The sequence below is a fragment of the Aulonocara sp. 'chitande type north' Nkhata Bay genome, linkage group LG20, assembly GCF_057382095.1.
Source record: "Aulonocara sp. 'chitande type north' Nkhata Bay isolate Kocher_YH1m ecotype deep benthic linkage group LG20, A_spYH_male_GT1.1, whole genome shotgun sequence".
Taxonomy (NCBI): Eukaryota; Metazoa; Chordata; class Actinopteri; order Cichliformes; family Cichlidae; genus Aulonocara; species Aulonocara sp. 'chitande type north' Nkhata Bay.
The window spans coordinates 17147782-17219870 of NC_141363.1; the positions used below are offsets into that span (position 1 = coordinate 17147782).

The following is a 72089-nucleotide window of genomic DNA, read 5'->3' on the forward strand; positions in this document are numbered from 1 at the left end:
CATCACTGCATACATTTTGTACACTGCCAGTCACTGTTCTAGGTTCTGAGAGCTTTCAGTAAGCTAAAGTGGGTTAAAAACTATTTGAAGTGCACTAGGTCTCAGGATTGAGAGATTTTTTTTAATTATTATTATTAAAATGATTATTAAAGCTATATTTTCCATTTTAAAGATAAGAATTTAAATTTACTTCCATCTAAACTGTTAATGTATATTTTGTTTGTATTTATATTTGGTGTAAGGTGTCAATCAGCATAAAAATAATTTAAAACAATACAATAATTTTATTATAAAAATAGTATTAAGATGCAAAAAATGCCCTGCACATTTGCCATCATTTGCACAAAATTGTAAATCTATCGTAACCAGAATACCAATACATGTCTGCACAGTGTTATGTTTTTGGGGTTGGCATTGCCTGTGGTGCTGAAATGGTTGAGTTCAAAGTGATATTTTTTTTTCAATATCCTCAAGTCCCTAGTGACGCTAGGTGACAGTGGGAAGGAAGAACTCACTTTTAGCAGGAAAAAACATGAAGCAGATGAAGGTTCAGTGAAGGGTAGCCATCTGCTATTACTTGCTGGGAAAGGCTGGACTGGTAACCTGGCCCACCAGTCGTTTGCACAAGATGCGCTCATGCACCTTGTACAACAGAGTTTAGTGTGGGAAAAACAGGGAAAAGGTTTAACTAAAAATCTAAGAGAGAAAAAGAAAAAAACAACTTTAAAAAAATGTGTCAAATTAAAGAACATGTTTGCTGTTGGGGCTGCTGCGGGAGCGTCAACAGTAGTACCGGCAAAAATTAATAACAAGCCTTCAAAGTCACAGTGTGCTGCTGCTGCTGCTAGCATAAGCAGGGAATAAGTGCAGGAGGAGGGATAGCAGTCCCAACAAGAGATTGAGGAAGAAAGAGGAAGGTGAAAGACAATAGACAGAAAGGCATAATTAGGAAGGGAAAGATTCAAGAATTCAGGTAAAATGATGCTGATTGAAAGTGTGGCTTTTAATTGTCACATGCTATAATACACTATTTAACACATAAAATTTATTGGCACCACTTTAACTCATGGTGCCTGGATTCGAGTCCAACCTGCTTCCCTTTTCTGCTTGTTAAAATGCCATTAAGCTATTTGTTTTCAAATGAAAAATAACTTTATTTTGCTTATTCTTGATATTTCATATGGGCATATTTCATATTTGATAATATCTTCATAATATTACTGGTAATATTAGTAGAAGATAATAAGTATATTCAAGGTTAAGATTATTTTGGGGTCAGTTGAGGTCAATGTTCCCTCTAAGCTGTGCGCACTGTTGTCAGGCCTGTAGGTATCAGGCTTGTGATGTTCTCCTTTATCTCATAGTGGACAGAAATTATTTTTTGGAGTGGCACAAATAATTTGTGTGGCATCAAATTTGATGCAGAACAGCTGATTTTTTAAATGTTTATTTAAAAAATCGTCTTGGCTGCATTTTTAGGTAAACAGCTGCAAAAACTTTGTTGTTTGCATAACTCAGCTACTTTTTTGAAGAACTAACTATATAATTAATTGCCCAACATTGGTCATTATATACTGTATTTTGCAGACAGAGAGTTATGGGACTCTCTCCCAGACCACAGACTCATACTCATAATGTAAGTCAGAGCAAAATAAATAAAAAAAGAAAGTTTTGTGAAAAATTAGAGGGAACATTGGTTGGGGTGGAGTTATAGTATTAGAAATGCACAGAAACACATTATGCTGCAACTGAGAACCATTTCTTTTCAGCTTTGGCTGGCACACACACACACTTGGGAATAACAAGGATAAAGAAGGAAAAAAAATCTGTCAGGGTAAAAAACTCAGGAGACAATAACTGAAAACAGAAAGTCAACAAGAGGGAGAGGAAGAGGATAAAAGTTGAGAAAAGGAACCCTCCCTCCCTTTGAGAGTCATGTCAGCCACTACTGATGAATGTGGTCAAACATCAATACGGTGAGAATGATGACATCTGGCACACACACACACAAGGTTACAACACGCAGTTAAATGTGCTTTGGTAAAGTACCTCCTTTCTTCTTCATCCCTTTAACCTCCATTTCAATTTCCATATTAAAATGTCTCCCATTGTTTTATGTGACTTGGCACATTGCTCCTTGATCTTCAATGACATCAGGCTGATAAATAAATCGATGTACAGTAAAGGGCAAAGTTATCATATGCCACGATGGGCCCATGTGTTCGGCAGCAGCTCAATCTCTTATTCTAAATTTCAGTTTTCCTTTCTGCGAGTGTAAGGCTGGCCTAGTCCACGCCCTGCTTTGTGACATGTTGTCTGATATGAACTTTTTCAGTCTCCTCATTTTGCATTTCTCTGAACACACTTTAGGTGTCAAAATTGAAGGAAAAATTCCTTAACCCTGGAGATAAAAATGTATAATATTCAAAAACATATTAAATCAAATGCAGTTTTGCAGATAACTGAAAAGAAAATGTCCTTAGAAGCCATCATTTTGCTGTAACTTGCATCCTATATGTCTGCTACAGTTGAACTAAACTAATCATTTTTGTATTAGCCCATTTAAATGCTACATATGTGTAGAAAGAGACATTTTGAAATCCTAACAAAAAGTCATCATTTTAATTGTTATGCCATGTTTGTTTATCTTACCTTTCAGTCTCAATCATTAATGAGGAAGCATTTCTGGCTATATACCAGTGAAATTTCAGATATTTGTCTCTATGCCAATTAAAGAAAATGATTGCCATTGTGGAAGCGGACAAAGACTGTAAACCTTTCCCTTAAGGGTCTTGACTATTCCAAAATGCTGACTTTAATGCTTTTTAGCCATTCTTTACTAGAACAATGATATTGATTCCCCAACCATCCAATGTTTTTAACTGTTCATCCAGGTCAGGATCTTACAATGTACACTGGAACAACTGTTTGCTGACAATTTATGCCAGAAAACCGAAAGAACCAAAATGAATTTCATTTATTTAGCCTGATGTTCTCTACTAGTTTTGAACTGTAATTTCCCTAAATATGTACTTAAACATACTGAGAGCTATAATTTGGGTTGGTGCTTAACTAGGACCAGATCTCATCATCAGATTTCATTCATTAATAAATCACAGAAAGTCTGTTGAAATAAAGATATATTTTCAGCAAATGAAAATTAATTTTTGTTGCAGTTTGAGAAAGACTACCTACATTATACATGCGGTGTACACTGAAAAAAGGCCATGTTGGATTTACTTGATTCAATAGTGGACATTGGTTGCACACAAATGTTTTGCTTTGGCAGAAACTTAAACAACAGAGTTAAATCAACACAACTTATTCATAGTCAATAAACCTGGGAATTTATTGTTCATAAAACGGGACTGAAACATGTTTAGATGAAGTAAGTTGAGCTCTTGGAATATTTTAATCCTTCACAATTTTGTCGTTTTATTTCAACACTATTCAATAACCTTTACCACAATACTACTTGATCACTTAAATACTACATGTTGTCTTCACATGACATAAGGTTCAACAAAGGGGGCTGGGTACACACTGGACAGCTCACCAGTCAATCACATAGAGACAAACAACCATTTGCACTCACATTCATGTGGAATTCAGAATCACCAATCGACCTAAGCTAACTCTAATAACTGCATGACTTTTAACTGTGGGAGGACGCCAGAATACTCAGAGACAAACCAGCGCAAACTAGCCAGATTGTGGATTTGAAACCAGGACCTTCTTACTGTGAGACAACAGCGCTAACCACCATGTCACCAATCCAGGCTTAACAAAAGTAGGAAAGCTATGATTTCAAGGCTTGATGCAGAATTTTCTGTACATTTCTGTCCTTGACAGGTTAAACCACAAATAAAAAGCAATAGCATACATGTTGTGTGTGTGTAGTTGTCTGCCTCTTATAACTCCAGTGATTTTCCTGCAGTTTGAAATCTCATGTGATCTCGTTAATTTCATGAGTCCAGCAACTAACCACTCTTACTAGATTGTATCATGTCATCTCAACAAGAACAAATTAAGTTGTTGAATTTCGTACAGATCCTACATGATTTAATTACGTTCAAGATAGAAACATGAAAATTTTGTGTTAAAATTACAATGTAAACTTTTTTAATGTAACAACCACCCAATTTACTTCTTTCGGTATACCAAAAAAAATAGAGGCGGCTGCTCGACTTGACTGAGATGGATGCCTTCCTGAAACCACAATCCAAAGCGTGCGAGACTGAAATTCCGTGCAGTGTCGCGAGATTTAACATTGCATTTAACATCATATCATTGACTTACTTCACTCGAACATGATATGAACAATTTAATCTACCCGCCCTGCATATTATGTCGTTTCTACACTATATACCGTGCTGCCATGTGGCACGGTGGTTAGCACTGTTGCCGCACAGCAAGAAGGTCCTGAGTTCAATTCCACCATCAGGCTGGGGTCTTTCTGTGTGGAGTTTGCATGTTCTCACCGTGTTTGCGTGGGTTCTCTCCGGGTACTCTGGCTTCCTCCCACCGTCCAAAGACATGCAGCTTGTGGGGATAGGTTAATTAGATAATCCAAATTGTCACTAGGTATGAATGTGAGTGCGAATGGTTGTCTGTCCCTGTGTGTTGGCCCTGCGACAGACTGGCGACCTGTCCAGGGTGTACCCCCACCTCTCGCCCTATGACAGCTGGGATAGGCTCCAGCGCCCCCCGCGACCCTGAAAAGGATAAGCGGAAGCGAATGGATGGATGGATACACTATATAGTTACACTTAACTTTAAACCATGAGGCAGTTGTGTTAAATACACGCAAGATGCTTACATAAATCCAAGAGCTGGCCAATCCCTTTTTTTCAGTGTAAAAGGACTTAGCCATCTGCAGTATTTTAAAGAAGGGGTGTATTTTGCTCAAGAAGCATTTTAGAGAAATTACATTGTGTTTCTGTAACGCATCCCTGGTTCGCAGGTTGAGGTATGCCACCTTGATGGATCACTCCTGCCCTTTTCTTGTTTTTCTTTTCTCTTCACTTCCTCGAAACATCGAGAAGATGTAATACCACTGACTTTCAATAATCCCACAGATTTAACGGGTTGTAAACACACTGAGGTTTAATCAAAATCGCTGTCGGTTTGTTTGTTTATTTGCGAGTTTATTTGTAACGTGTACGTTCCACTTGATTTCTCCATTTCTTCAGCAGCGCTTCCAGTCGTGACAAGCACTGTTTCATTTTAGTGTAATTGCATACACAACACTCCCTTCCCATAATTACTCACTAGCTCATCACACCCAGGACATGAAAAACTGAAAATGACCACATCTACCATTTGCAGCAGTGTGTGTCATCTTCATCGCATCCCCCTCCTCCTTCCACCTCCTCAGCCCCTGAAATGCCTCCTTTACCATTCGTTAGCATAGCATCTCCGCTCAGCCTCGGCCTACCATCTATCACAGCAGACCAAGGCAAATGGAGCTTTCAGCTGAGTGGTGATAAGGAATCGCAGCCACATTAAAACATCTGTCACACCTCCAAAGCCATACTCGGCGTGTGTTACAACGGCCAGGGAGGAGGGAGGAGAGTGAAGGGTTCAGGGAAGGAAGAAAGTAGGATGAAAGTAGGGACAAATAAGAGACGGGATAAAATGTGGATAGACAGATCATTTTAACAATACTTACATTTCTGACATCTTTGTTTGTTTTTTACTTCCATCATCATTCATGTTCTACACTATAAACCTTAGTTATCTTAATCAAGTGCCCATACTGTAGGTGGAAGCCATTCAATATAAGTCTGTATTTGTTGTTGTGTTTTGACCTTGTTTTGTACTACTAATGCCACATACTGTAGTTTTTAATTGTCTTTTTTAACACCAGCAAAACCTCAGTGAAAAGACATTGGCTTCTTTTCCAGCTCTATAAAAAATGTTTGTTTGGGTAAAACATAAAGTTAAAATGCTGTCTTTTTTAAAGCTACTGAAGTGTAGAAAAGAGCATTCCATTAAGCTGAAAAAAGAGGGTATCACATCCTTCTCAGCAGCTTTACCTTTGAACCCAGAACTGTCTTGCTGTGAGATGACATTGCTTGCCACTGCACCATTATGGTGTGTGAGGACAATAATTTGACTGTTTAGAGGCTTGTACAAATAGGCATTAGATTGTAGACATATCCAATGTCAATTATATGCACTGGGGGAAAAAAGCATGCTTTTGCTTTTTCTTTTTCTTATTATGCCCTTCCAACGCCTCCACTAAAAATCTGCCTTTTGTGTTTATGGCAGTTTATGTTCAATCTTGTTGGAAAACAGAAAAAAACAGTAGTGACCACCAGGTGTAAATAATGGAAACCAAGCATGCGGTTTGTCTGAATCCAAAATACACTGACTCTCATTCAGTCACAAGGGTTTATTTCACTTCAGCTAAATTTTGATCTGTCCTATACCCAAATTGGCAAAAAATACCTACAATTTGGTATAATTCTTCTTTTAATTTCTATACATATATTTTATATATAATTTTATTATATAATTTTTATACTTTAGCTTTGATTATCCAAACCAGTATCATAGCAAAGAAGCTATAGACACATGCATTTCACACTTTGGCGATGCTTGCAGAAGTTGCAGTACATTGCACTACCAGCAGAGGGAGGTATTTTATTTTTCAACCAATCATTGGAAGGTGTTTAAACAGATATTGCTAACACATTTAAATGAAAATACACATCAGCCACCTAGGTTAATCCTTTCTGGCATAGTACCCTGGAATTTAATTCATAGCTTCTTTGGTCACTAGCAATTTCTTAGACTTATTGGAAATATATCTTCTCCCCAATGCTGGTACTGCAACTTCTGCATGAGTGTTCATTTCACGCTTTGGAGAGACAGAGTGAAATGGACATAATGGACTGACGTGTCTTTTGTGATTAAATCGTGATTAAAGGTTGTTACAAGATCAAGGACTCAACGTAATTAATATTAACTTAATATTAACTTGACGTATAAGCACGTCCAGGTGCATCACTTCCTATATTGTTATTTATTATTATTCTTGCTATACAGAAAATGTAATCTTTGGTGTGTGAAAAATTTTTTTTGAGGTGCTTTTTTTTCTAAATGTCATCTTAAATGTTATCTTTCTCCAAAGCATGGCGTCAAGGTTTTTGTATAGGTCTAACTTTAACCTTATTCTGTTTGGGATCTATTTTGGATCAGGTCTAATCACTGGAGTTCTTCAAAAAACATAGTTTTCCTTTGAGTGCTGCTCAGATGGGACATCCAACCCAATCAGACCAGGTAAGATGACATTCAGCATATAAAGCCCACACTAACATTTGATAACTGGTACTAAGCAGTTATACCAATACTGTGTCAGTGTTATTCTGACCCAAATTTTTTAGCCCAGTGTATTTGTGTGTATATATATATATTTTATATAGTTTAGTTCCAGCCTTAGCACAACACATTTTACTTCTCTCCCTGGTAAGTCCACACGTTGAAAGAAGAGACCAATTTGGCATTTCACATAAACACTAGGATTAGGCTTTATTGATTAGACATTTGCTTTGGTGTCATTGACACATCTGTACATGCATGTATTTCCACCAGTACTTTTCGTACACAGCATCTTTTCTCAAAGTTTTCAGCAATGCCACCCTTTAGAAGAAGCACACGTTTTGACAAATCTGGAAAGAACAATAAAGTAAGTCTCCAAAGGACAACGCAATTACAGCAGCGCACATCAAAAAGCACAAATTTGACAAGATGTAGTATCTATAATTACTTACCTGCCTTGTTTTACTCAGATTAAGCAAATTACTTGAGTGTCTTTTGGGCAAACTGAATGATTGAGATAAATCCAAGCAGTAACTGGTGCATCATGTGTATTATCCATGAATGGCTTTGTATCTTAGTCCAATAAAGAAGCCAATCTAACCTCAGTTTTAGATTTAAAGCTGTTTTCTGATTAATTAACTCCAGTCTTTCAGGGGTGTTTTTTTCTTGTCACTCTGAATGTGGATTGGGGTGATCAATGCACAGCTACAGCTGGTTGAAGGGGACCAAATCCATTGAACAGTTGATTTGGTTCCATTTTACCAGCTTTAGCAAAGCATTTTAGGGTAGAATCTGGTCCAGAAGAGGTGACAGGAAGAAGTGAAGATGCCTGAAAGAGACAAAGCCAGAGAAAGGAAATGATAAGAAATGACGCTGTTCACACCCACGTGTCGTCAATAAGCAGTAATAAAACATTTGTACAAGCTGCAACAAACCAAACAGCACAATGCATCAGCAAACAGGCATTGATTGCTAGAAAAAAATGTTGCCCTTAAAAGAGTGCATGTTACTGCTTAGAAGAAGCCAGATGATACAAAAAAGGTATGGGTTGCAAAAGACCAAGGGAAAACGATGAAGAACAGAAGAGAGTGAGTGAGCCAGAAGGTAAGACAGAGAAAGGGGAATAGCAGGTAGGACGGGTGATGAAAAAGAGATGAGAAAAACAGAAAGTGGGGCCCTGAGAGATAAGAGAGGAGCACATATAAACAATGGTTGCAGACAAACTTGAAAAAACAATGAATTCATCACCTAACTGCCAATACTGCTAATGAAGCCAGTGGATAGGACAGCAGGAAAATTAACTCACATTGACCTCTAGCCTTACACGTGGAACATCTCCTCCTCTCTCCATTTCACCCAGTCTCTCCTCACCAGCCGTTACTGTTCTCACGTCTATGCACTAAGTTCTGGCCCATAGTTGGGCCTGTTCAGTGTGGTGGCACAAAGATGATGTACTCAGCAGTCTTGCTGCATGGCTCTGCTCGTCTTTGGAACAACTCACTCATTTCCTGGTTCAATTAGCCTAGCTAATCATTTAATCATTAGAAAATAAACTTTTTAAGCAGACTCATGGCCCTAGAAACGTATTGATATATGTTGTGTTTGGACTGTACTTTTTCATAATTGACTGATCTTATATGATAATCAATGGCTTAACTGAAATGACAAACCTGCTAAAGACTGTTTTTATATTAACAAAGGATCCGATACATAAGTGGACATGGGAAAGGATGGCTCGTACTGAAAATTATTAAACTAAAGTTTTGTTTTGGACTCTAATGTGAAAAGATGCGTACCATATGTGCATTGGTAGCATCAGATACAAACTAGCTGGAACAGACCACACTAATCTGCAATTGGAGCTTTCTAACAGAACGGCCACAAGTAACTCATCGGGTATCCTTCCACACTAAGCTTATATAGGCTGAGATTTTTAAGTGCCTTAAGCCTGCCCACGGTTTCTCTGTACTGAACACGGTCCCACCCCTTTCTCATTCAAATCCCAGAACACAGACATGTGGTCCTATATAAACTAATTCAGATAAATTCAGATATTTTTATATTTTCAAAAGCATTTTCTTCAAGCTTTCGCCCTGAGCCATCATTTGTGAGGTGTTCACCGGAGTCTTTTGTGGCAGGACTGGGTTTGTTGGTGAAGGTCATTTTGAACTGTGGGGGAAACTCAACGGGTGAGTACGCTAACGCTGACTAAACTTTTAACAGTTTTCCTAGTTGTCAACAAATCTCAATTGTCATCTTTCCTATTCCACTGGTGACAATGAAAACACACACAGTTTATTCTAACTCAGTCCCACCAACGCCATACTGGAACAATAAATATGGGTAAATCCACAGCTGAAGAAATTCACTGTTTGTGCCAAATTGAATAAAAAAAAATGTTGTCCAGCAGTCACAGCCTGCTCTGTGTAGCTCTACTAGGATTTAGCACTTAAAAATGACACGTGTAATTGTGAACTTTCAGTTCTGTATTAAATCTGTCAAGATAAGAAATACAACAACCTAACACAAATTGCATAAAAAAAGTGTAAATACTAGCTGCGGATGTAAAGACAGGGTCCGTCCAGTATTTCTTTCTCTCTCTTTCCATCTATTTAATAAACTTGCAACCTATGAGACCGGCAAATTGATGAGGAGGACACATCCTTGAGTGAGGAGGAAAAAAGAGGGGGAAGAGAGAAGGGAGAATGACAGGAGGAAGAAAGCTGGAAGTAGCACACAGAGGAGAGGACAAGCCTGCATGGCCTGAATTCTCTACCTGTCCTCGAGCTGCAGTTGCTCTACCTCTGCAACATGCAGCACTGCAGTGTGCACGTGTGTGCGTACTCTGTGCTTCCAACAGAGTATCCTGTGTTGATTCTCATGTCTATATTTGATCCTGGTGTTGCAAGTGTGAACTGTGCCTGTGTAGAATGTTCACACAGGATGGATGGTGAGGCCAAGTACTACCCGGCAAGCTTCTCTGTGTGGTCAAGCACAACTATCAACTTCAGAGGAGAAAGCGCTGCACGCTGAATCCTTTTCATAGCAGGATTTTCAGTAGATTGAGGAGAGAATTCCTGCCTGTGCTTTATTCTTGCAATCTGTGGCCCACACACTCATCAAACAGGCAACCCTCCTTCACCCCACACACCTCCACTCAGATCTGACATCAAACAGAATCATTATAAACAGAGCGTTTTATCATTAACCTCGCTCAGATGCCTGCTGAAGGCTTCACCGGTGAGTGCTCTTTCAACATTAAACTGTAAGACAGCTCTGTCAAGTTCACAACTACAATAAGTAAAGGTGTTAAGCATTCATAAGTTTAGCAGTTCAGGAGCTCAGCGAAGTGGACTTTATATATGTGGGTCGGTCGGAGTGCTTAGTGTGTGTGTGTGTGTGTGTGTGTGGGCCCTCTTGCTTGCTGCTACTGTAGGTGCCCTCTATGAGGCTGACTGCATGGTTGGAGATAGGCTGGCTATTTTTCTATTCTGGGACCGTGCTGTCCGCTGCATTCCTGCCCTTATATTGGAGACAGAGGGGAGGAGGAGTTGAGGGTTAGGGACAGCTGGACGCCTGCAGAGGAGCGAGGGAGAGACGGAGCGGTAAAGACAGTTAGGGAGTCATAGTGGGAAGGTCAGTGGGGGTGCACGGCGTCCCTGGGGAGGCTCACACAGTACAGGTAGTGTTACGTAGCAGCTGCCTGCCCACAGCTAAGTAAGGCCCCAGCAGGAGGAGTGACACTTTGAAACCAGTCCCGCTGTGGACTCTGTCACTCTTGCTCACCATGATATTTTCATTTCAGATGTATGGCCTGACACTGGGGGCTGCACTAATACAACCTGCCATACGCAGCCACTCCCCTCACTCTATCAGTCTCTTCTCTCGCTGACCATGTCATGCGTTCTGCCTATCAGTGTCCTACTGCTTTTTCGGTGTCTAGCTGACTGACTGCCAGACCTTGGTTCTCCATCAAGCGCCAATACTGTGGGAGGGCGAGGCCAGGAAACCTGTCAGACCATCACTTCCTGTCACATCAGTGTGAAACCCCTGATGGTTCTGAGGGCCACTGTTGCAAAATAGCCATTAAAATCCACTTAAAACCACAATAATCTTCTGTAATGCGGCATTTAAATGAAGCAGATTTATACAAAGCATCCTAATGAAGGTCTGTGTGCATGTCTGATGAAGATGTTTGCCAGCTGGTAATTAGCTTAATGCAAGGCGCACCATAGTAATGAAACAAGTTGACCTGTGGTCAGGCTGTAAACTTTATCTTCTGTGGCTGGCTGTATTAATTCCCTCTAATTACCTAGTGACTAGAGGCAGAGGGAAAAGTGGGACGTATATCATCAAACTAAGCTTAGACATTTCAATTAAACCTAATTTCTATGGGAGATGTGATGTAAAATAAAAGTCCATAAGCAGAGACCAGCCCTTAAAGACTTGGGGGCTGGTGGGTCAGCACCTCTCAAAATGAAAGGACCTGTGCCACGAGGTTAGCAGTGCTAATGCTGCTGCAGTCCACTGCAGACACCGCCTGGCTGCCTGGCTGGCTCTTCTTCTACCACCGACCCCTCCTCCGCAGCATTCGGACGTGAGCAGCGCCCAGCGGTTGACTCAGCATTTTTCTCACGCCTGATTGGTTGATCAGAAGGGGAGGCAGGAGTATAACAGGGCCCGTTATCCTCTGCTCAGCTGGTTCCTCGCTCTCTCCCTGAAGATAAAACACGTCTATTGGATTAAAAAAAAGAAAGTTTCCTGACCTTGTGGCGACTGCTTGCCTCAGGTGCCGCACCGCGACTCTTTCTTTATCAACCGTCTCAGGGTTGCTACGGCCTTTGATGATTCTATCTCAATACTGTAGTTCAAATTGTGGAGCAACGTTGACATAAACAGTGAGGGCAATTGGTAGACCTTTGTGTCTTCCAAACTCACCTCTCTTTGCAGTGGATAAAATACCATGATCGGGATTGCTTGTGGCCAATAAATGCATCTTAGCTTGGTATCTTTAATGTCTCTTTCATTAAGCGTGTATGCAGCACTCATACTTTGTAATTATTGCAGCGTTTATCTTCTGCTGCTTTTGATTTTACCTCACAATGATTTAATCCTCAAAGTCGCTTTATTCCTTAACCTTTTAATCTAACGGCAACACCCTTAAGACGATCAATACCTATTTAGATGATATATTTAATTATATCCTCACGCTTTGGCCCTCCCACCACCACAACATTTAAACAGGATTTGACTGTTTTCAGCACTTTAATTTCCTTTTTTACAAATAGGACTAAAGCCTGTTTCCTTAATAAACCCTCTCTTCGAGGACTTTGTGAGTTTTCAGACTTGGCAGGAGTGAAATACTTTTCATTTAAGGAGCTCTACACAAACTTTTGCCATCATGCACTTTGGATGCAGACTGCATGGGCTAGCCATGAGCTAGCCAAGGTTAAAACAGTGATGAGACAAGCATTAGACTGTCCTGCACTTTTATACTGCTATGTTATATGTCAAAGATATATTATGTATATATAATGAACATTAGCATAATGACAACAAACACACTTAGACATGACACTAGCTATTCTGCCCTCTGCTCTCATACTGGATATTACTGTAGAAAACAAATGTTAGTTATGCATTTGTTTGGCTTTGTGCCATTGCATGTTTAAGACAAAATTCATACAGTTTGACCCTGCATATAAGTTAGCATTGTGACTAATATTTTCTGGTGTAGTAGCATTTCTTCTCAAGTATGACTTTGCTAGTGACAATGTTAGCAGGTGAGATATGGTTAGTCAGTTGGCTGTAAATAATCGGGCCATGGTTTAAAAAAAATGGTAATATTAACTCCTCGCTCTTAAAGGCAAGAACGTATATTTTTAAAGTTACATTATAGTCGATTTACAAGGACAAGACTTTGATAAATGAAAAAAGTTATATAATGCAAATTTAAGAGCAAAGGGTGAGACAGTAAGTGTCCTTAATGAGCCATTTTATTTGGTAATTTCACCAAATATATATTCTGAAAGTTGGAGCCCTATTTGGATCTCCTCACATAGCACACATGTGAGTCTACTACAGTTTTACTGCCCTTTGGACCTATCCACACTATAGCAGCACACCATCAATAACTGTAATGAGATTAAAACACACCCACATTAAAAAAAAGCACAGGAAAGCTCTTATTCCTGCCAATGTAGCTGTGTGTGATTTTATGCGATAGAAAATGCTGAGCTGTAGCTTCAAAACTTAAATGGAATTGGTGTCTAAATATGCTGGAGACAGCCAATATCTGTAATTACACGCTCATAAACTAACGTAAAGATATAAAGAATTCCTGCATACTGGGCTGTCAGTAAACTTCTTGGGAAAGCAGAGGAGATAAATGGCTCCGATAGACAGTAATGAAGAGAAAAGCCCCTGTTTCTCAAGGAAAAGGAGATCAGATAAGGAGAATGAGGAGTGCTCCAGAAGTTAAATTAAAACAATTTAATGAGCAGGTTTTTGATTTTTAAAAGAACTCTTTGAACGATATTAAGGGGGAGAAGACGTCATCCGGTTCGGAGAATGATGTCATGATCCATATGCAGTGGCTGCCAAACCGCAGCAGACCTGCCTTCTGTCTTCACCTTTCTTTCTCCCCCTCTCTTCTCTCTCTCTCTCTCTCTACCTATGCAGGCTGATTGTCACTCTGAGCACGCTCCCCCTGCCCCTCCCCACCCCCACTCCCCCTCACCCCACCCCACCCCCTTTCTTAACGAACCACCGCTGCCACTTAGGTGTTTTAGTCATGCATTACAGGCTGCGGCAGGGCCACAAAGGCGTGCTTGATATACACTCTGTTGTGAAACAAAAAATCCAATGCAGTTAAAGTCAGAATGGGCGCTCGGGTGTAAAGATAGCCCCGGCTGACGTGTTCTTTTCTATCGCCAGACAGTGGGACACCCACTCTTTTAAAGCTTGAAAAGCTCACAGAGACGGAGAGGCTTCATAACAGTGTCCTTGTTTTAACGTGGGACAAAAAGGAACTAAAAGAGGGCCTGAGCTAGTTAGAGCCATCTAGATTACAATCAGCAGCAGATGAGTGTCTTGGTTGTTTCTGTGAAGACGTGTGTCGGGATGGATAGGTGTAACTAAAGTGATAAGGTTTTCACTTACAGGCAACATAGTGGGAATAAAGAAAGTTACAGTGTATCATTCTATTGATACATTTTATTGGTCTTCTAATCATTGGTTGGTCATAGATGAATAATTTGGCTATCATGTTAAATTATGAACATAAGTAAACTACAAGTTTGAGCCTTCTGCATCATTTAAAGCAGGGCTAATCAGTGTCAGTATATGAATAAGGACTACTCAGGTATGTGAAAAGGGGCTGCTCATATTGAGCGACTCAACAAGGTTGACTCTTCAACTGTACAGTTCCTTTTAGCTAAAAGATCTTCTTTGACATTTGATTTTGCAGTTTCCAGTTTTACTGCTTAGGTTTATTCTTACTATCATCATTCATTCTTTCCACTTAACAGTAAAAACGATAAAGAAAAAATGAAAAGCAACCTGTTCAGCAACGATACAGTGCACAAACTACAGATAGGTTCTCATTATAGGGCGTCAAACTACGGTGTTAATCACAAGTCTCTGGTGTCACAGAAAAACATAAATGCATAAATGATGTCCTTCACATACTTTATTGCAATGGCCAATACGTCACGGCACTGACGCCACAGAGCAACAAAGTGCACTGAAGGAGTCAATGGTATGGATCACAATCATGTGGAAGAAAACAGGACTCTAAATAAATGTCAATGTCGATCTGACTCTAATAGAGACTGTAAGAAAGTTTAAGGGAACAAATCTGTGCTGCTTTAATCTCCACTACGTTTATATAAAACAACTGTGTTCTTTACTCCACCTTCAAGTCATTTTTGACCAGGATATGTCCTTCAACGCACATATTAAACAAAGATGTAAGACTGCTTTCTTCCATTTGCGCAACATCTCTAAAATTACAAATATCCTGTCTCAGAGTGACGCTGAAAAACTAGTTCATGCATTCATTACTTCCAGGCTGGACTACTGTAATTCATTATTATCAGGAAGTCCTAAAAACCCACTGAAAAGTCTTCAGCTAATCCAAAATGCTGCAGCAAGAGTACTGACAGGGACTAGAAAGAGAGAGCATCTGTTTAAATCCAGAATTGAAGTCAAAATCCTGCTCCTCACATACAAGGTCTTAAATAATCAGCTGATAAAGACTTGCTGATTAGAGGGCTAGTCTGGTCTTGTTTTTCCTTTACTGGCCAAGCAGGCATGATAGATAGCTGCTCCTTCCTGATCTTGGTTCTGCAGGAGGTCTCTGCCTGTTAAAAGGCCCACGTAAGGCCTCGAGCAAAAACAGTTGGACTCGACGACTATCTGTTCTGATTTTAGAAACAGAATATCACTTCAATCACCAGGATCATTTTAGAGAGTCACTCAACTTGTTCTTTTCAAATTCACAATGAGATCTCATCCCATTGAGGTGCCGTGCTGATGCCCCCAGATCCGACAGGAAAAAAAAAGTTTTCACTCTACGAAGTGGAATTCGTTGAAAAGAAACCATAACTGCTACAATAGCCCCAGGCTAATACACAACCCACTCATGATGTTCACTAAACCTATAGTTTCTACTGTAGCCCTGCTGCTGATACAGCACTACTTCTGGTGTGTAAAGCCCACTGTTACAGATGGTAATCCAGCTATCATATACTGTAATAGTCTCTGTGCAACAAAATGGAAGCAATTATCTCAAAGCACACAACGATCGTTGGAACAGATCACAACGCATAACTCTTTATTGGTTTGGGAGATTTACTTTCTGCGACTGGCTCTCTCTCTTTGTAATTCATGTTCTTTACAATTCTTCTCTTCTTTTGTTTCTTCTCTTCCTTTGTTTATTGATCATTTGTTCCTCGGCTTTCTCGTTAGGCTTGAACCCCTTCCTGGGGCTCTAACGTAGCCTTCGTGCCACCACAACTGCCTTCTTCCTTTCTCTTTTCTGTCCCCTACCTTGCTCTTTTTTCCTTCCTCTTCAATAACAGAAGTTCTGAGCAGTGAGGTGATGACAGGGGAATGCTAAGTAGCCTTGTCCCGACGCCGCACTCTCCTCCTTTTAGATGTATGTGTACTTACAGGAGGGAAGAGAGGCCAGACTCTGCGCTCTGCTTGCTTGACTGACGGACTCCCTGACTGACATGGTCATTTTACCAGCGGACAGTCCACAGCTGACTCACTGCTTTTGCTGCCTTGCAGGCTGCTCCACTAATCTTCCTCTTCTATCGTCCTGTATCACCGGCTGTGGCAGGCTGGCTTGCTGACTCCCTGACACTCTGCACTCCAGCACACTGCTCCCAATTACACTCCTCCTCTGGTAGACTGAAGGGAGAAGGATGCATGAGACCCCACTGAGACAGAAGACGTGCTGTATGCACATAGAAATCGCATGGGTAACTACTGCACTTAATGTAGATCATTGACGCTAAGACACCAGACACGCAGGCGCCAATTTATTCAATAAGTAATGTATTTTCTCCTAAATTTGGTCAAAATTACGATTTCAATTACTGCCTGTTTCAAACATCTACAAACCACCAATATCAAAACTCATAGTTGCACTAGAGGATATGTGCAGACTAGACAAGATTCAGTCTCTGGAGACAATGAAGGTCTATGCAAAATGTTTGTGCTCTTGACTAGATAAGAGCCACAGGGTTAAATCTATTGTATTCTTTCATGTCTTCTCTTTTCACTCACCCTGAGATCAGTTGTATTTGAGGGCTGCCCCTGCATGAACCTGGTTCAAGAAAGGTCTTCCTGTTAGAAGGCCGTTTTTCTGCCCCACCGTTACCAAGTGATTGTTTGTAGGAGATATACAAAGAAGAAGGCGGGATCTCTAATACTGATTTAAGCTTACTCATAATGTGCCCTGACATTGACAATATTGCTAACTATCAATATAACTGAAAAGAATTCATGTTCTTGACAATATGATTAAAACATTAAAATGTTAACTAGACTTCATGATGGAAGTCTACACCACATTACCAGCACAAACTACAGCAGTCTCTGTTTTTTTTTTTTTTTTTTTTTACTTTAGCTTAATTAGCTTTAAATTCAATTCAGTTTTACTTTAAATTGTACAGCACATAGCACCAAAATCACAACAACTGTTGCCCCAAGGAGCTTTAATAGATTGATACATATTCATAAATATTTTATACAGGTTTTAAGAACTATAACAGTTCCTCCTGTCCTTCTTCATGAGAATTCCTCTAAAAATGAATCTAGAGTACATGAAACCATTCTTTCCCACAGTCTTCCTTCACTATTCTCATAACCAGTAATCAAAATAACAATGTGCCCAGGAATGCATTATATTCTGAGATATACCTTATGAGATACATCAGTGAAACTCTACTTTATATTCCCTGAGATGCCTCTCCAGGCAATATATTTTTTGAAATACTGCGGAACATGGATGGTAGTGCTCTCAGGCAGGAGTTGCATTACAAAAGACACTGGAGCTGTTCGTTCAATAACCCAAATGTATTTTGAAATAATTAAAGGAAAAAAAAAGTGCTTATTCTGGGACAAGTGATAGCCACAAAAGAAACAATTAAAGTGAGAAATGCCTTTTTCTAATTTTTTGGTCAACGGACAACTATTGTGTCGTAAAATTGTAAATGTTATGACCTTATAAACGCAGACAGAGTGTAATTAGAATATCAGGATAACTGTAAACCCTAGCGGTAATCATGGGGAGGAGGGGTGTCAATATAAGGGGACCTCGCATGTGAAAATATGTGTGTAATCTCCAGCGAGCAGAGAGAAACAGTAGCAGAGGGGACGCAGAGGAGGGGGATGTGGTCCACCACCAGCACCACCACAGTGCCCTTGTTCCTTTAATTACTTCCTCTGCTTCACAGCTTCACTGCATAACAATTATCCTGCGTGTTCATTTGAAGGGAGCAGACCCCCTCTCCTCATATCGTGCAGTAACGGACATCAGACAGGCTGTGATGTCAGCAGCATCGCTTGATGTAAAGAGAATACTAGTGGGAGCCATTAAATTAGACTCGGGTTAATGCAATTGTCTTTTACAAACACCCCTACCCACCCATCTCTACCTCCTGCACAATAAACATGAGCAAAAGTTGCCCGTAGCATTGCTCAGTCCACATGTAAAGTTTTGCCTTTTCCTCTCTGCATTGCATCTTAAGAGCATTCAGCAGATACTAGAAGAAAGGCACTACAGATTATAAACCCCGCTTATGTCCCATAACTGCTACCATCAATTATGCACTGCTGGAATGTTAGATTCTTCAGCTTTTAGTGCTTTAATGTGAACTTACTATTTTTGCAGTGCAGCACACTCACAAGGATAGGAAGGGGTTGGGTCTTTTGCAGTCTATTGGAGTCTAATTCAAGCAGATGTCTGTTTAATTGATCGAAACAAATTACCTCAACATTGATCTCTGTCCCGGCCTAAGCGACTGATCTGCTTTTTGGAGCCACACTCTGTGTGTGTGTGTGTGTGTGTGTGTGTGTGTGTGTGTGTGTGTGTGTGTGTGTGTGTGTGTGCGTGCACGCTCGGGGCAGGGTGAATCTTTTTTGGCTCTGACACACTCAAAGAGAACGTATGGCTTAATCGCTAAATGATAAATAGTAATTTGCTTTCTGATTGTGCTGTGTTTTCTTCATTGATTGTGAGGTTTCCTTTGAACTAATGCACCATCATTCTAACATTAAACTGCTGGGCCAATTAACTAATTGACTTTTAAGGCCCATAATTATGAGAAATTCATTAGATGTTTGAAGCCGTTTATTATCAAGGCCTTATCTTCTTTCTTTCATTGGTTGTAAATTGTCTCTTATAATTCCAGAGGCATATGTACTGTACGACACATGTTCCATCACCAAAAAGCTCTTTCTGCGTCTGTACAAGACTCCGTTAATGTCTAAGACCAAAAGAACTTTTATAGGCCAAAAAGGGACATCACTACTCATATAGGTACACGTATTTGAGTTTTTATATTTTTTTTAAAGCTCTGCATACTTAAACCAAAGATTATACATATAAACTTTTTTTAAAAAACTTTTGGTTTTGGATTCAATATTTTTTAAGCCTCAGCATCAGTATTTTGTTTACAACATGCTAGGTTTAGGACCTAGAAGCATGAGCACTAAGTTATGCACTAATGCTAACTTGTTTGGTTAGCAAACTATAACTATAAATTGCATGGAGTCAAAGCAAAGAAATCCATATCTACTAATTAGTGCTAAGTAAAAAAGTGATAAAATACCACAATTTCATTCATCAAAACTGAAGTACAAACTTTCAGATTACCTGAACCACAAAGTAAGCTATACTAGTTGTCAAATAATACTTAGCCTAGCCTAGCAAAATATAGATTGGTTACAGCTGCTTGTAGTGGCACAAATCTCAAACAATCTACCATCCAGACAAGTGGAATATTAAGTTAAAAATAAATAAATAAATAAGCGTAAAGAAAAAAAACCACACCCTCCAATTAGCATATTTATCCTTCAGTCATTTTTCATTCATTCAATGAATATAAGTCACACACACGTATGTGTTTATATATACTGGAAAACTGCAAACTTTGGCTGAAGCCTATTGCTGATGCTACAGATAAAAAAGCTTCTACAGCTAAAGAAACAAATCACTGAGCTACCGCCCTCAGAAAAGGTGCATTACAACCATGTAATGTGAACATTAAAAAAAACAGAACATAAACAGCCAGATGAATCAATACTGTGGCTGGGTCTGTTGGTGTTACATATACATTCTAGAGCTACTTTCAGAGTGTTTATGTGGCCATACCCACATTTCATTTAGACCGGTATGTGTGACGGTATCTATGTGTGTGTTTTATATATGTGCCCATTGTGTGAGCAATGACTTTGCAGGGGGTTTCAGATGTACATTTCCCCTGAGATTAGCTTTTGAGACATAAACATAGAATGGGATATAATAGGCTATGTGTGTGTCCTTGTATCAGGGCGAAACGACACATACATTACCACTCCACCGCATCTGTTTCAACTTCCATTACTCTTTACCGCTATTATATTCCGTAGATTGCTGCCGAAGCACACTTACTATAAACATGATTAAAAGAGAAAAAAGTCCCGGCAATAAACTCTGACACTTAATATCAAACGGCTGACTTTACAATCTTCTCTCCTACAGTCTTGTCTTCTACTTCCTTCTGTCTTCTGAGATACACAGAAATGCAGTGCAAGGAGGCATATTAACAATTTAAGAAACTAAACTCACCTATCTAGGGCACCATTAAAAATATAAAGGCCTCATTTGGAGCCATTTGTTCTTCTATCACTACACACCTCATGATGCCACATAAAGTCACCCCTGATTAAAATTCGAGTTATATTCAGGGTTGCGGGTATCTTGTGTACTGCAGAACCCTGCAACCATGTTTTCACCTTTTTTATCTTCTTTTTAAATGACATCAGAAACAGCAGTATGCGACATTACGTGATGGCAGAGCTTCAGTTCATCCTTTGTCATTTTTTTTTTTTTTTTTTTTTTAATAAATAGGACAGGGGGAATGAATGAGAGAGAGAGGGGGAGAGAAAGAAAGAAAACCCAAGGGGAGAAGAGACGGTGAGAAGGGGGGGGAAGAGAGACAAAAAAAAAAAAAAACTCCTGGGTCACCTGTATGGAGAAAAAACAAACAAACAAACAAACAAACAAACAGAGGAGACAGCAAACAACAAAGAGCAACATAATAATAGAGAAAACAAAGCACCATCACAATAAACTAGCTAGTCATAGATATCAGTATTTACTAAGTAATAAACGATATTGTGCAGCACGCAAGATAGACAGCGCACAGTGTGCTTTGAGGCAGCAGCCAAGAAAGCTTTAGTCCACGTCTGTGAATACCCATGTGTGCATACCTGTGTGGATCAGCATGCTTGCATTCCAAAGGTTTCTCCATGTAATGATCTGCTAGGGAGTGTGGGGGGGCCACAGCCCCATCCTCCAGGGTGTGAAGCGGGTATGGAGGAGATCAAAACTCCAGACATCCAGAGGCCCCCAGAACACAAGAGACCATGGAAGACCAACAGAGGGGCAGCCGCGCCACTGTTCCAGTAAGAGCTGAGGAGAGTCCCAGATGAGGGCTCACTCAGCAGCCGCGGAGCAGAAGCCAGGGGGGGTTGCAGTGACGCGCCCGTGAGCTCCGCCGGCCCCCAGCTGCGCCTGAGTGACCGAGCCCTAGGTCGAGAGGCCGGGGGCACCCCACCTCCAAAGGGGCCCGAGCGAGCCCCAGGCCCCAGGCCCCGACAAGCGGCCGCCAAGGAGTGAGCCGGTGTGTACCCGGACGCCCACCCCCAGACACAAAGAACCACCAACACACCGACACCTGAGGGAGTCCGCCACCGGCAGGGGAAGTGGTGGTGGGTGGAGATAGGCCTCCAAACCTTGGAGGGCCTGAGGTGTCCCCAGAGAGGTGGCGTCTGATACCCAACCTGACATATAGACACAGACATACAGGCACACACAGACACAAACATCCATTCCCACCCTCATGCTCTCATATGCACTCACTCCACACTCAACCAACGTGGAGACAGACATAAAGAGACGCTGTACACACAATCACACTCCCCAAGCGTACTCTACAAACCGGGTCTAGGTACCCTTGCCCCTGGAGGGGGGAATTGCACCCAGACCCAGGTGGTGTTACCCTTTTCCCTGCGGTGGGGAGAGGCAGACCACCCCGACTCCGCAGCAGCAGGGAGGCTCCACACCCCAGACCGCAGTCGGACGGCCAACTCCTCCTACTAGCCCCCCCGCTCCAGCAGGCCGCAGAGAATGGGGGTGGGAGAAGACTCCAAACCTCCCTCCACCCGCTCATTGTAGTGTTGATGCATATGTGTTCTAAGGTGCAATTAAAACCCAGGAGGGCATGGAGCTACCTGCCAAGGAGCAGCAGGTAAGCGCATGGTCCCTCCTGCTAGCCCTCAATGACTAAGTGTATTTAAAATTGAGAGGTGGGCAACGACGTCAGGGGTGAGGTATACACCCTGATGGTGATTTGGACTCCGTGATTGTGCCCACCCCCAAGATCCTATATGTATGTGTAATGAGAGTGTGAATAATGTGAATGTCTAAGTTGTGGGATAAAATTGAGGCAGAGGCAGCCAGAAGGGGACAGGGGGGGGGGGTAGCCTCCTCTGCACCCTGGTGACATACCCCCACTCCAAGGCCCTGCATGTGTGGGTGGTTGTGGAGGAGCGGGAAGAGGGAGGCAGCTGGAGATGGGGAGGGAAGGAAGGGAGGGGCAGGTAACCCCTCCCTGGGGCCAGCTCCCCCGCTGACCCCAGTAGGCACTCCCACCCTCCGCGACCCGCCAGGGAAGGGGGGCCCAGGCCCATCAGACCGGGGCCCAGTGCAGTAGCGCCCCCCGGCTCCACAGAGCCCTGGACAGTCCACCCAACCCCACCACAGAGAAAACTGCACCCACCCCACCAACCACACATCTTCCAGACTACATAAGACGGTAAACGCCCAGGCTGAGATCTTCCTCCACCTCTCCTGTATCTCCCCCTCCTGCAGAGAGTTCCTGAGAGAAGAAAGCTCCTGCCAGATGTAACCATCCCCCCCACCAGTTGAAGAGCCCCCCAGGCGGCTCGATGCACCGGCGGCACCCTGCTCCAGGGCCGGGCCCCCATGCACCCACCCGCCCACAACCCCGGCAACACACCAACCAGGACCCGAGCCCCCGAGGCCCGGCCCGGGCCCCCGCCCAGAGACGGAGCACCCCCAGAACCTCACGCCCATCCCGGACCCACCCAGGGGCAGCCAGGTTGCCAGGTCAGTAACCCACGTCCGTCAGCACAGACCCTCCCCTAGCCCCGCTGCACGCAGCCGCGAGGAAACAGTCACCTGAGAGCCAACAGAGCCCTCAACCGGACGTGACCGCTACCCCGGGTTGAGCCCCCCAAGGAAGATGCCTCCGGGGAACCCCCCGACGCCCTAAGCCTGTCCCTACCCCCTCACCAATCACAACAGTGAAGGCGGGACCAAACTATGACCCCCCACCCCCACTAGGTGATGGAGCTGATAAAAGGGGCCCAGAGCAATTGATCTGATGTGGTGGCAGAGGCTGTGTCAAGACTAATGTAATCTAATAGATAATTTCTATATTGGTTAGAATTAAGATTATTTTTATTTTTCCAGTTCATGAGGACTGTTTTCTTGGCTATGCATAGGGCAGTGAAGATCATATGGGCTATATTCTTTTCTGAAGTGACATTATCTAAGCTGCCCAACAAACACACTAAGGGGGAAGTTGGAATGTTACATTTCAGACATTTTGATAAGTCTTCACATATCTCGCGCCAAAACTTTTGCACTGGTGGACAGAACCAAAGAGCGTGGATGTAATTGTCTGGTGTATTGCCTTGACAGTGTGAGCAGTTGTTGGAAGATGTAAAGCCCATCTTAAACATCCGATGACCTGTATAGTGCACTCTATGAAGTATTTTGTATTGTGTTAATTGCAGACTGGGATTTTTAATTAATTTAAAAGTTTTTAAGCAAATCTGAGACCAGAAGTTTTGGTCTAGGTTGACTGATAAATCTGCTTCCCACTTTGCAGTAGGAAGGGATATTGATTCATCTAATTTAGAAAGTGTTCTGTATATTTTAGATAATAATTTGGGGGATTTAAGAGTAAGAAAATGTGCCGCACTTAGTGGTGTTTGTAATTCAACTTGACTGAGGTTAAATTTCTTTTTTACTATGGATTTAATTTGTTGATATTCTAAAAACCTTGTCTTGTTGATCCCATATTGTTCAACTAGTCTGTCAAATGGAATAAATTCTGTTCCCTCTAATATATGTTCTAAGTATTTAATTCCTTTACAACTCCATTCTGGGAAATTAATCATATTATTGTTTTGTAATATGTCAGGGTTATTCCAGATAGGTGTACGTTTGCATGGGATTAATGAAGACTCCGTTATTTTTAGAAACTCCCACCATGCTGTTAGAGAAAAGCTGATGTTGATACTTTTAAAGCATTCATGTCTTTTGATGTTTGAGCTAATAAATGGTAGGTCTGAAATCTCTAGATCCTTGCATAGTGCCTGTTCAACATCTAGCCAGGGCTCAACTAAGAAGGTATGTTTTAACCATTCTGAGATGAACTGAAGCCTGTTGGCTAAGAAGTATTGGTGAAAATTAGGCAGATCTAATCCTCCTCTATCCTTGGTTCTTTGTAGCGTTTTTAAGCTAATACGCGGGGGTTTATCTTTCCAAAGGAATTTGGAAATATATGAATCCAGAGATCTGAACCAATCTTGTGATGGTTTGTTAGGGATCATCAAAAATAAGTAATTTATTTTTGGCAAGATCATCATTTTTATAGTGGCGACCCTTCCCATGAGTGATATGGGTAAAGATTTCCATCTAGTCAGATCGCCTTCTACTTTCTTTAGAAGTGGGATGTGGTTTAGTTTAGTTAAGTCTGAAAGCTTAGGAGAGACATTAATACCTAAATATTTAATATTTCCGGATTGCAGTGGGGCAGAGGAAGAATTATGGAAGGAGCAGTTAATGGGGAGAACTGTAGATTTTGGCCAGTTAATTGAATAATCTGAAACTCTTGAAAACCAGTTTATTAAAGTAATTACCTCAGAGAGGTTGGTTTGTGTGTTTTGCAGAAAAAGCAACACATCATCCGCATAGAGACTGATTTTATGTTCTATGTTCTTACATTTTATGCCCTTAATTGTTGTAGCCTGTCTAAATGCTGCTGCTAGAGGTTCGATAAAAATTGCAAAAAGTGAGGGGGAGAGTGGGCATCCCTGTCTGGTGCCCCTCAGGAGATAGAAGCTGGAGGATGTCTGGTCATTTGTTCTGATACGAGCCGTTGGGGAATTGTATAATATTCTTATCCAGTTTATGAAAGAGTTTCCAAAACCAAATTTGTGTAAAGTTGCGAATAAAAATTTCCAATTAACTCTGTCAAATGCTTTTTCTGCATCTAGAGATAATATTATGGCTTCGATGTTTTTATCGTATGAGTAGTCTATTAAATTAAGTAATCTACGAGTGTTTGTTGAGGAGTGCCGACCCTTTATGAAACCAGTTTGGTCAGGATGAATTAAGAGGGGGGTCATTTTCTCTAATCTCTTTGAGAGAGCTTTGCAGATTATTTTAAGGTCTACATTTAAAAGAGAAATTGGACGATAGCTTGAGGGAAATAAAGGGTCTTTGCCTGGTTTTAGCAGGAGACTAATGTTGGCAGAATTCATATTTGGTGGTAGTCTGCCATTTTCCTCGATTTCCTGCAACATGCTGTGGAATACTGGTGCCAAAATTGTCCAGAATTCTTTGTAGAATTCTGCAGGGAAGCCGTCTGGACCTGGAGCCTTATTATTGGGCATACTTATCAGGGCTTCCTGGAGTTCACTTGGCGTCAGTGGCGAATCCAATTCCATTGCTTGACTGTCTAGTAATTTTGGAAGAGTTACGTTGTCAAGAAACAGATCAATTTCATTTTTAGATGGGTTTATTTGTGGTGAGTATAAAGTTTCATAGAAATCCCTAAAAATGTTGTTTATTCTTCCAGGATCATATATTGTGTTCCCCGATAAATCTTTAGCAGCACATATAGTTGTTTTTTCTTTATTTATTTTTAGCTGGTTAGCTAGAAATCGACCTGATTTGTTACTGTGTTCAAAATTCTGCAAGCGAAGTCTTTGTATAAGGAATTGTGTTTTTTTATTAATAATTTCATTTAATTCTAGTTTTGTTTTGCATATTTTGTTCAATGTTTCCTGATCTTGGTCGCACGCGTAGGCTTCTTCTAGTGATTTGATGTTTTTTTCTAATTCCTGAATATTTTTGTTTTCTTCTTTCTTTTTGTGTGATGAGAAAGAAATTATTTTACCTCTCATCACAGCTTTCCCTGCTTCCCATAGAACAGAAGCAGATATTCCGGGAGTGTCATTAAAGTCTAAATATGAAGTCCATTCCTTTTTAAAGTATTTAATAAAGTCTTCATCTTTAAGTAGTGATATATTAAATCTCCAGTTTTTACTTGGCGTAGTATTATTCTTGTGCATTAGTGTTAAAGATACAGGAGCATGATCGCTGACAGCTATAGGATGAATCTCAGTGTCTGAAATGTCACACAGCAGTGAGCTGCTGACCAAAAAATAATCCAGACGAGAGTAAGAGTGATGAACATGCGAGAAAAAAGTATATTCCTTACTGGTGGGGTGAAGAGAGCGCCATGCATCGCAAAGACCAAAGTCGTTCATATACTGTTTGATTATATTTGTGGACTGCCAATTACGCTGAGTTCCTGTTGTGTTGAGCCTATCCATTTCTTCATTTAGTCCAAGGTTGAGGTCACCGCCAAGAATGAGTGTGCAATCAAGGTGTTCAGAGAGTGCACTAAAAAAACCGTGGAAGAATGAGGGTTCATCAACATTTGGACCATATATACTAACAATACATAGTTTTTTGTTCAATATTGATAGTTTAATAATTAGAAATCTACCCTCTGGATCTATAACTGTATCGAGTACTGTAAAATTAACATTTTTATGTATTAAAATTGCTACTCCCCGTTGTCTAGAATTATAACCGGCTGCAAACACGTTAGGAAACTCAGGTGTTTTAAGTTCGTTTAAACCTGTGACAGGTTTGTGAGTTTCTTGTAATAAAACAACATCTGCCTGTAGTTTTTTAAGCTGGTTAAATATTTTTAACCTCTTTCCTCTGGTGCCAGCTCCATTTACATTCCATGTGACAAACCTCAGCATGCCCTTAATTGTGCGTGTATGTTTAATGATGTATGCTGGGTGTTTCGTTTAGACAGGTGGAGAGAATATGGAAACATCCCTTGTTTGTAAATAGAAAGAGAAAAAGAAGTGTGGTGAGAGACTCCATAAGTCTGACTATGTGTGTGAATATTCACTAATATGAACAAGCGTGGCTTGCTTATGTGTCCTGCAAGTCTGTGCGTGCTGTGAGGCTGTTGTGAATGTGCTGCCGTTGAGCTGATGTGTTTGCGTGATCGTGTTGTGAAAATATGGAGAAATAGAGGGTGTTGTTTGTAGGTGAGTGGGGAAGTGGGTGACCACAGCAGTGAAAGACAAGAGAAAGAAAGAAACCACATGAACTGTGAGCGACAACAAAAAAAAGGAAACGAAACGGAAACATTCCAATTAAAGCAATGACGGAGGGTGACGGTATTATATCTGCTATGACATCCTACTGATATTACTAGGTTAAACACATTTTAAAGGAGAAAGTGTGAATGAATAAGAAAAGAGTGTAGCGGGTTCTTATCTGGAGTGCAGTCAGTATAACCACGGTGTGGTGCCGGGGTCGCGGTACAGCTGTCCGTCCACGTAGAGCCGGTCCACAGCGATGACAGCACGGGAGCCTTTCTGGATAAAGCTACGTCGAACTGGGAACAGGACCTTGCGTCGTTCCAGGATCTCTTTGGGGAACTGGTCGTTCACGCTGAAGTCCGTTCCTTTCAGCTCTCTGCCGCGACTCTTCACCTGTTCCTTTTGTTTGAATTGGCTGAATTTGGCCACAATAGGCCGTGGTCTCCCGGTCCGCGACCTCACGCCCCCCAAGCGATGTACTCTATCGAAGTCGATGTTCTTTACGGTGTCCTCCGGCAGCTTCAGGTGGATTTTAATGAAGCTTTTCACCGTTGCCTCTGCGTCCTCTCCGGCAGTTTCTGGAATACCAGAAAACACAAGATTATCTCTCATGCTACGGGCTTGTAAATCGATAACGGACTCTTTTATTTTTTTATTTTCAATGTTTAGCTGGGTCACGTTATCGGTGAGAGATTTAACCGACTCCCGTAGCGTGGCATTTTCAGCGGCAAGCGTTTCCACCTGCCGCTGGCTGAATTCCAGGGATTCTCTCAGAGATTTAAATTCCCGGTGTAAAATCTCCACCAGGGACAGCCTCGCATCGAAACTGGACAATCGCTTGTCGATGGACTCCAGGATTTCTGCGATGTCTTTGCCGGCAGGCGATGTTGTACCGGGGGAGTCTGCCTGGCGACTTCTCTTCGATGACGGCGTCTCGATTTTGGCCGGGGAAGATGCACTCTGGGCCTTATGCATTACTAAATCTTGAAAACAGCGGTCGATGTAATCTTGGAGAGCGTCTAAACTCTCCCCGTTGTCCTCCAGGGTGTTAGAGATGATAAAACAGATGTTGTTAGTTATATGACAATTGATTAGTATATTTGGAAAATATTTGGAAATACTGAAGCTTGGAAAACCTTTGTTAAACTCTATGCTACCATTTGCTTTTTCTCCGCCAAAATCTCCGGCGTCTGACGTCACCTACAACATCACTTCCGTCACTTACCTCACCTTTTTTAGAATAAAAATGAAAAAGGAACTTCACAAATGTATCATTTTTCCAAATTTTGAAGTGAGCCATCAGCACTATAACTAGCTTCTGCAAGTGTTTCTTGTTGGTAATTGCTTAAAACATGTTTCCTTATCGTAATGCACATAGGGGCACTGACAAAATAAAAACACACATGGTGTGTTTTTGTTTAAGTAGACAGCAGCACATTAACAAGATTTTACATTCTGAAATACAATAATGTACCCTGTGTGGTGTGCACTGTGTAAAGTCACAGGATATACACCAAATAGACCCTCCTGATTTGGTTACGCTATAAGCTGCAAAAAATTCCCATCAGTTGCCATTGCTGCCTTCTATCACTAGTTGCTGTTTCAATCGTTACCTATCACTTTTCAATGCATATGTTAGTATGTTCTTTGCAGAGCTGACAAGCTTGGTGAAAAGCTTTAAAATATATTCTGCTTCTGTAGGAAATTATTTCAAATGCCTTGTAGTGATACTAAAGATAAGCTATATATGAGAAGAACAGGTAATTAATTTATGGTATGGGTGGTATAAATAAGGCTACTGTGGTGTCAGAAGTCACACCTACTAGTTGGTAGAAATATCACTTAATCTCTAACATTCTTTACACTAACAGAATCAGAATCAATTAGTGGTGGACAGAAACATAAGTATATTAATACATTTTTTTAAATCCCAAAAATTTGGTGGCATTGTCCAACAAATCATCAACCTAACAGTACGAATAGCTGTTTCAGAGAGGGTGAACATCTAGTGAGGCACAGTCAGCAGATTAACAGCGAGTGTTGCTTTATCAGTCTGAAGAAAGAAAAAAACACATGAATCTGGTCTCTAGCTGTTTCTTAAGGAGAAATACTGCTCATAATTAAATCAAAGTCTTTGTCTTCATTTTGATTGTGAATCACTTTGTATATTCTGAGTTAAGTTGGTCAATTTGAATTGAATTTAAATTAAATGTGTTTAATTAGTTTGTGAGAAATTTGAGCAGGAAGGGTCATTAATTAATCCTCTGAGCTCTAATCCTTCAACAGACACTCTTGTCTGCGTGGTTGGTGAAACATCAATTTACAATCCATTGATGATTAAAGCTAGGGTTGGGGTTCAGTTAATGTTGACTCCTTTTTATAGAATTTAAAGAGAAATGTAAAGAGATTTCACTTAAAATGTAAAACATTCTTGTTTCTGTTTAATATATCTGGCAAAAACCCAATGCTACCCCTAATCTCCAATGACCTTGTGAGTCTTTAGTGTTAAGATGCAACTGCATCACTTTATGCCTAGGGCATAAAATCATAAACATCTAAAAGCTTTTGGACAAATGCCTGTATAAACTCAGAAAAAAAGCAGGTTTGGCCTCTAACATAATCTTGCCCTGGTTGATTGACTGGTTTGCTTCAGCTGACAGAGAGTGGTGAATCAAGCACTTCTTTACACATGCGTATAGTCAGCTGGATTGTAGGCTCTGCATTAAATTCCATATTCACAGAGGCAATTTTTTTGTAAGTTGCTACAGTCAATGTTCCACATGACTGATCTGTATGTAACTACCACTAATCCCTCACTGGGCCTGTGGATTACAAGCTTTGCCTTTGCCCTTGTGTGGACTCCAAATGGGGAAACAAGTCAGCCAGCCAGCCAGCCAGCCGGTAAGCTGGCAAGTCAGCCAGCTTTGGCATTGGACTAAACAGCCAGCAAAGAAAAGCTGGAAGAGAGGGTCGGGGAAGCCCTGAGAAGAAGCTGGAGTTCTCAAGGTGTGTGCATGCCTGTATGTGTTTATGTATGCGTGAGTATGTGTGTGTGGATGGATGGATAACTGTCTAGCGCAGAGCGAGTCAAAGCGGTGGCATTGGTTTACTTTTAGCGGGGCCCCCCAGTCGTCCAGCTTTGGCTGTCTCAGCACGGTGCCGCAGTCAGCATTGTTGCATATTTAATGTCCTGATGAGAGCTTCCACCTGCTGACACAGGCAAAGTGACAGAACAATACCCGCCCAGCCCCACCTCATACCCCCCCCCCCCCCCCCCACACACACACACACACATACACACAGGAGGCCCTGAACACCATCATCAATCCAGCCTTCGCCTCGCCTCATCTCACACGCTCACTCGCCACAACTCCCTCCGCTACGATCCTACTTCAGTCTACGCTGCTCTCTCGTTTCCCTTTTTTTCCTTTACCACCCCCCACCCCATCCGCATCTCCTCTATCACACACTTACTACTGTGCCCTTCTATCTTTGAATTCTCCCACAGTACAACGACCTTTCCCGCTGCTTCTTAAAAATCACTGCAATAAATCCCTCCAACATAAAAACACACTCACACACTTGTACTTACTCACAGGCACACATACTTTACGTTTCTTTGTGTGTGTGTGTGTGTTGGGGGCGCTGGGCAGGGGGTCTTTATGAATATGTTCTCCAGTGATGTGTGGAGCCTCTTCATTTGCGCCTGCTAAGATTAGAACTGTCTCTCATATTGAAGCTTAATTAGCTTTGAAACAAACACACGACTGCGTGTATTGTAATGTTAAACAATTCTTCCTGGCACGAAGCTGTTCTTCGCGTTTATTACCCACCCCTTTTTTTCTCTCCTTGAAAAATCACATTGGCAGGAAGTGTAATCCGACTGCATATCCCTGTCAGACCAGTCGCTCCCACACAGGCACAGCACCCCGGGGTGTACACCTGACCAGGGCCAAATTACCGCACTGAAACTGGCCCAAATAATACCTGAACAGGGACAGGTAAACCTTAAGTAGGCCACATACAGTATTTATATACAAAGTAGGCCAAAATCCATACACTAAAACCTGACATGATTGTTATACCTGCTCCCAAACCACACCCGGATTAGTCACTGTTCCAGCACACATAGACATACTGTGCCTCCCATACATACTTAATCAGAGCTAAAAAATGATTACACAAAGACCTGCATGTCCTGCTGGCTCAGCATCCTGAGACAGATATCATACAGGCTCACACTGTGGGTTTGCCTCATCGTAAGTCTTTTTCGTTCACTTTTCCTGTCACTTTTCTCTCTCTTAGCTGTCTTGTAAATGCCATAAGACGTAAACTTCCCCCACTGCAAAGAAGTTGACAGAACAATCAGACCAAGTAACTTGAACGAGAGGTGAAAAATTTAGACTTCTGATTTCAAATGTCTACAAGTAGGCCAACAAGTCGAAGCCAGATCCAGACAGCGTGACTGCACGCAGGCGTCTGAGCGCAGTAATCTGTTAGAGAGGCCTGCAGCCAGTCTCTTCTTCTTCCTCTTTCTGACCGTCCTCTCAGGCCCATGCTATCCATTAGCAAGCATTTAATCACTGCACCATTTACTGGAAACCGCTGTCTGTCTGTAGTGTGGGTATGTCTACTTGTGTGTCATTTTGTAGCATTAGCAAATTCACACAATGTATTCTTAAAGTAAACAAAATGGACTTCTTAAAAACTAATCACCATCACAGGGTGTAGGGAAAAAAAATCCACTTTTGGCCAAATGAACTAAGAATGAAAGACAAATCTGAAAATCTATGACAGCCATGTGGAAAATGTCGACCAGAGTTTAGCTGCATCTACACTTTACTGATGTATGTATCTCATTGAGAAGCTGACTGGACTCAATTGGGCCACATCAGGGCAGAAAAAAAATTTCACATACCTTGCCTGTGATCATGTAGCATGCAGATAGATTATCTACAGCTAGGATGTGGAACTAAAGTAAAATCTTCTTCATCATGGTGGATTTGCTTTGCAGTTAAGTTTAAAGTTCCTTTCAGGTTGCTGCGCTGCAATTTCTCCCGACCTGGGATACATACTTCTTTACATTCCATAGTTGCTCTTGTTCATATGGGCATATAAAGAAGTATGTCCCCCAAGCAGGCCACTGTCCTTGGTGGCGCATCAGGCCTCACACCTCCTCCACGCTGCCAGCCCAAAACGCTCGTCAATGGGGAGGGGAAAAAAAGTGTCGAATCAGGAACTGCGCTGACCACTGAATGCATTTATGACACTCACCAGTAGCACAGGCTTCAGGGTTCACTCCTCCCATCCCAACAGAGAGAGTTCTTTTGATGCTAACATGCCAAACTTTTCTGCCTATTAGAATAAGGACCCAGCTTTTTGTTCTGACCCGTGGACCAAAAAAGAGCCGAGATGATTTAAAACTTTAATTAAAGGAGAAATCCATGCAGCTAGTTTACACTTTTTTTCATTGAAAAGAAAACACCTACAGCTACCACCAACAAGTCACTATCAACGCTTAAAACACTATGAGTAGACACTTGTAATAAGCCACTATGTCTGCCCACTATGTGACCGCTGAGCTTTGAAATATTGTACATTAAGAAGTGATTTTTCTCAAACACACACACACATGCACACACAGCACGCAATTCACCTTGAGTATCATACTTAGAGGTTCAGCTGCTGTGGGGTGAAGGAGGTGTGGGAGTTAGAGAATGATGGGAAATAAGGGAGATGTTGCACTTACCTACAGGCAGATGTTGGCTAGAAGCCCCCCAGCACGTACACACACACACACACGCACACACACACACACACAGGCACACAGATACAAGCCCCCCCACCCCCCATCCCCCCACCTCCTCCTCCCCTCGTCTCTCGCTTCAGCTGGGACGATGCACCAAAGAGAAGAAGCAATAAAGCGAAAGCACAGAAGAAAAGGAGAGTAGAAGAAGAAGTGCTTCGCTCTCTCTTCCCTCAGTCTGTGTCCCAGGTGCTGCCTCTGCAGTCTGTGTGTGTGTGTTTCGCCACACACTCACTCTCTCTCTCTCTAACATCCTCACTCTGATTCTCTCTTTCTCTCTCACCCTATCCTCTCTTTATAATCTCTCCCTCTTCCTCATACTGAAAACTTTTAGTCCGGTGAACAGCTGCTCGTCCCACCGGTCCTCCACCACTGACAGCAATTCCCCCCCTTTTTTTCCCTCACCTCCCATTCATCTACCCTCTCTCTCACTCTCGTTCTCTCTGTCTCACACACACACATAAACATTGTCCCATGTAGTCTATAGGCTGCCATGCTATGCAGTCACCCCCTGACTGCCCACTCCCCCTCATGTAGCATGTGCTCTCATTCCCTCTCTTTTTTTCTCTCCTGCTCCCATGCGCTCTCTCTCTCAGCCTTCTACCTCTTTCCCAGTCAAACTATAGCGGTGTTACACTTCCATGCTGAGCAGACGGTGGTGGTGATGATGAGGTTTGAATGGCACATGTGGTGCTGCACATGGTCAAAGTGGGGGAAAAGCAAGGGGGAGAAGGCCGAGCGAATTAAATTAATCTCTGTATATGTCGTGTGTTAATTTGTAAATGTATATCAGTGTGCATAGATTGTGTGTGTGTGTATGCGTGTGTGTTCAACTGCCCTTGTTGCTCCAGTGAATCCTATTCACCTGAGGTCCCTTCCCACAAACACAATCACAGACACACAAACACATACACCCTACCTGCTGGCACACACTATCTGCCCTCTCCTATTAGCCTCAGCCCCGAACTCCAACCAACCAACCAACCAGCCAACCAACCAACCAACCACCCGATCTCCCTCTGGTACACACATATAAATACACACATCCCCCATCTCCTTCCCTTCCCCCTTCCTCCCCCCTCCCCATCCTCTCAGAGATCAATACCAATTTATAGGCAAATGCACAAAGGCTGAGTCGCGCTTTTAATGAATTGAACCATTGCTAACGTCAGACATCTAATGAAGGCTCTGAGAGAGGCGTTAAGAAAACCTATGGCGGGAGCTGCAGAAAGCGTGTAAGGGTTATTGGGAGTGTGTGTGTGTGTTTGTTTGCAGAACTGTAGGTTTTTGGATCACAGGTTTTACTCTAATTTCCAGTCAAGATCCCCATTAAGGTATTTAACTAATATAAGACAAGTTCAAGGATAAAATGCGCATGTTCTCCATCCACAAAACACTAATGCAAAAAAAACCCCCTAAACTATTAGTAATAGAAAAGAAAGAAAAATGGGGCATGCACTGCTTCTGCTAATCTGCAATGTCAGGAAGTCTCTCTTTGTCTTTGTTCTGTCAAACTTTCAGCTTGAAGGACAATTAAAGCTAATAAAATCTCCATGAAAGCGTGCATTAAAGCATACTGTTGACACAGCACAAAGTTCTCCCCAATATTCTATTTGCTAACATACAAGGAACAAAAGACACATTCCCCTATATAAGAGTCCTTCCACAGTGAAGTGGAAAATGGATATTTTGTAAAAGCTTCTACGTGCATACATTTTCCACTTGTGTTTGTGCCTAACCACTCACATATTGTATATTGCTTTTCCATGCTACATAATCTGACTCTCATGTCTTGTCCTGCACTTTGAACACACAAAATGCCTGAGTGTATCAACTGCAAATGCAGAAGCTAGTATGTCATCTTCTCTATAGCCGCCCCAATAGCCCTTTTGTGTGTTCCTACCACTGTGTAACCAGTGCTATGGGGGCTGCACACATCAGCCCTGCCCGCCCAGTAATTAAACTAAAAGTCTCTTCCATAAATCACAGTCGTCTTCTTCTTTTCTCCTCTCTCGTTCCTATCCTATTTTCTCTCCCAGGGATGGAACGAAAGTTTTGTAAATTACCAGCTATGGCTGGTAAATGAGAGGGGCTATGCACACTACAAATCCAGCTCTAGACACAGACACATTAAGAAGAATTAAGCCACCTATCTAGCTTCTTTGCCATCATAGTCACAATATTCCTGGCGGGAATTACAATTCTCCGGGGAGAAGTAGCCAGTTCCTGCAGATTGCAAGAGCTGCTCAGCATGTAATGTGCACCCTTGCTCCACTACAATACATAGTTGGGAATGTACCATCAGACAGGACTTCTTTAGAACAAGGTGAAGTACTAAAATGTTTTCTCATACATGCAAATGAAATTGAAACAAATATAAACCTCTTCATTCTTGTACCCTCTCAACATTTAGAGTCCCTATGGTTAAGCTAACACAGTTTCACACAGGCTTCTTTTCATACCAAGTGGAGGATAGACACATTCCCTTCAGTCAGCTGTGTCTGCTAAAGCATGTAAAGCTATGGAAGTGCTCTCTTACAGGGATGGGAAAAGATACCCGACACTTTGCCACCTCCTGTCAGTGCTCTGCATGCTTGACAGACAGCTGACTACTGCTGATCTCCCTGGTATCTGCTAACTGGGTAAAATTAGCCTGGACAACGGCAACACAGAGAGAGAGAGAGAAGGAGAGACACTGGAAGAGAAGTAGGGGGAATGATAGAGAAGGATGGGAGCATATGCGGGACACTTTTAGAACCTTGCTCTTACTTTAAACTTCTCTCGCTCCTTCTCTCTGGAGAGTGACACATGTGTGTGCCCCGTCTATAGATAGAGCCGAGGCCCCGTTTGGACGGCCGTCCCAACACAATGATGCAACTGATAGAACTCACCTGTGCTGCACCATGTTCAACACCATGCATTATGTTCTGCTGCTGCCATATGGAAATATAGTGGCTCACATGCTGCATAAAATGCAGTGGAAAGTTTTATAAAAACTGGCAAAAAAAAAATGTGAGGCGATGTGATAATTTCACATGTGTATCATGTACATGTTCACAATCTGAGCAAACAGACAAAGGCAATAGCACAATAAATAAAATTTTTTAAAAAGTACTTTAAACTTGATGTACATTGTGTAAATTCATATTCCATAAAGAGAGACTGAGTCATTTCCACCATTTCCAGTTTTCATTCTAAGGAGTTTTCACTGAGTGTGAAATACTTGCTTCATCTGTCCAGAATGTTGAGTCTCAGAGATAACCCTTGACCTTTCAACCCTGTCCAACATGCAGCATGTTGTAACACTTTCCCTGCTACCACCAATCAAAAAAACAGCGGCGCAACAAATAAATAAGAAGACTGTTTCCAGCTCGCTCACTCACATTTGGAATTTTTTCTTTCAAACCAGCAGCTAAAAAACAAAACTAAAATAACAAAACTAAATACTTTACTCTGTGAGAAGGCGGACAAAACAATGGTACACATACAGAAACACACAATATATGCAGTGTGTAAGCACTATGAAAACAAAGAAAGCAAAATTTTAAAAACACTTATTCTACAAATCTCTAAACACACACTGAGGCACTTCAACACCTACCGTAGTAAAGGTGATCCAGATGGGGATGGTGGCCCATGCGGAGTGAAGCAGTCGCTGCAGGCGGAGTCTCGCCTCCCTGGGAGCTGAATCAGCGATGGAGAGTTTAAGGATGCGGAGAGGAAAAGGGGAGGAGGAGGAGGAGGAGGAGGAGAAGGAAAGAAGGAGTGAAAGGAGAGGAGAGAAAAGAAGAAGGGGGTCATGGGACTTGTGACTATCTCTCTCTCTCTCTCATTGCTGGATGCAAAAGGAGGAGGGGAAAAACAGGCAGACCAAGAATAAAAAAAAAGACATGCATGTAGAATTGAGAGTAAAAATAGTGGCCATAAAAGAAAACCATAGAGGTTTGTGTAAGAGGATTCGATTTTGAAGTGATGACTGGGCAGTGAAATGCGTCAGCCGGCAGCTGCCCGTCCTTGCGCACCACACCAGGCCATGTAAAGTTAGAAGGAAGACAGCTGATCAGACTACCAGAGAAGGAGATGGAGAGAGATAGTGAGTGCTGACAGAGCTGAAGGACAAATCGGGAAGAGGGACAGGGAGAGGGAGGGGTTGGGAGAGGGAAAGAGCGGGAGTAAAGAGAGGCAGTGCGCAAGGAATTGAGGGAAAATAACGTAAAGAGTAAAATGAAATAGAGAAGAATGAAGGAAGGATTTGGAAGGTAGAAAGGAAAAGGCAGGAAAATGAAAGACAGGAAGGTAAAGTAAAAGGAAATGGGAAAACAAAAAAGAAGGGAAAAAGAACTGAAAGAAGGAAATGCAGAAACGCAGAGGTGCAATGTTTGGAAGAGGAAAAAAACAGAAAAATAAAAAAGAGCAGTTGAAGGGGGAGCTTTTAAAAAGTAAACTTAATTATTTCTTACTCTTTTCTGTCTTTCTTGTCCTTTTGCTCCCATATTCCACTCAGTCACTTTCCAGATATGTCGTCCAGAGGTTGGTAAAGGCAATTCCTCCGCAGAAAAAAAAAGATGAGGGAATGACTACAAAAAAGAAACAATAACAAAACCCCCCCCCCCCAAAAAACAACAACTTAGATATCAAATTCTTAAAGTAAAGTAAAAAAGGGTTTTTAATGATAAAAGGTCATCTGATACCGCTTATGAGCAGTGATTTGTACGTTGATTTTTTTTTCAATATGGGTGTCAAAAATAGTCGAAAGAACATTAGAATGAGAACACTGTGAGTGAGGGAAAAGCAGCGTAATCAGAGGAAACCCCCACTGTCCCACGATTTTTATACCAAGGTAAGAACCAGAGACACACACCCCTCTGTCAGCCCACCCATGTAGGCAAGATCCACGGCCTTATTTAGAGAAGCATGGCAAAAAATAGCCTCCCAAGTGTTGCTTTGAGGTGTCAGGGGTGGGGTGGGAGTGTCTGTGTACAGAGGGTGGGTGGGAGAATAGGAGTGACAAGATGGGAAAGACTTGGAGATGAGAAAGGTTGGGTCAGTGGAGGTGGTGATGTAGCCGCTTTTAATCATTCTATCTGCTATTTGACTAGTGTGGCCTGAGCTTGAATTACTCAACAATCTTCTCTTGTTTTCACTGGTGTCATGTGACCATCCTATAGCTTCCTCTGCTCAGAATGCATCATCTGCTGTACTTACAGATTACCATCCCTCTCCAGTGTTTCCTCTGTAAGTGATCATTACATTACCACCAGCACTGGTGGTAATATAATGTTGTAATGGATTTTTTTGGTATTTGCTCCATGTTATATCTATTTGGTGCTAAAAATCTGCACTCCACTATTTGCATATATGAAGTAAATGCAGTGAAATCTGTAAGTATTTGGACAGTTTCTCAGTTTTTATGAGTTTTCCTCTGTACGATAGAACAATGCACTTTGATCCAAACAGTCAAGACATGATTGAAGTGCAAACTTTCAGCTTTATTTATTCAGTCATAATTGGTGAGAGCCTCAACTTTGACTTTATAACACCAACCTTAACTCTTCTGAAGAGGCTCAAAAATGACTTTTAAAAATGTGTTATATTTAGCTTTCCACATGTTATAAAAATGTGGAAAGTTAAAAATTTTCTTTATTTATCTAACCAAACCTCAGAGAACAATTTTAAAAAGTAGCACAGAGTTGGGGTTAAGGTCATCACCAATTATGACTTAGGCCTGATTTAGACTTCAGTGGGAAACTTTTGTAGAGCCTATGACAGAACAGTTAAATCCTTCCCAAATCAAAAACCCTGGATTAACGGAGATGTTCGCGCGGCACGGAACACCGCCTTTGCCTCCGCGAACACATCGGACTACAAACACGCACATTACCAACTCCGGAAGACGATCAAAGCAGCCAAACGTGAGTACAGGGACAGGGTGGAGCAACAGTTTGACAACCCTCGGAGTATGTGGCAGGGACTAAACACGATCACAGACTTTAGAGGGAAAACCAGCACACCGCAGACCACGGCCTCTCTGTGTGAGGATCTAAACGTATTCTACGCTAGATTCGACGCAGCGAACACCATGAGACCGGACAGTGTGCGCACCGCGGATGACGTCAGTGCGCACACTGTGTCTGAGGAGGATGTGCGGAAGTGCTTCAGGAAGGTGAACGCGCGCAAAGCTACTGGTCCGGACGGGATTCCCGGCCGCGTCCTCAAGTCATGCGCGGCTCAGCTGGCTGGAGTGTTCACGCACATCTTCAACCTTTCCCTCTCTCTGTCTGTAGTCCCAGCCTGCTTCAAAATGGCCACCATCGTCCCTGTACCCAAATCCTCCACCATCTCCTCATTGAATGACTGGCGACCTGTAGCCCTGACCCCCATCGTAAGCAAATGCTTCGAGAAGCTGGTCAGGGACTTCATCTGCTCTGCACTACCCGACTCACTGGACCCTCTACAGTTTGCATACCGCCACAACAGGTCCACTGATGATGCCATAGCCCTGACACTACACACTGCCCTGTCACACCTGGAGAAGAGAGACACGTATGTGAGAATGCTGTTTGTAGATTACAGCTCAGCATTCAATACCATCGTTCCCTCGAAGCTGGACAGGAAACTGCAGGATCTAGGACTGAGCAGCTCCCTCTGCAGCTGGATCCTTAGCTTCCTGTCTGACAGACGCCAGGTGGTCAGACTGGGCAGCATCACCTCATCCCCCATCACACTGAACACTGGTGCTCCACAGGGGTGTGTACTGAGCCCTCTCCTGTACTCACTCTACACCTACGACTGCACAGCCACTAACAGCTCCAACATCATTGTGAAGTTTGCGGACGACACTACAGTGGTGGGTCTTATCACCAACGGTGATGAGATGGCTTACAGGGAGGAGGTCAGCGCCCTGACCCACTGGTGTCAAGACAACCATCTCACCCTCAACGTCGCAAAGACAAAGGAGTTGATAGTGGACTTCCGGAGGTGCAGAGAAGTACACACCCCCATCACCATCAACGGCGCTGCTGTGGAGAGAGTGAGCAGCTTCCGGTTCCTTGGAGTACATCTGGCTGAGGATCTTACGTGGTCAGTACACACAAACAAAACAGTGAAGAAGGCGCAGCAGCGCCTCTTCTTTCTCAGGAGACTGAAAAGATTCGGCATGAGCCCCCGCATCCTCAGGACCTTCTATCACTGTGCCATTGAGAGCATCCTCACTGGATGCATCACCACCTGGTATGGCAACAGCACCGCCTACAACTGCAAAGCTCTCCAGCGAGTAGTGCGGTGCTCTGAACGGATAATTGGAGGTGAGCTTCCCTCCCTCCAAGACATCTACAGGAAGCGGTGCCTGAGGAAAGCGGGGAGGATCATCAAGGACTCCAGTCACCCCAGCCATAAACTGTTCAGACTGCTTCCATCAGGAAGGAGGTTCTGCAGCATCTGGTCCCGTACCAGCAGACTGAGAGACAGCTTCTTCCATCAGGCCATCAGACTGCTGAACACGTCATAGACACCTCAGCTTCACTACTGGAACTTCAACATTATGCACTCCACACTGTATATAAATGCCACTTGTTTTGCACATATTCAACTCTGTATATTTTATATATTTTATTATTATTATTATTATTATTTTTTATTTTTTTTTACTATTTAATTTGTAAAAATGTGTATACACACACACACACACACACACACACACACACGTAGGAAAATATTTAGTATACACATCCAGAAATGCATACACTATTATATATTGTACATATATTTATTAGTTTCAGGTTGGCCATTCTTGTATTTTGCTCGTTTGTGTTGTTGTGTTTGCACATCTCTGTTGCTTGTGGGGCTCGCACACAAGAATTTCACTCGCATGTGCTGTGCCAGTGTGCCTGCACATGTGATGTGACAATAAAAGTGATTTGATTTGATTTGATTTGATTTGACGTAACCTAGTGGTCAATGTCATTTTCCACAATTATGCTTGTGTATGGTTACATGTTAATTACCACGTGGTCATGTCCTGCGGTTACAGACAGTGTCAGCCGGAAAAAAATTCAGTGCCGGGACTTTTTTCTCTCTTTGGTCTGGCTCCTATTTTTTTTTATTTTTTGGAGGCAAACATTTGCTTAGGTTTCCATTCCTTTGTTCTTCATGTCCATTCTGGCAGTTTCCGTAATGTCCCTGTAGTTATATTGATGATTGTTATTCTGTCAATGATAAATTCAAAAACTGCAGTGAAAACGTAGCCGGAAGTGCACAGGAGGAATCAAGGGTGCTGAACAAGGCCAATCACAATATTTGAGGGATGCGTCCCGACGTGCAGTTACATTTCTTGGGAGGTGCACGTCTGGACTGAAAGCTTGAAGACCATCTCAGCAGGCAAATTGCAGTATTTGGTAATGTCTATGAGGAGACAAGGGGCTTACATGCAAGTATAAAAAATAATTATGCAAAATTTATAATTTTGTAAACTGGACAATTACTTTTGAGTCTCTGAAAATAGGGGACTATGTATAAAAATGGCTGTAATTCCTAAAGAGTTAATGTCAGTACATGCACTGTCTTTATAGGCTTGCCCTTTAAAGTTGACAAGCTTTAATACTGGCACAATAGAAAAAACCTTCTTAAGCCTGAGATCCCCTATCTTCATCCCCTTGTCACCACTGCCCTGCTGAATCTCCCTGCTGTATTTTTAGAGCTGCCAAATAAAGATGCACGGGGCCCTCCACTGACAAACCGGAAACCAACTATCACACACACACGCATCCCCTCCCCGAATTACAAAGCTGTAGTCACAGCACCCAACCCCAGTCCTGCATCACATTTGGCGACACCATGGGGTGGTGCTATATATGTATGGACCCTAAAAAATTAAGAGAGAAGGGACCCACATATAGACAAGCAGGGTTAGAGGTGTTCACTCTGTGAGTCTCTAATCCAACAAAGAGTCTCACAGGAGACAAATGTATCTGTGAAGGAAGCAGCCAAGAGACATGGCAAGATGGAGAGAGAGAAAGAGAGCGAATGAGGGGGCCTGGGAATTGAGAGGACAGGAGAAAGGGAGGAGAGATGGGGAAAGAAAGGATATTGATTTCCACCTTAAAGAGGCAATCTCCGCTTCTCAGGAGCTCCAGGGAGTAAGCGTGTATCTGTGCCTGTATGTGTGTGTGCGTGTGCGTATGTGTATGATCTGTCCTGGGATCGCAGACTGAAGACACGGGTGCACACAAGCGTGCACGCACACACACACACACACACACACACATAAATACACAATTTGGAATGTTAACAATGTTTAGAAAAAATGAAACAAAGCGCAGAGCAAAAGAGAAAATAACACCTTTAAACTAGTCATTTTATGCCCTGCCTCCTTCAAAGGCATCCCACTGCTCTAATTAGTTTTATTAGCTGCAATCTTTTTCCTCTTTTGAGTTTTATGTTCTCTTTTTATTTCACACCTTCTTCTCAACAGTTTTTATTTTTTTAAACTTTCATCAAAAACATTAAGTAAAGGATTTTTCAATGACTGCTTACTGAATGCTGAAGATTCAAACTACACTAAGACTACATCAGAGTAAACAAGCTTTTTCCCCCTCAGAAATAGTTATATAATAAAATATAATAGCACATTTGTACATTCTTTGAACTACAATATATAAAATGAGTGGCAGCTTTTCATCTTTCAGACATTGTTGGTTTTTATATTAATGACCCTTATATCTTTGGGCAGACACCAGAGACTACAGACTTTAGAGAAAGACCAACATTACACACAACTCATAACTAATATGTTATGCCGTTATTTTTGTGCCATTATTCTGAGCGCACGTAAAAAAAAATTGCAGGTGCAAGTGTTGCATTTTGGGGAGAAATTTATTTTGAGCGAAGAAAAGCTAAATTTGAGTGAACAAAATTCATTGCTGCGTGCAACAAATGTATTTCAGTGTTTGCTATTATCCATATACACACACAATAGCAGCCCCTCTCGCTCAGTTTTTGCATTTACGCTCGCTCGCAATGTGTTGCTTGCGCTCTCAACATTTCTGCCCATGCGCATTCAACTCTTTCTCTACACCGTTATATTTGTGCCACAAAACCAGCCAATCACAGACTTGGATGCAAAAAAATCTGATTGGCTGTTTTGGTCTCCAATCAGCTCGAAATGACGAAATGCAATATCCCAGAATCCATTTCATCCAAAACTCAAACGAGGCAGTGGCGGAGGAACACAGAGTGGCAGAGTTTGAAATATTACTCTTTCTGGGTGACAAAATAAACTTTTAAGATATTTTCATGCGAGAATGGTGCTGTATGAACTTCAAATGTCTGCTCGATTTATCAAGACATCACATATTTGCAAAAGTGCTCTAACGTTTTCGGAGATGCCTGTTAACCACCAGCTGACCACATAGCTGGACTGGCCATTGGGCATAGCTGGACTGGCCACTGGCCGGTATCGCTCAAAAAAAATTTCTCCTCAAAATGCAACACTTGCACCTGCAAATTATTTTTTACGTGCGCTCAGAACAGTGGCACAAAAATAACGCCATAATATTTGAGACTAGTTAGTATAGAAGATTGTAATTTATGAAACATTTACAGCCCTATTAAACTCTCAGGACATCTTGTCAACTGCAAGAAGAGAGAGTGCCTCTCTTATCTCTGGATTAGAAAAGTATCCATTTTTGAAAATATTACCACTTTTTAAATGTCACGTCTTTGGCTATTTAACTTTGGTAATTTAACCCCAGCTCATGTGCCTCAAGGTCATCTCCTTGGGCAGTGCTGCACCACTTTCAGCACAGCTATTTTTATATTGCCCTGCTGTATTTACCCTCACACAAGTGTGACACACACTGAAGCTTTTTCTGTTTGTTAAAACTGACTTCTTAGTCTTTAAGTTTACTCTGGGAAAGAGGATGAAGTGACAGGGAGTAAAATTCAAGTGGGTTGTTATGCACAGATTATGTTGATGAGCCCAAAAAAACTTCCCAGTGTGCTGTGCTGAGCAGGCACACTTGGACCTCAATGAAGATGAAGAAGGATACCCAGCTCTCACAACACAACACTTATGATCATCTCAGGGACACAGCTCCAGCTGCGAGCACAGAAGCCCATCCACCTGCTGTTCACACACACACACAACCAATCAGAAGAAAGCCAACTCAAAGGGAGGGTGGCCTGAAAGGTAAAGAAATAAACTGCTATTTTCAAACCTCAGATAAAGGCAAACATAAAAGGGATACATTTATTATTTTGAAGTGTGATTATGCAAAGCTGCTCTAATAGTCTAATAGTCCAAGAATTAAAATAGAACTTGTGTAAGTACAGCTAATACAGCTGGTGGCCTTCTGAGGCTTTCCTGTGATAACTATGTTAAAAAACAAATACACACCATAACGTATTCACAAATCTACAGGGTGGGCCATTTATATGGATACACCGTAATAACATAGGAATGGTTGTTGATATTAAAGTCCTGTTTGTGGCACATTAGTATATGTGAGGGGGCAAACTCCTCAAGATGGGTGGTGACCATGGTGGCCATTTAGAAGTCGGCCATCTTGGATACAACATTTGTTTTTTCAATGGGAAGAGGGCCATGTGACACATCAAACTTATTGGTAATGTCACAAGAAAAACAATGGTGTGCTTGGTTTCAACGTAACTTTATTCTTTCATGAGTTATTTACAAGTTTCTCTTTGTTCACAGCCATTGACATATCGAAGAGGTTAACACATGGGGAGCGGATCGAAATTGTGTTGATATCTGGTGAATGCAGTAACTGGGTCATTGCAGCAGATTTCAATGCAAGACACTCTACGAGACCACTCATCTCCCATGCTACAGTTAGCAAACTGCTTGCTTTCGTGGAACTGGTTCAGTGTTGGATTTGCCAAAATGTGGACGCAAGAAAACTGTCACTAATGAAGAAACATCAGTGGCTGTCCTAGCTTCATTCAGCAAGAGTCCACAACGTAGCACATGCCGCATGTCACTGGAGAGTGGCATTAGTCGATATTAGCTACTCACAAATGGCACCCTTACAAACTCCAGCTACTGCAGCATCTCAACGAGGATGACCCAGATTGGCGCCCAGAATTTGCAGAATGGGCAAAACAAAAATTGGAACAGGACCCTCAGTTTACGCAGAAGATTTTGTTCAGTGATGAGGCAAACTTTTATGTGAATGGTGAAGTTAACAAACAAAACCACCGCTATTGGTCTGACACTAACCCACATTGGATGGATCCCTCCAAGACTGTTGGAACAACAAAAGTGATGGTATATGGAGTGGGGCATAACAGGTAACATAACAGGTAGTGGGTCCATTCTTCATCAATGGAAACCTCAAGGCTGCTGGATATTTGAAATTGCTACATGATGATGTGTTTCCCTCTTTATGCACTTAAGCTGGCACGTTCCCTGAGTTTTTCCAGCAAGATGGTGCACTACCACATTATGGGGGCCAGGTCTGAGCATTTCTAGATGAACTGGAAAGTGGATTGGTCGTCGTGGGCCAGTTGAATGGCCCCCATGGTCTCCCGATCTGACCCCCTTAGACTTTTATCTTTGGGGTCATCTGAAAGCAATTGTCTATGGTGTGAAGATACGAGATGTGCAGCACCTGAAACTACAGATACTGGATGCATGTGCTGGCATTTCTCCTGCGGTGTTGCTATCAGTGTGTGAAGAGTTGGAGAAGAGGGTTGCATTGACAATCCAACACAATGGGCAGCACATTGAACACATTTTATAAGTGGTCAGAAACTTGTAAATAACTCATGAAAGAATAAAGTTACGTTGAAACCAAGCACACCATTGTTTTTCTTGTGACATTACCAATAAGTTTGATGTGTCACATGGCCCTCTTCCTATTGAAAAAAACAAAAGTTGTATCCAAGATGGCCGACTTCTGAATGCCCACCATGCTCACCACCCATCTTGAGGAGTTTGCCCCCTCACATATACTAATGTGCCACAAACAGGACTTTAATATCACCAACCATTCCTATGTTATTACGGTGTATCCATATAAATGGCCCACCCTGTATATTCAGTTTTGTATTTGAAAAAACAATCGAATCTTGTAGCTTTAATTTCTCTTTTTAAAGAATGAGGTATCTGAGCAAAAAACGATGACTATATTATAAAATCTCTTCATATGTAGGGGGTTTTCTTGTAGCAGTGCTTCTTTCCTGTAAAGTATTTGTCTTTGTGATTGGGTCAGCATGTGTTGAATTAGATTACACTGTTAATTTCTGAATGCACAGTCATGCGTGCTCACTGAGTGAAGAGTTTGCCTGTTGTGTGTGCTTTTAATTTATGCTTAAATGTGTGTGTATTCAAGCATGTCTTTCTATGCCGGCCACTTACCAGCCATACCTGCAGTGCTGCATGTGTGTGTGTGCTGATCTGCGTTTTGGTGAGTCCCAGAGTGTCAACGGGCACTTTAGAGTCTGTACACTCATCTGATTTGGCTTGGTGAGCCAGCAGAATAATAAGGTTGTGTGGTAGGACAAAAAAACCCAATAAGCTCCTTCAAACTCCTTCTGTCTGTGATGGGGCTGTCCCATCAGAGACAAACTGAAACCACCAAGACAAAACACCTAAATATTTCCTTGATTTTTTTTTTTTTTTTGGGTGGGGTGTATCCTTATTTCCTCTCCCTCCTCCTCTCTGTATGATGCAGTTAAAGTTCCCAGGGGACTATTACTTTAGCTGGCATGTGGAACGGCCGAGGAGATGAATGCTTTTTCTGCATTACCTGGTGGCGGGGGAGAAGCAATGGATACAGTGCACAGATCCTGCAGACACTTTTTAATCTGGGAGAGAGAACTCTCTGATCCAAGCTAGTGACAGAACTGAAAAAAGGGAAATGTAAAAAGAGACGGCCAGAAGGCGAAAAAAGAAAAAGAAAGAAAGAAAGAAAGAAGGAAGGATAACGGAGTACGATGTGTGATTGTATTTTTAATTAGTACAACTAGAGAGGAAAGTTAAACTCCTGACTTTGGATAATTCTTCACCACAGGGAAGGTTTTCAATCTAATGAAAAGACTTTGACTTTCAATTTGGCTCTAACGCTAATTGTGGTGGACTGAATGGAGCCATTTGTCCCAAGCAGGGGGACTAAACCATATTTAGGGGGCTACTGCCCATAAACAACAATTAGCTCATAGTCCACAGTGTCCACACTGAGGAGCCAGAGCCAGAGGAAGCAGATGCTCTCAGAGGTCAATGAGCAATTCAATCGGTAAAGTTGCAAAATGCAAATAAAATACAACATAGATTAATGGATCCAGCCCATATTGTCTTTTGATGCCACAGTAGAACAGCCAGTGACCTTGTGCTTTTTAAAGTTCAAAATAAATTAAAATCATTTATTGAAGTAAAAAAATACCCCTTCAAAGGAGCTGTCCCTTTAGCTTTCAAGCCAATGACTGTTTAGGCCACTAACTAATTAATATTCAATGCTAGGAGGTGCAGCATCAGCAAATGGGCTCGTATTGTAACTGGAGTGTCCACTCAAAGACAATCCATCAACTATCTGTTCATAATATCAGACTTTTTTCATGCTGGGCCTTCAAAATTTATTGGTGTAGTTACATTTTGGTAAAACCAAGTTAACAGAGAACAATGGCTGCCAAAAGACAATTGTAGCTATTACTCTCTACAAACAATTACCTTACTATACCTTCAGGGATATTGCTGCATTTATGCTACACTCGTGAGAAGGGCTACTTATTTCTGCGTTTGTGGTTTGTGTCCCTTTGGAGACCAGTGAGATGACTTTTTTTTTTTATCTTAACCCTCTCTGTGAGGTGTTGTTCTTTATTGGTGACGACCTTAACACTATGGCATTTGAGGTTTTTCTTTGATGATCCTTAAAAATGCTAACTCTTTTAACCTTAGTGACAAAAAAATTGCAACCTGCTGTAAAAATATGACTATATACTATTTGCTTTCTAAACTATTATCTTTTAAAACTACTTAAGCCTGAAATATACATATAAAAAAATAATTACAATTCATTTTATTTTAACCCTTTGAAGTTCAGTTTGTTTACATAGCTTATTTTTATTAGAAGCTGAGATGGGTTAGTGATTTCAGCCACACTGATTTTTGTGCATTATTTTTCTCTACATTGTCAGATTCTTTTTTTTTTCATACTAATGAAAAACATGCCACCTTCCCACAAATGGCTTTTTTGCCTTTAAATGACATAGTCTTTTGAAAGTACTTCAGATGAGCATCCGTACATAAGTCTGCAGTTCCTCTGTATCTACATAAGCAACTGAATGTTTCTCATGCTGATTTATCATGGCTACAACTTGCTTCTGGATGTCATCCATCAGCAGCAGTGCATAGCTGGTGGCATGGTGTGTAGGTCCCAGGATCAAACCTCTGACTGATGGGACATAGCATTGCAGTTATTGTGGAAGACCAAAGTATGGAAATGACAGGGCCGTGCAGAGATGTTTGAAGGGACAGGTGCTCAAAGTTAAAAAGGAGCACATAAAACCAGGCTAAATAACAACAACCCACATTCATCAAGAATCTAATATGGAATCATACTATATCACTATGGTCACAAGTATGCATCATGGTGCTGATCCAGAATCCTTCCCTTATTATTTATTCTTAGTTATACAGGGTGGGCCATTTATATGGATACACTGTAATAACATGGGAATGGTTGGTGATATTAAAGTCCTGTTTGTGGCACATTAGTATATGTGAGGGGGCAAACTCCTCAAGATGGGTGGTGACCATGGTGGCCATTTAGAAGTCGGCCATCTTGGATACAACTTTTGTTTTTTCAATAGGAAGAGGGCCATGTGACGCATCAAACTTATTGGTAATGTCACAAGAAAAACAATGGTGTGCTTGGTTTCAACATAACCTTATTCTTTCATTAGTTATTTACAAGTTTCTCTTTGTTCACAGCCTGTTGGGACCAGGAAGCAGAGTTGCAGTCTTACACGCCTCTCTGCAGCTTCTCTCCTCCTGCTACCCCCCCCTAAAATCCATCTCCATAGAGACTGTGTCAGCTTCCAAAAAGACAAAAAACAAACTAAAAACCAGCAACAAACAACTTAAACATAAACAGTCACAAAGAAAGAACAATACAGTATCCACATCTGAACCAAAGAGTAAAACAGTGAAATGTGGATTATTAAATATTAGGTCTCTCTCCTCCAAGTCTCTGTTAGTACATGACTTAATAATTGATCAACAAATTGATTTACTCTGCCTTACAGAAACCTGGTTGCAGCAGGATGATTATGTTAGTTTAAATGAATCAACACGCCCGAGTCATTCTAACTACCAGAAATCTCGAAGCACAGGCCGAGGGGGCAGTGTGGCAGCAATTTTTCACACCAGCCTATTAATTAATGAAAGACCAAGACAGACTTTTAATTCATTTGAAAGCCTGATGCTTAACATTGTCCACCCCAGCTGTAAAACTCAGAAACCAGTCTTACTTGTTATCATCTATCGTCCACCTGGGCCTTACACAGAGTTTCTGTCTGATTTCTCAGAGTTTTTTTTTTTTTTTTTTTTTTTTTTCAGAATCAGAAACTTTATTGTCATTGTCATGAGAACAACGAAATTAAGAATGGTCCCCGATCATTGCATCATCCCTAGCAATATCAAAATATAAATAAAACAATAAAATTCAATAAATAAAATAGATAGAATACTTAAAATACTAATAAGATATAACAGTAAAACATTCACATACATTCCCACACACATGCTTCAGACCGTGCATAGATTAACACAAGAGTGGCGTGATGGACATTTTTTTGTAGTATTCAGATGTGTTATTGCAGTTGGATAACAGCTGTGTTTGAGTCTATTAGTCCTTGCTCTGATTGCCCTGTACCGTCTGCCTGAGGGCAACAGTTCGAACAGGGAGTGGCCAGGATGTGAGGTGTCTTTTATGATGTTTTGGGCCTTTTTAAAACAGTGGGCGTTGTGTAGAACTTCCAGTGTGGGGAGAGGGCAGCCAGTGATCTTTTGGGCGGTGTTTATATCTAATTTAGTTCTGAGCTCAGATAAAATAATTATTGTGGGTGATTTTAACATCCATGTAGATGCTAAAAATGACAGCCTCAACATGGCATTTAATCTGTTATTAGACTCAATTGGTTTCTCTCAAAATGTAAAAGAACCCACCCACCACTTTAATCACACTCTAGATCTTGTTTTAACATATGGCATAGAAACTGAACATTTAATAGTGTTTCCTGAAAACCCTCTCCTGTCTGATCATTTCCTGATAACATTTACATTTACAATAATTGATTACACAGCGGTGAAGAGTAGACTTTATCAAAGTAGATGTCTTTCTGAAAGTGGTGTAACTAAGTTTAAGAATATAATCCACCCACTGTTATCATCTTCAATGCCCTGTACCAACTTAGAGCAGAGCAGCTATCTGAACGCTACCCCAACAGAGGTCGATTATCTTGTTAATAATTTCACCTCCTCACTACGTACGACTCTGGATACTCTAGCTCCTGTGAAAACTAAGGTCTCTAATCAGAAGTACCTGACTCCATGGTATAATTCTCAAACACGTACCCTAAAGCAGATGACTCGTAATCTGGAGAGGAAATGGCGTGTCACAAATCTAGAGGATCATCATTTAGCCTGGAGAAATAGTTGGCTGCTTTATAAGAAAGCCCTCCGCAAAGCCAGAACATCTTACTATTCATCACTGATTGAAGAAAATAAGAACAACCCCAGGTTTCTCTTCAGCACTGTAGCCAGGCTGACAAAAAGTCAGAGCTCTTTTGAGCCAACCATCCCTTTAACGTTAACTAGTAATGACTTCATGAACTTCTTCACAAATAAAATTTTTATCATTAGAGAAAAAATTACCAATAATCATCCCACAGATGTAATATTATCTACAGCTACTCTTAGTACCATTGATGTTAAGTTAGACTCTTTTTCTCCAATTGATCTTTCTGAGTTAACTTCAATAATTACTTCCTCCAAACCATCAACGTGTCTTTTAGACCCCATTCCTACAAAACTGCTCAAAGAAGTCCTGCCATTAATTAATTCTTCGATCTTAAATATGATCAACCTATCTCTAATAATCGGCTCTGTACCACAGGCCTTCAAGCTGGCTGTAGTTAAATCTTTACTCAAAAAGCCATCTCTAGACCCAGCAGTCTTAGCTAATTATAGGCCAATCTCCAACCTTCCTTTCATATCAAAAATCCTTGAAAGAGTAGTTGTCAAACAGCTTACAGATCATCTGCAGAGGAATGGTTTATTTGAAGAGTTTCAGTCAGGTTTCAGAGCTCATCACAGCACAGAAACAGCTTTAGTGAAGGTTACAAATGATCTTCTTATGGCCTCTGACAGTGGACTCATCTCTGTGCATGTCCTGCTAGACCTTAGCGCAGCATTCGATACTGTTGACCATAATATCCTATTAGAGCGATTAGAACATGCTGTAGGTATTACAGGTACTGCGCTGCAGTGGTTTGTATCATATCTATCTAATAGACTCCAATTTGTGCATGTAAATGGAGAGTCCTCTTCACACATTGAGGTTAATTATGGAGTTCCACAGGGTTCAGTGCTAGGACCAATTCTGTTTACATTATACATGCTTCCCTTAGGCAGTATCATTAGAAGACATCACTGCTATGCAGATGACACCCAGCTCTATCTGTCCATGAAGCCAGATAACACACACCAATTAGTTAAACTGCAGGAATGTCTTAAAGACATAAAGACCTGGATGGCGGCTAACTTTCTGCTTCTTAATTCAGATAAAACTGAGGTTATTGTACTCGGCCCTGAAAAGCTTAGAAATATGGTATCTAACCAGATTCTTACCCTGGATGGCATTACCTTGGCCTCCAGTAACGCTGTGAGGAACCTTGGAGTCATTTTTGACCAGGACATGTCCTTCAATGCACATATTAAACAAATATGTAAGACTGCTTTCTTCCATTTGCGCAACATCTCTAAAATTAGAAATATCCTGTCTCAGAGTGACGCTGAAAAACTAGTTCATGCATTTATTACTTCCAGGCTGGACTACTGTAATTCATTATTATCAGGATGTCCAAAAAACTCGCTGAAAAGCCTTCAGCTAATCCAAAATGCTGCAGCAAGAGTCCTGACAGGGACTAGAAAGAGAGAGCATATTTCTCCTGTTTTGGCTTCCCTTCATTGGCTTCCTGTTAAGTCCAGAATTGAATTCAAAATCCTGCTCCTCACATACAAGGTCTTAAATAATCAGGCCCCATCTTATCTTAATGACCTTGTAGTACCATATCACCCTATTAGAGCACTTCGCTCTCGCTCTGCAGGCCTACTTGTTGTTCCTAAAGTATTTAAAAGTGGAATGGGAGAGAGAGCCTTCAGTTTTCAGGCCCCTCTTCTGTGGAACCAGCTTCCAGTTTGGATTCGGGAGACAGACACTATCTCTACTTTTAAGATTAGGCTTAAAACTTTCCTTTTTGCTAAAGCATATAGTTAGGGCTGGACCAGGTGACCCTGAATCCTCCCTTAGTTATGCTGCAATAGATGTAGGCTGCCGGGGGATTCCCATGATGCATTGAGTCTGTGAAGGTTCTCAGTCATCCAGGTCATCGTAGTCAAAGGAGCTTGCAAAGAAAAGCGTCTGGACTTCTTTAAGTTGCTTGAAGACGTTTCACCTCTCATCCGAGAAGCTTCTTCAGTTCTAAGGTCAAATGGTGGAGAGTCCCAGATATAAACCTAGTGGGAGTTTCCCCCCACGGAGGGACAAAAGGACCCCCTGATGATCCTCTAATCGCCTGAGCCAAGGTGTGAAACTGGGTGTGGGTCCCCATCAGCCAGAGTTTCGGGTGTGTTCATTGTGAAACCTGGCCCCACCTTATCATGCGAATTCCTGAGGTCAGATGGCCCAGGATGTGAGTGGGCGTTAAGGCGTCTGGGAAGGGATCTCAAAACTGGATTATAGATGGCAGAGAGTTGGTGTCGTAAACCCCCGCCTCTGTTCAAAGATGGTCGCTTTCCAGTCTTTCCAGTCACCTTTCTCACTCACTATGTGTTGATAGACCTCTCTGCATTGAATCATATCTGTTATTAACCTCTGTCTCTCTTCCACAGCATGTCTTTATCCTGTCTTCCTTCTCTCACCCCAACCGGTCGCAGCAGATGGCCGCCCCTCTCTGAGCCTGGTTCTGCCGGAGGTTTCTTCCTGTTAAAAGGGAGTTTTTCCTTCCCACTGTCGCCAAAGGGCTTGTTCATAGGGGGTCATATGATTGTTGGGTTTTTCTCTGTATCTATGAAGCGCCTTGAGGCGACTTTTGTTGTGATTTGGCGCTATATAAATAAAATTGAATTGAATTGAATTGAATTGACATATCGAAGAGGCTAACACATGAGAAGCGGATCGAAATTGTGTGTATATCTGGTGAACGCAGTAACCGGGTCATTGCAGCAGATTTCAATGCAAGACACCCTACAAGACCACAAATCTCCCATGCTACAGTTAGCAAACTGCTTGCTAAGTTTCGTGAAACTGGTTCAGTGTTGGATTTGCCAAAATGTGGACGCAAGAAAACTGTCACTAATGAAGAAACATCAGTGGCTGTCCTAGCTTCATTCAGCAAGAGCCCACAGCGTAGCACTTGCTGCATGTCACTGGAGAGTGGCATTAGTCGAACATCCCTTCGGTAGATATTAGCTACTCACAAATGGCACCCTTACAAACTCCAGCTACTGCAGCATCTCAACGAGGATGACCCAGATTGGCGCCCAGAATTTGCAGAATGGGCAAAACAAAAATTGGAACAGGACCCTCAGTTCACGCAGAAGATTTTGTTCAGTGATGAGGCAAACTTTTATGTGAATGGTGAAGTTAACAAACAAAACCACCGCTATTGGTCTGACACTAACCCACATTGGATGGATCCCTCCAAGACTGCTGGAACAACAAAAGTGATGGTTTGGTGTGGTATATGGGATACAACGATAGTGGGTCCATTCTTCATCAATGGAAACCTCAAGGCTGCTGGATATTTGAAATTGCTACATGATGATGTGTTTCCCTCTTTATGCACTTAAGCTGGCACGTTCCCTGAGTTTTTCCAGCAAGATGGTGCACTACCACATTATGGGGGCCAGGTCTGAGCATTTCTAGATGAACTGGAAAGTGGATTGGTCGTCGTGGGCCAGTTGAATGGCCCACATGGTCTCCCGATCTGACCCCCTTAGACTTTTATCTTTGGGGTCATCTGAAAGCAATTGTCTATGGTGTGAAGAGACGAGATATGCAGCACCTGAAACTACGGATACTGGATGCATGTGCTGGCATTTCTCCTGCGGTTTTGCTATCAGTGTGGGAAGAGTTGGAGAAGAGGGTTGCATTGACAATCCAACACAATGGGCAGCACATTGAACACATTTTATAAGAGGACACTGGAGTATATTCTCCAGGATCTCACACTTCTGATAATCAGTTGACTGCTTGACGTTTATTCAGTGGTGTAAAACCTATAACTTTAATCTTACCCGACCCATCCTTCAAATCTGGGGAAATGAAGGGCGCAATTGTCGGCCGCATTTGTCGGAGTCTTCGAATTTGGACAGTCTTGGTCGTGTCGCTGTAACATAATTGGCCTACTAATGCAAGCACAGGAGGATGTGATTGCTGAATTTTGACACAGCTACGATACCGGACACTGCTTCTTCTTCTTCGAGGTTTAACAGCAGCTAGCATCTTTATACATACCAACTTCTGTTTCAGTCCGCTATTACATTCTTAAATCCTAATACTTATCCCTGCTTCTTTTGGGATCTTACAAAGCTTCAAACGACGCGTCAACTATTAAAATAGTCGTCGACAATTTTAATAGTCGACGTAATCGTGACTAGTCGACTAATTGTGGCAGCCCTACTGTCAAGCACTCCACCAGTAGATTACACCGTCCACCTCATAGGTCCCTATCCGCTTATTACATCAGTCTTTCAATCCATATAACAGCTCTTGCAAATAAAATGTCCTCTCTATTTGTTGTCAGCTTTGGAGTATATTGAGATTGTAGAGCTAATTCATTACTTACAAGTACAAATTAGTCTTCAATTTTCAATCTCATAATAAACTTATAAAAACACAGCTCCAGCAATTCATTCATTTTTACAAATGCATTGTCGAAATATTAAACTTCAGTATCTCATTTGTATGGAGTGGTGAAACTACATATATTGAATAATGTTACAACTAAGTACCGTAATTGTCGGGCTATAAGCCGCTACTTTTTGCACAAGCTTTGAACCCTGCGGCTTTTAGTCAGGTGCGGCTTTTCTATGGATTGTCCATGATTTTTGTCATATCGTAAGACGATTTGTTTTGTTTGTTCCGGTGTTGTGCGGCACTACGTTGAATGGCGGAAGGGCATGTGATCAGACACACAGTATCGGGTTCAAGAGTGGTATGTTGGTCACATGTCCATCCACCAGGCAACATAGTGCCGTACAAGTAGCGCGAAAAACAAACTTCAAAGTACCACTATGCGACACTGGAGAAGAGGACTTTGGTGGTTTTAGTGCGCAGGAAGATGGTGGTGAATGACTGACTTTTCTTCTTGTTAAAGCCGTGTCACTGCACCTGAGCCTAAAAGGTAGTCCAATCTATTTTTCTGGTGTGCTGTAGATTATTGTTATGTACTACATTTGTTACTCATTCATGAAGCACAGTACATGTTTCGTACTTGTAATTACCGCTACTTGTACATATACCTAAAAAGTTATGTAAATATGTACCCATAACTTGTTTTTCAAAATATTAATAAAAGGGATGTGTCTCCAAACAGCCATCTCTTTCCTGACAATTCGCTTTTTGCATATTCTCTCACATATGATAAGTCAACATTGAAACACCTGCGGCTTTTAGTCAGGTGCGGCTAATGTATGTACAAAACAGGATTTTCCCCTGATTTTAGCTTGTGCGGCTAATATTCAGGTGCGCTTTGTAGTCCGGGAAATACGGTATTAAAATTTGCGTAAAATGACTTACTTTTATTTAAAACCTTCCAAAAATATGGATTTCAACACAGGAAAAGAACAGTCTCCAAGGCAGAACGCCTTGGGAGGCTTAAACATCATCTCTATAATCAAATAGAAAAACATACGGTGGCTGGGAAGTGCAAAGCGCTACAAATTAAAAAACGGCAACAAATTAAAAATCCACAACAAATTAAAAAATCCACAACAAATTAAAAATCCACAACAAATTAAAAAACCGCAACAAATTAAAAATCCACAACAAATTAAAAAACCGCAACAAATTAAAAAACCACAACAAATTAAAAATCCTTGACGGATCGTCTGAAATACCGGAAGTGGAGAGTGATGTCACGAGAGGGGGGCGTGGCCAGGATTTTTGGTTGAGGCGCCATGTTTCTGGGCCGAACAAAGCGCTAGCGAAAGAGGAGCGAAAGTACACGGATAACACCAGCTATGGTTCGTACTTGCTGTGCGGTCGGTTGTAAAGTTAGATCGCACGACCGGCAAGGGAATAAGGTTGAAAATGGTTTATCTTTTCATTCTTTCCCCACCTGGAAGCAACATGAGGCAGCTCATGTATCGGATGTTACCAAAAGAAGGCGTCTAGTCTGGATAGCAGCTGTGAGACCAGCTGATATCCAGTTGTCTTCCATCTCCAAATATCTGTTGGTGTGCTCCAGACATTTTCATTCCGGTAAGTTATAGATATGTTCATATCACTCTTTATCGGTCTTTGTCTGACATCACTAGCCGTGTCTTGGCTCAAACTCCCAAGAGCACCTGCAGGTCCATAAATCACACGATCACTGTGGCATCACTGAGTGTTGAAAAACTATCTAAAGTCTTTCATCTGTAATAAAATGATCAGCGTTCTGCTCTGCCATGTGTAACAATTGAGTTTATCATCCAGGCATCCATGAAAACGAAATTAGCAGGAAGTTAGCTCGCTAGATTCCATCTAAATACAATATAGCATGTCCTAACTGAGGGATTTTGGAAACAAAGTCAAACGTACAGCTCTGCTATCACTTCCAACATAAATGAAGACAGAAAACTAAACAGCAGTGACGTTTGTAGGGTACTGTGAGTAAAATGCGTTTGATTTTCCCCCGAACATTCAAATTAGTGCAATCATAAATTCATTCATGAGGGACAAATTACAGTGAGAGCATGTGGAGGCTCTGGCTATGTTCACACTGCATGCGAAAGCGCATCAAATCGGACTTTTTTGACCGTATGCGACCCATATCCAATCATGGTACGACAGTGTAAAAACAGCACAAATGCAATATTTTCAAATCAGATCTGGGTCACTTTCGTATGTGGTACTGAATCCGATATATATCTGATGTTTTAGAAAGCAACTGCTGTTTGAACGGTCATGTCGCATTAAATCCGTCTTTTATGTCACTGACACGAAACATATGCCAATTATCAGCGCTGGAGAAGCGTCCGAGAAGACATTGAGAACACATGAGCGCTTCGTGTCAATCCCATGTAGATGTTAGTGAAACTGTTGGGAAGACAACATGAACATTTTATTTATACTGTATAATCTGCAGATTCTGACAAAAATCTGCATATCCTTTGAAGCACCGCTCCTCTCTAAAATGGCAATAAGGATAATTATTAGGCCATATGTAAATAACAAAATAACTTAAAGCAAAGTGTGAAGCAAGTCTTTATATTAAGGGCCATCAGTCAAACAATACTGTTTGGTCTGGGTCTAAACAGAGCGTGTTGGGTGTGACATCTGCTTTTGCACATGTGGGCCACTTTGAGGGTTCACAAAGGAGCGCGTTTGCTGTCACATTTTATTTGTAGTGTGAACAAGCAGACAAAAAATCGGAATTGAGCATTAAGACCTGCAGTGTGAACGTAGCCATAGTGAGTTCAGTGCATTGATGTGACATTGTCCTGAAGGATTTAGTTATTCTCAGTGGTTAAAGAAATTGCAATTATTTATTCATATTTATTAGAAATAATCCTAATTACATATCTTGCTTCCGTGTTTGTGTCCTGTGTCACAAAAATACATTTTTTACTATAATACATTGATTAATGACCTGCAGAATCTCCTTATCATATTACGTGTCCATAATTGTCACCTAAAGTCAAACTTTATGCTTTCTCCATAAAGTGATTACATACTTTAGTTTCATTTTCTGAAGTCAGGTTTCTGAAAGAGAACAGGCAGATTTGGAATATAACATGCAGCGTTCTATAGATGGATACATAAAAAAAAAAAGGAAAATTACATGTATGTGCTAACTTTCTAAACACTTTGTTACATTTATGATAAATGGATTTGAAAGTAGATAAAACACATTTATGTTGGCCTTGGCTCATTAGAGTCTTTGTCTTTAAATTAACTTGTAACTTGTATGTTTCAGGTACTGCATTCTCAAAGACTGAATGAACCAGCATTGCAGCCATGGGTCATTGTGAGCATCACAGGGAAGGTTGAAGCCGCCCACTGCACCTGTATGGCCGGAGTCGTGGAGACCTGCAGCCATGTCGCTGTTCTTCTTTTTAAAGTAGAATCAACAATGCGGATCTGTGGCACAAGGGCTGTTACAGATGAACCTGCATACTGTGTTTTGCTGGGTAATATGACCAAGATACAGCCAGAGGTTGGCCATAAGATAGACTTCTCCTCTTCAGCTGCCCAAAAACGGCTCTGGATCAAAACATAAACAGACCATCCGTATTGAAAGGTAAAAGGAGCCGTCCTCAAAAAAGAAAAATCCCACCTGCTACTGTGGAGGAGTTGTCACTGCTATTGGATACTTTGCTAGAGCACAGTAAAGCTGTGGGTTGTGGGAATGACCCATAATGTTTTATATAAGGGTCTAGATTTATGCCTGAAGTGCACTGCCATGTAAATAATTTGCATTTACTGAATATGTACTGACTGAGTACCACTGTTCAAAAGTTCAATAAAGAAACAAACTAATTTTTGCCTCTTTTTTATTATAGAACATCACATCAGTTACAATGTAGAATCCATGTCATTTATAGTTTATAAAAGACAAAATGTTTACACAAAATCATGACAGCATTTACACGATATCACCCACTACTAACACTACTTAATTTACTATCAATTACTTCAATTTATCTTCTGAAAAATTACCGCTATTTATACAGCACAAGACTTAAGAATATTTAACGGGAACAAGTTTCATTTTCCCCTGGTTTTACTACCACACTGTTCATCAAAATGGCAGCAAACCTTCACCATCTTATCCAGAAGGGTCACCTCTTCACCCTCACATGGAAGAAGTAATCTGATTGGCATGGTGGTATGTTTGAAGCAGGTCCCTTGTGTAGCGCTGGAACCCAGTCACGATGTTTCATCCATTTCATTGGCTGGTCTGCTGCAATAATGCCAAATAATTAGCAAGTCTATAAATAGCACGTAAAATCACTCATTAGGATGTTTTTTTTTCTAATTTGCTATGACCTCAGAGTGCATCGAAAAGAAAACTAATAGGCTATCTGGTCTTTAAGTGATGGCGTGACAAATCCTGCTTCCAGGCCTAAAGTAGTCTGCGTTTAATAAGGGTTTTGTGTTGTTAACATGTTTAATGTTTTGTATTGTCTTCTATTTAATCTCAAAAAACTCCTAAAAACAGTAAGTGATCACTGTTGGCCTCCCACTGCTTCTATCACCACTAATCATTTGAAAGCTCAGTTTTTAAAACCTTACAATGTAGCTATAGCCCAGCCCATGCAGCAGTATATGAATGACTAATCCTATTCATCCTTGTGGATGGATTATCTCAGTTGTTCTCCTGGCTGAAGTTTGGTCCGTTTACAGCATCCTGCCATGGGATTACATTTGTTACTGACCACCGAGAATCCTCACGATAACTTTTATCAAGTGGAAAAAGTTAGTGTTTATATTATGCTAACATAGCTGTGTCGCTAACGGTCACGTAGCACATCGTTTTACATCAGCTAGCCAAACTTCAGTACCCTACAAACGTCACTGCTGTTTAGTTTTCTGTCTTCATTTATGTTGGAAGTGATAGCAGAGCTGTACGTTTGACTTTGTTTCCAAAATCCCTCAGTTAGGACATGCTATATTGTATTTAGATGGAATCTAGCGAGCTAACTTCCTGCTAATTTCGTTTTCATGGATGCCTGGATGATAAACTCAATTGTTACACATGGCAGAGCAGAACGCTGATCATTTTATTACAGACGAAAGACTTTAGATAGTTTTTCAACACTCAGTGATGCCACAGTGATCGTGTGATTTATGGACCTGCAGGTGCTCTTGGGAGTTTGAGCCAAGACACGGCTAGTGATGTCAGACAAAGACCGATAAAGAGTGATATGAACTTATCTATAACTTACCGGAATGAAAATGTCTGGAGCACACCAACAGATATTTGGAGATGGAAGACAACTGGATATCAGCTGGTCTCACAGCTGCTATCCAGACTAGACGCCTTCTTTTGGTAACATCCGATACATGAGCTGCCTCATGTTGCTTCCAGGTGGGGAAAGAATGAAAAGATAAACCATTTTCAACCTTATTCCCTTGCCGGTCGTGCGATCTAACTTTACAACCGACCGCACAGCAAGTACGAACCATAGCTGGTGTTATCCGTGTACTTTCGCTCCTCTTTCGCTAGCGCTTTGTTCGGCCCAGAAACATGGCGCCTCAACCAAAAATCCTGACCACGCCCCCTCTCGTGACATCACTCTCCCCTTCCGGTATTTCAGACAATCCCTTTCCGTCAAGGATTTTTAATTTGTTGCGGTTTTTTAATTTGTTGTGGGTTTTTAATTTGTTGTGGATTTTTAATTTGTTGCGGTTTTTTAATTTGTTGCGGTTTTTTAATTTGTTGTGGGTTTTTAATTTGTTCTGGATTTTTAATTTGTCGTGGTTTTTTAATTTGTTGTGGATTTTTAATTTGTTGCGGTTTTTTAATTTGTTGTGGATTTTTAATTTGTTGCATTTTTTAAATTTGTTGTGGATTTTTAATTTGTTGCGTTTTTTTAATTTGTTGTGGATTTTTAATTTGTTGTGGATTTTTAATTTGTTGTGGATTTTTAATTTGTTGCGCTTTGCACTTCCCAGCCACCGTAAAAACATTATTTAGAATTAAAACAACCCCCAAAATGTAAAATTTCTTTTCTTTCTATTCTTTGTAACTTTCCAAAGTACTGCCAATTGTCTTTGTGGTACACGGCTTTGTGTCTATATAACGTACAAAAATGCCATCCATCTGCTCCCATATCAGTTTTATGTTTATGGGCCGCTTCGATGAACCTACTATAAAAAGTCAATGAATTTTCCATTAGCATATGGGCTTGGTAAGCTGTGAATGGACTCTACAGACTGTTGGTGCTTTGAAGTTAAATGTTAATAAGCTTTATTTCTTCATGGAGGCAACTGCAACAGCAAATTGCAATAGCTTAGAATCTAGGAGTCAAGAATGATTACGGATTCAAGCTGACCAAAAAAGACCAAAAAGAAAATAGACCAAGAGAAGTGCGTGGGGTGATGATTTTATCTGTCAACCTTATGCATGCATGTGTGCAAGTCTTTGTCAGAAATTACATGGTCATTTACCTTGTAGTCCCAAAAGTCAGTAAATATGCACAGCATCTGCAGTCATGCAAAAGTTGATGACAACCCAAACTCTAACCAAAAACTGTAACCCTATGTTTAGGTGGAGGTAGAGCAGGTCACCTACTAATTGGAAGGTTAGTGGTTTGATCCCCATCTGCTATGGTCTGCTTGCCAAATATCTTTGGGCAAGTTACTAACCCCAAGTTGCTTTCCGATGCATCTATGCAAGTGAGAACATTAGATAGAAAGCACTTACTTTATGCAAGAGTGAAAAAAGTGTGTGAGTGAGACAAGTTGGGTAAAGCACATTGAATGCTCAGAAAGAGTAGAAAAGCACTACATGAGAAGCAGTGTATTTGCCTATGTCTTGGAGATAAGTTAAAAAAGATAATTTTTTTGTTAAATCCATCCAACTTTGAAGTATTCCAATTATAATGATGACTTTTTTGTCTCCTGACTGCAAAGACTTTAGAGAGCAAGTTTTTTTGTTAAATAGTTACATATCGCGATAGCTTAGGTTTAGATCATCATCATTGATGATATGATTAGATGTTTACATGTTTCAGTTTAGTTCCCAAAAGTTAGCAAATAAAACTTGTCTGATGCAGGCTATTTCCTGCTGTCTGAGAAAATGTGTAGAAAACTAAAAATACAGTGGAAAATATCCTGACCTGATTCTCCTGAATTTCTCAATATTTTACATGAACTTTGAATAAATTTTAGTTCAAATGTTTCAGTTGGTTACAGGAAAAATAAATCATACATATATACATACAATTAAATGATACAAGTGGCCTTTAGAAATTAATTACATATAGTGGACACAAAATTTAACGTGTGGGATCATTTAGGAAGGATGAAGCATGATTCAAGGAGATAAGATCCCAACTATGCAAGTATTTAGCATGGTTAGTCTTATGTCAAACAGTCTTCTTGACACTTGTTATAACACCATGAGAATTATTTCACTCCTGCAGATAAGATTAACAAGTGTCTGGCTTCACATGTGCACACCAAATTTACATTTTCAATGCTCGCTATTTTAGTTTTCAATAATGATGTCTTTTTTTAAGTCTTGTAAATTATATAATTTATTCTTGGCCAAGGTTTAAAGGTTATGGCAAATAATTTTTATACATACCGGTACTGCACCTTTTTAACCCTTGTATGGTGTTCGGGTCTGTGAGACCCATTTTCAGTTTTTCTCAAAAGAAAAATTAAACAATTAATTATTTTTTCAACCTGAAATTCATTGGCTTTGGCTTATTTTCTGTGAAGAACATAAATCCGAACTAATTTTCAATGACCTCATACTGTACCTCCCCCCACGCATTTACATTACATACAAGGTGTTCGGGTCCACTGGACCCAGGTCTAATAAAAGTGTTGAAAGTGTAGGTCCTGTGTTCCCATACTCTGTTTTTCTCCTTTCTGGTGCTGCTGATAGTGTTTTCTTCCCCTCCTGCTCCGCACAAAGTTGCAACATTGTTAAAAATTCAACTATCAACACCGTCTGCTCTGACATTCCCACACATTTTACCCTCTTTCTTGAGGGATCCAAATTGTATTTTATCATTCCCTGTCTCTCCTGCAAATTAGGGGCATAATACTATAAATAAGACTTTGCCAGTGTGGTTCTTTATCACAACTGATCAAGATGGCAAAAGATTATCTGCTGCGAGGGCCATCCAATTGATTTTGGAAGAGAGAGGGGCTTCGGATGATGATGTTGACAAAGAGGTTTCAGAATATTTCACATTTCTGAAAATTCAGAGTCTTACAGTGATTTTGAAGAAGAGGATGAGGTTGAGCATCATTTAGTAACAAAACGAAGACGAGTACCCCATCTGCAGCCAGCTCCAGGACCAGAACAAGCCCACCAGACAGCAAGTGAAGAAAAATGGATGTCAATAACTGGTGAAACTGAATGGTCTTCTTGCCCAAGAAATGAGCCACCCTGCAGAGCTGTTACTGTGATAAGCCAGGGCCAACACGGCTGACAGTTACTCATGTGCAGGACATCAAGTCTTAATTTTAGCTTTTCATCCCAGATTCCATCCAGAAAATTATTCTAGATTCCAGTAATCTAGAAGGAAGGTGTGTTTTTGGAGAGAGGTGGAAGGAGATCTAAGAACCCCAAAGACCTACTTTGGGCTTCTTATCCTTGCAGGAGTTTTCAGGTCCAAAGGGGAATCCACAGAATCCCTGTGGGATGCAGAAACCGGCAAGAACCTTTCCGTGCATCAGTGTCTCTGGAAAACTTCCACAAAATTTCCAGGATTATCCGTTTTGATAACCAAGACGACAGACCAGCTCGACGGCAGAGAGACAAGCTAGCTGCCATCAGGACAGTGTGGGATAAGTGTGTGCACCACCTCCCCCTGTCTTACAAACCTGGGCCTAATGTCACCATTGATGAGCAGCTGATCCCATTTAGTTGTGAAACATATTGCTTCACGTGTAAATGTGTTGTGTCTTTCCACTCACTCCACTTGATTATAACTGATTTATTTTTTTATAACATTTTATAAAAAAAACCAAAAAACGAGAAGCACATTGATTCATAAATGTGATCTAACAAAGGTAAAGGGAAAAAATTAACCATGTTTGCTGTTCATATGGCTTGTAATTGGGATGAAGTAAACATCTGTTGAGTAATTTAACATAAAATTGTTTGATAGTGTTAATTTGGAAAGCCAAAACTCTAGCGGGTCCACCAGACCCATGAACACTGGCTGAGTAACAAAAATATGAACACCACACAAGGGTTAAAGAAAAAAAAGTATTATGCAATTCCTCAATTAAGCGGATACAACCCTGAAAATATGTATAAAACATTGCTTCCCCTCACTCTTCCTAACACCCTCCCCTCTTTGCACAAAACACTTCAATTTCACCCAGGTGACGTCCCTTTTGAGTAAGTAAAGAGTGTATCACGCAGATGAAAGAAGCTGAAATAAACTATTCAGAAATCATTCATAAGTCTGTTTCTGTCCTCTCTTCTATGATTTAGTGGCAGAAGGATTTGGCCAATCTCCGTGGCACAGGTTGAATTATGGGCCGCAGACAGTCCTAGTGTAGTGTGTCAGCTGCAAATCGATGAACACATCTAAATATATACTTGTATCATGTAACGCTGACAAAATCATCCCATTTTATTTTTCAATAAAAACCAACCATTGAATGGTACTGTGTGTGTGTGTGTGTGTGTGTGTGTGTGTCTAGAGACAATGAGTGTTCATGATGTTTCTGCACTGCTGAGCTTTGAGCTTTGACTGTGCCATCACTCAAAGCAGAGATAAAGGGAATCTCCCTCCCTCTTTCCCTCTACACACACACAAGAAACATGGTTTGACCAGTTGAGGGCAGAGTAAGGTGAGAGTAAATTTTCACTGAAGACACAGGAAGAAAAGTAGGGGGTGTATGGCTTTGGGCCAGACTCCCTTTTTTTGGGTCTTCATGGACTTCTTTCTTAGGCTGAGAATAGCATTGACTTGTCCTTTGTTTCACACAAATATATAACTGTCTCAGTGGCAAGGTCATGTGATCAGTCAGTTTCACATATACTCCCTCTCTTCTTTTCTTTATTTAAATCAGGCCAATATACCAATAAGAACAAAGTTAAATCAAAACGAGTTTAAATTATCCCCATCGTCAGTGAAAGCGTGCCTTGTCTCGCCACTGTTTTCCACCTTGCTAATGCAATGGCAGTCGGTGGGCTGGAGAAGGGCCAGAGGGGGGGTGTGGGCCGTCAGAGGGGACTTGGGGAACAAGCCGTTGACACATTGATGGATCTGAGTCTTGCTTCGCATAATCATTCTCCTGCCCACTCGAGGACAGAGGGAGAGAGAGAAGGAGAGACAGAAGAGGGGAGGCAGAGACAAAAAGACAGACAGAGGAGAGAGAAAGAGTGGGAGATGAGAGAAGGAGAGGGAATTAGAAAATGAAAACAGTACGAAGGGAAAACCAGAGTGCCAGTGGTGCATTGTTCTGAGGAAAGGAAAAGAGCCGAGAGAGCTGAGCGGTGCAAAGCACTCAGACAGAGAAATTGGGGGACCAATGAGTGGGAGAGAGGCAGTGAAGAAGGCAAGAGAGGATGGAGTCAGAGGGTTGGAGGGTGGTAAAGAAGAGCCGGGGGAGCTGAGCATGTTGAGAGCTGGGGACGATCAGAGCTGCAGCTGTGGCTGGTGATAGTAGTGAATGTGTGTGTGTGTTAACACGCTACCCCACTCCCCTTATACATCTGTTCATTCATTCCCCTTTGCTCAGAGCTGGGCGCCGCCAGGTGATCATTTTCTCTGTGAATTAGGACTCCCGGCAGAGTACAGTCCATTAGGGCAGATCGCTGTGTATCAGTGTCTCATGCAACCAATTGAGCATGAGAGAGCAAGCACATACAAGTAGCGGCTGTCGCCACTAGCCTGTGCAGCATTGTGCAAATGTGACACTTGTTTTATCAGGTAATGCTGTTTTGGTACAAGTGCGTGGGTTGCAGTTTTGTGTTGATTTAAAATGGCAGGTAGCACAATTTTGCTTATCCTGTACTTTTTTTGTGTGTTTGCATTATTGTTCCTATCTGCATTCTCTCTATATTGCAGTTTACCATCAACCATTTGGAAACAAATGGACAGAAATCAATGAGCCACAAACACAAATAGTAATTTCCCTTATATCTGCCTGCCTGTGTTGGTCACAAGTACCCTAAAATACTCGGCTTTCTCCAAGAAAAAGAAACACTGACTTTTTTGAAAGATGGCACCTGTGTGTGCGGCTTGCCGTCAGCTGTTCTCCGTGTTGCTTCTACTAGCCCTGGTGGCATCCGTTTTCTTTAACAATGGCTCTTCACTCTTGGTCTATGACCTCAAATCGTTATTAAATATCCGAACCACTGTTCGGAGCAGTATCGAAGGCCCCCTGGATGTACGGATTTCCCTGTCCCACCTGTGGTAGAAACCGTACCGTTATCCACCTAGCCTTCCCCTCAGGAAGAAGTGCCACGGGAGGTGAGGGAAACGGGCTGGAATACTGGTCAAGCTCAAAAACTGTGTTGCGATATGCACAGCTAAAAACCCGATGACTGATCCTCGTACTCTACTCAAGAACCTTGCCCTGGACAACAAGCAATTTGTTTCCTGGCGTTCCCTTGCATCGGCTCGTCGTTGGATCATACCGGTGATTCCACATCATAATATCCAGCGCCTAAGGCATCCATCCCCACGTTTTCGCAGAGGTGGAGTGGATTATCAAAACCTTCGCCCCCTATGTCGATCATCTCAGCTGGCAGGGAACCCTGTGCTAGCTAAACTGACCCTGGTTAATGCTAGGTCGCTAGCCAATAAAACCTTTATTTTAAATGACTTTTTCACCACTCGTAACTTGGATTTTCTCCTGGTGACCGAAACTTGGCTGAACTTGGGTGAGTTGAGCCCGTTTTCTGAACTTGTTCTCTCAGACTGCAACTACCTCAATTTGCCCCAAACGACCAGTCGAGGCGGAGGATTAGCCACCGTTTATAAAAACTGTTTTAACTGTCAGCAATTAACAGCTGACACTTTTGGCAGCTTTGAACTGCAGCTATTTGAATTGCACCTGCCCACACCGGTGCTATTTGCGCTGGTGTATAGACCTCCTAAATGTAATAAGAGCTTTATACAAGACTTTTCTGAATTCTTGGCAGGAATTTTACCAAAGTACGACAGTGTTTTTTGATCATAGGGGATTTCAATATTCATGTTTGCTGTTGTTGAAATACTCCGCTGACCGCTGATTTTTTAAATCTCATAGACTCTTTTAATCTTGTTCAGTCAGTCAAAGGCCCAACTTATGAACGCGCTCATACCTTGGATCTCGTACTTTCTTACGGCCTGTCACTCTCTGACATTGAAATTGGTAACATCAGTTTTCTGACCATATACCTGTACTCTTTGAGTTTCCTCTTTCAGGTCAGTCTAGTAGATCAGTTATGCCCAAACTCCGATCTCGTATGATCAATTCATATGCAGCAGATCGTTTCACCTGCTCCTATAAAAATCTAAATCATGCATTACCTGCTAATTGGTCCTCCGACTTGACCACTCATAGCCTACTTTCCCGATTTAATTCATCTTGTTTAGAAATACTTGACTCTATTGCTCCGTCCACCACCGGGTATCTAAAACCAAAAACCCAACTGTGGTTGAATAATGATACCAGAAAATACAGACAGGCATGTAGAAAAGCAGAACGAAAGTGGAAAAAGGACCGACTCCAAGTTTTGTTTGAGATACTTAGAGAATCATTGTCAAGCTACAAGAAAGCGGTAAGAGCAGCAAAAACAAAATATTTTTCTAAGGTTGTATCCAACAGCTATCATAAACCTCGTATTTTATTGGGTATTATAAATTCTGTTCTTAATCCTCCCAATAGTGATTGTCATATAGCAGTGAACATAACATCTGAGAATTTAATGAAATTCTTCATTAATAAAATTGTAGAGATTAGGTCTCAATCATCCCTCCCATTTTTGACCCATGTGTTTATACTCCAACTTCAGCTGTCTTTGATCACTTCGAGCCAGTGTCCCTTGCATTACTTAATGAAGTAGTCAGTAACTTGAAGCCCTCAAAATATATTTTGGATATTATTCTGTCTAGCTTACTGAAAGAAGTTTTTGACTCAGTATGTACATGTTTGCTTTCTATCGTTATTAGCAGTCTTCAGCCTGGGTCCATCCCCTCTGATTTTAAACATGCTGTGGTGGAACCTACTCTTAAAAAGCAGAATCTGGACGCAACAATTTTATCGAATTATAGACCAATTTCTAAATTGCCCTTTTTGTCAAAAGTCCTGGAGAATATTGTCCTCATCCAGCTCCAGGCCTTTTTAGATCAACACAACATTGGCAAAGTGTTCCAGTCTGGTTTTAAAACGCACCACAGCACTGAAACTGCTCTTTTAAGGGTTTTTAATGACCTTTTAACTTTTACTGACTCCGGAGACCCTGCCATCCTAATATGATTAGGTTTCACTGCTGCTTTTGATACAGTAGATCACAGCTTTCTCATCTCCAGACTGGAACAACACATTGGAATAAAAGGGATTGTTTTGGAATGGTTTAAATCCTACCTATCTAATCGAACCTTCTCTGTTAAACTCAGAGACTCATTATTCCCAAAGATAATGAGATAATTGTGGGGTCCCCCAGGGCTCTATCCTTGGCCCAGCCCTTTTTTCAATCTACATGCTTCCGATGGTTTCAGTTTTTTTAAAAAAAAATGATATCTCGTTCCATTGCTACGCAGATGACTCTCAGATTTACGTTCCCCTGAAAGGAAAATCTGTGAATCCTCTGAAGGGTCTGTTTGATTGTCTGGAAGATGTTAATGCATGGATGGCGCTAAATTTTGTCAACCTAAATGAGCAGAAAACTGAGGTCATTGTTTTTGGTGCTTGTGACCATCTTGACCTTGGCTCTCTAGAGATCTATAAAAAATCATCTGCAAGAAATTTAGGAGTGATTTTTGACAGCAATTTGACATTTGACAAACAGATAAATAACGTAATCAAGACTAGCTTCTTTCATCTTTGCCTCCTTGCAAAAGTTAAAGCCTTTTCTCTGCTTCAGAGATTTTGAGAAAGTGATCCATGCCTTCATCTCATCTCGTCCTGACTTCTGTAATAGCTTCTATTCTGGTATTACCGCTACATTAATTGGCCAATTGCAGCTAGTCCAAAACGCTGCTGCACGGCTCCTAACTGGGACACGCAAGCGGGATCACATATCTCCTGTACTTGCATCATTACATTGGCTACCAGTCAGCTTTCAAATTGATTTTACAATTTTAACATTTGTTTTTAATACGTTACATGTTGCTGCTCTCCTAACCCGGTATTCTCCCCCAAGATCCTTGAGGTCTGCCGATCAAATGCTTTTGGTTGTCCCAAGCTCGAAGTTAAAACACAGAGGAGACCGGGCATTTGCCGTGACTGCTCCTAAATTATGGAACTCATTGCCCTTCCATATGAGTACCTCTCCAACACTGGAGACTTTCAAAACCCGTCTAAAGACTAGAGCAGGGTGATATGGCCAAAAATATTTATCACGATATATATTTGAAAATTTGCGATAACGATATAACTGACGATATAATTGATGCAAGACAAAATACAACTCCACAACTTTACTTGCACAAAAAACCCCCATCCATTTATTTTCACTTAAACAAGCAGCTGTTTTTTATGTGCATTAAAGGTATATAAAAATTTAACAGTGCAAATACAAATTCCTTGCTGAAAGATTAACCAAAATGCATTTCCAGTAGAAATGGGCTGACATATCGTGATCATAACCATGTAAAATATCCACTGAAGTTAAAAAGAGGTGCTTTGCAACATTAAACGGCAGTGTGCCAAATAAAAAAGTCAAATACGTATTTTTCGGACTATAAGGTGCACGGGATTATAAGACACATTAAGCGAAACAAAGCAGTCAGATAAATCAAACTATTCAACTCATTCTTCTTGGTTCCTCCACTTCTGTACCATTGATTCATTAATGCTGTATTTTATCACAGCTGCTCTATTCCCATGTTGTTGCAGTATATTAATGACTAACCTTCTATTATGAATGGATTATCTCAGTTGTTCTCCTGACTGAAGTTTGGTCCGTTTACAGCATCCTGCCATGCGACTGCATTTGTCTCTAACCATCAGGAACCTTCACGTTAACTTTTATCGAGTGGAAAAGTGTTAGCGTTCATCCTGCAGCTTCACATAGCTGTGTCGCTAGCGATCACGTAGCATGTCATTATATACCACCTAGCCCAACTTCAGTAACCTTACAAACGTCACTGTCTTCATTTATGTTGGAAGTGATAGCAGAGCTGTACGTTTGAATTTTTTCAGAAATCTCTCAGTCAGAACATGCTATATCATGCTTAGGTAACTAGAGAAACTAGCGAGCTAACTTCCGCTAACTTACAACTTACTGTTAACTTCTAACTACGTTAAAAGTAATAAATTCTGTTTTCATGGATGCCTGGATGTTAAACTTCATACTTACACCTGGTAAAGCAGTAATGCTGATCGTTTTATTAAAGATGAAAGAATTTAGACAGTTTTTAACTCTCAATGTGCCGCAGTGTTCGTTTGACTTTGGGACCTGAAGCGGACGGAGTTTAGGACCCAGATTAGTCCCAGATTTACAAGCGCCTTAGTCCGACAAATACGGCAAAAACGACGGCCGCTTGCATGTTCTACAAAAAAAATGTGCTTTGGTGGGTATCTGACAGACAAACACCAAACCAGTTCCACACCACTGAAGTTGCACCATTTTTACAAACCAATTCTGGTTCATCCGTTTCACTCAACGATCTGCTTTCTCCCTTCTCATTCTCCGTTACCGCCATGCTTTTTCGGCCATGTGCGTATGAAAAGAAAGGCACTGCGCATGCATGTTTTACCCATTCTATCGCGATATTTCATTTTCTTATCTTTGCCTAACATTGTACCGGTATTACCGTGAACGATATAATATGGCCCAGCCCTACTAAAGACCCACTTTTACTTGAGGTATGATAAAACACATTTGGACAAGCAGCTTCATTGGAGTAAGGTGCTGTCCACAGGACTGATGAAACTAAAATTGAAACTACAATCAGTCCACAGGACTGATGAAACTAAAATTGAAACTAAAATCAGTCCATAGGACTGATGAAACTAAAATTGACTTATTTGGACGGATGGCATGGCAGAAACAGAACACAGCAGTCCAAGAGAAAAACTTGCTACCCACAGTAAAATTTGGTGGCGGTTCCATCATGTTGTGGGGCTGTGTGGCCAGTGCAGGTAGTGGGATTCTTGTTGAAGTTGAGGGTCGCATGGTTTCCAGTCAATATCAGCAGATTCTTGAGAACAATGTTCAAGAATCACTCTCAACATTGAAGTTGCGCTGGGGCTAGATATTTCAACAAAACAACGACCCTAAACACTGCTCAAAATCTACTAAGGCATCTATGCAGAGGAACAACTACAGTGTTCTGGAATGGCCATCTCAGTGCCCAGACCTGAATATTATTGAAAATCTATGGTGTGACTTAAAGCGTGTTTTGTTTACTTTGCTGTACAGTTTAACA

At 41.3% G+C, this 72089-nt stretch overlaps 1 long non-coding RNA gene across 1 annotated transcript; it reads right to left on the minus strand.

Annotated features, from left to right (window-relative positions):
* Positions 1–7511: 7511 nt before the first annotated feature.
* On the minus strand, positions 7512–37970 carry LOC147305382 (uncharacterized). The gene is made up of 3 exons (XR_015126632.1): positions 37819–37970; positions 36960–37042; positions 7512–8155 (listed from the first exon to the last, which is right to left on the minus strand). It is a non-coding gene; the product is annotated as an uncharacterized LOC147305382 (long non-coding RNA).
* Between the last annotated feature and the right edge of the window lie 34119 nt (positions 37971–72089).